Here is a 72089-nt window from a genome sequence, read left to right as displayed (position 1 = left end):
TGTCATTGAAATCGCTAAAATCGGCTAAAGTCCGTTAGCGCGCTAGCTGCTGAATCACAAAGCTAAGCACGATTTATTTTATTAAAACCAGGAGAAGGGGTTGTTAAGAATGGACTTCTAATGGGGTAAATATTTCATTGTGGAAATAAAATAAATTCTTAAACCGAGCTTAATGATTTTATTGTGTAGTTTAAACCAGTAGCCAGGTTCGCTAGCACGGTAACTAGCATTAGGCTAATTCACGGCAAGATGAGGTGTCTTGTGTGCTACATAACATTAGACTGTAACACTGTCACTTTAACATGATTTATTGTAGAAACAGTGTGGCATTAAAGGATAAAGATCATCCTACCTTGAGGACACTGAGTGTGTTCAGCAGGAGCAAATTATAAAATGTAAAATATATAATTTGTAAATGCATTTTTTACGGACTTCACTTCCTGGTTTCCGTACAGTTCGGTTTTTCTCGGAGGTTTTCGGTAGATGCCGTAAACAGGAGTTTTTTTTTTTTTTTTTTAAGGTCGTATCGTCTTTAAACTGGTCCTACAGCTTGAATTCTAACTGTACAGCTACATGCTGCCTTAAACTTCAGCTATGCTTCACTCCCTGGGCTTCCCGGACATTTCAGCTTATTATTATGATTATTATTATTATTTATTCATTATTGACTCTTGTTACTAGTTAGTGCTGGTTTATACTAGTTAGTGCTGGTTTATACTAGTTAGTGCTGGTTTATACTGGTTTATACTAGTTAGTGCTTGTTTATACTAGTTAGTGCTCGATTATATTGGTTTATACTAGTTAGTGCTGGTTTATATTGGTTTATACTAGTTAGTGCTGTTTTATACTAGTTAGTGTTGGTTTATACTGGTTCTGAAGGTCGCAAGATTTGGATTATCTTTTGGCATTTTTGCTACACCCCTGTTTCGGATTTCTCTGTACTCCACTACTGGATTTGACTCCTACACCGACTCTACAGCGCAGCGATGATGAACTTCGGGGGAGGAGCCGAGCCTCAGCACCCGGATGTGGATCCCGAGCCCGGATGGAGCGGACTGTACGACCCCTGGAACGGTGAGTTACTGAGTTTCCTCTTTTTCACTTAAGTATAAAGTCTTTTAAACACCGCGTTATTACAAAAAACCACAATCAGGAATATCGTTTTATATGATTAGATGGTTTTGAGAAATTCTGTTCGGCTAATCTTTATTCGGCTAATCGCTTTACGTACCCGATCAGTATGCTAAAGCTAGCGGACAAAATGGCAGACTCCAGTGAAACGAGCAGGGAAGAAGAAAACAGTGTTGATGTTTTCAGATATGTTAACATCAGCTTTTCATAAAAGTCCCAATGTTTACTTAACGTTTGTTAAAGTTTACTAAGTCAAGCCTAGGAGTATTAGCAAAGATTAGCTAGACGGCTAGTTAGCATGTAGCTAAGTAATTGTTTTTCAGTGTTTATAGTTTTTTTTTTGATGGAGTGAATAGAATAAGTTAAAATACTTACAATAACATGAAGTAACTTATTATTTTAAGGATTTTTCATTGTCCGTGTTTGTCGAGTTGTTAAAGCGGAGAGAGAAAGGGGCTGTGAGGAAAGGCAGCTAGCTGAACAAAACCAATCGGTACAAATAAATGGAGCTAGTGTGGCAATGTAGAGTGCAGCTTAGGCAAAAATATCAAGCTGTTTGTTTCAATTCTGTTCAGCAAGGTTTTGTTTCTAGCTGTCGTGAATAAAATAGTTAGGAGTAGTGTAATTTACGATAAAGGGCGAATTTTTGAGAGGAGACACAATTGGACTCAAAGGGGATGTGAACCACTGGAGTAAGAAAGTGCTAAAGTAATAGACTGTAATAGAAATGTATTTTAATCTGCATTTTTTGGGGGAAGATATTTTTAAGCATTGAAATAAGTGCACAGTGTGACTAACAGTGAAGCCGTGATACTGGAAGAGCCCTGTATAACACCTATAAATGCAGCTAAAATGTAAATACTGAGTTTTTAATGCAGTGTTATAGGAAGATTACAGTAATATAACTTGTGTAAATACTTCTTGTTTTGATAGTGAGGCTTTCCTGCTTTACAAAACATGCACAGTGCTATTAAAATAAGGTTTTCTGCTTCCTTTTATGAGATGTTATTAGATGTGTTTCATTGTCTGTTCATCTTCTTTGACACAGGGAGACGGAGGGAGACGTTTGTGTTTCCACAAGATGAGCTCAACTACAACAGAGAGCTCAGCGCTAACGAGGACGACAACAGCCGACCTGCTCAGCAAAATGAAGCTGGAGATGGTGATGAACATGAGGTGTCAACGAGGAACCTGTCCCCTGATAGAAGCCCATCCCCACCTGTGAGAGGCCTCTCTCCTCTCAGGACCCCATCCCCTGTGAGGAGGCCACCACCTTCAGGGAGTCCACAGCCTTCAACAATTCCTTTGCCCCAGCCTTATTTCAATATCGACATCCACAACATTGTGGCTGGTATGTACTATGCTCCTGCCACAATGATAACTCCTGTCCCACGCCAGGGCATAAGGAGGAGGTGGGACGAAGAGGATGGCAATCAAGAAGCCCCTCTGAGTAGACGGCAGCGTGTGGATCCTGATGGGGAGGTGGAGTTCATCAGGACGCCTGGACTTGAGGATTTAGAGAGTTTAATCAGTCACATGTACAGTGAATTTACACAAGCTACTAATGCTACAATTAGTCTGTTTCTTCACAAATTAACTAGCTAACTAACTCACAGGTTTATTAACTTTTAAGCATTAGAAAGAAAGGAGAGAAAAATTTACAAGGTCTCTCTCTCTCTCTCTCTCTACTACCTTATAAATTTGGCCATTTTAATGTTTTACATTTAACAGAAAATATTAGTTGTAATTAAACTTACATGAAACTAATTTATTGCAGAAGCTGTGGATTTGCTGGGAGAATCGTCAGATACTCCCTCAGTCCTCCAGGTATGTGTCAGTAAAATATTTTAACTACATTTGAAACGTGTAGGCTGCTTTTGTCTAAGAGTGTGTGTGTGTGTGTGTCTTAAGGTTGTTGAGCCAATCCTGCCGCAGCTACCCACAGAAACTCACTCCACATCTTCAGCTGTTGTTCTGGTAACCAAACCTGTCATTTATTTACTAAATCTGATCTCTGGATTTTCCAAGTGACAGAATGTTTGAAAGTGTTAGTGTGAAACTGCTATGATAAAAAACACTGATGATCCTCATCTTCTACTTTTCACAGCCCCTCAGTGCTGGTGAGCTGAACAGCACCGGCTGTAATGTTGAGTACAACACTGCAGACTCCTCCAACTCCCAGTCTGGGGTATTGTACAGTGCTGCAGCTGAGATACAAACACACACACATCCTTCTTTACAAGTTCTAATGTTTAGTTTCTCTATTTCTAGGCAGTGGACGTTAAGGGATACTTCCTCGGGATGATAAGGGGTCCTGAGAGTGGATTTGCTGGTTTAAAACCACCAAGACGCGCTACTTTGACCAGCTGGTAATCACCATCTTTGTTACTCTGATGAAGAGAATTGATATTAATGATTATTAGATGAACACTTTTGAGAAGTAGATCTTGAGTTTCAGCTAATTGTCATTTGCAGGGATTCCCTTATCAGACCACCATCGAGGACCATTTCACTGTCATACAGGTGAGGGATTATCTGTTGTGGCGTCACAAAACTTTTGTTAGTTGCAGTGACTAATTGTGTTCACTTCAAATTGTTCTCTTAAGGCTGAATATGGGAAGGTTACAGAGCTCCTTTCCTGTAACCGGGTGGAAACCATCATGGAGCCACTTGAGGATTATGTGGTAAATTTATTGCAATGTCATGAAGTCTTTATTGTAGATAGTAACTCTTGGAATTTTGTACACATATGGGTCTGCAGTGTTTTTATATATTTTTTTTAATTTAACAGCAAACCTTTAAAAAGGTGTCCTGCACGTTCCTGCATGTGGCTAAAGATGGTCAGGTGAACACCTCCACCTGGGAGCAGGAGCAGGTTGACTCTCCCCACAGTGATTCAGAGGAACAGTACGACTCTGAGGTAATTCTGTGTTTCAGACCTGATGTGTATCTACAGATGCTGCTATTCCCCTGAATGGGAGGCTGTAACATTTACTGTGTGAGTTTTAATGATTTATTGCTAATGTGTCTTGCAGGAGAGTGAGGAGAGCCTTAGCCAAGAGGAGATGGAGGTGCCCTTTACTTGGTACGCTTCTCTTCACAGTTTAATGGTATAAAGGTGTAATGTATGTTTAATACACTAAGCATGTAAATCTTTTGTTTCTTAGGGACCATCTTACAGAGAGAGGGGTAACTGATATCGGCCTGAAGCTGCATGCTCTCCGTGAGGCGTTCGCTGTGAGTAAAACCTTTGTTTAGCTGCTGTTTTTGCTCAGGGGAAGTTCACTCTGCTTTAACTTATATTATGTGCTGTCTTATATTCAGATTCATGAGTAATATGAGGAATATAATTAAGGAATAATAATTAAAATAACAAGCATCAAAAGCTAATTTTATAACAATCACAGCCTGCTAAAAAAAGGACATTCTTAGGATAAATATTAAAATAAAATGTACATAATGAAGAGGGCTCTGGGATATGCAGTAGTTGGACATTTGGCCCATGTCATACATCATCTGTGTATCTTTAGTAAAGTACTGGACATGCTGAGGCTTACATACTGCTTCATTTTAGGGTTTAAAATGAGTTTCCACGTTAAAAAAACTGAAGCCAAAGTGATTATTTTGTTTGTTTGCTTTAACAGGATGCAGGTCGTGTACAGCTGGCCTACGAGGCTCTGATTCGTTTCCTGAAGACTCCTTCTTATCAGGACTGGATTGCAGCAGAGCTCTCCGGGTCCTATGTAAGCTTATAAATGCTTGTGTAACATGACAAATGTTTAAATCTACAAGATTTTGATGTGATAGAAAACAGGACTCCATTATGTAAAGCTAATTTCTTCTTGTAACTTTTCTCTTCTGTGCAGGTCTACCACTACAACTTCGTGGACATCTTTTTCGAGCTGCTTCTATTCGGCTATTTTACAAACAGCTCAATACCTGAGACAGTAAGGGTCTTATCAGGAGATTTAAAAGCCATGCTTGAATGTAGTTTCAGAACATGGTTTATTTTATCTCATTTTATTTTTCCATGTTGTTAACCCTGATATGACATGATATTAATGGAGCTTGTCGTCTTTCTTTCCTAAAGCTTAAGGGAGGATTCTTGGAGCGCCTGTTTGCTCTCATCAGCATGTGGGAGGTAGACGTGTGGAAGCCTGCAGCAAGGACCTACTTTAAAGTGCTTATTGTAAGTGTCTAATATCTTCTGATGCTGTGATCCACAAATTCTCAGTATTGTATCCTAAACTCAGTGACACTATGTTGGATTGTGACAGTGATGATGTAATTTGTCTATAGGATCAGCTTACAGATCTCGCTGAAGTGCTGTTTACTCAGCCCCCGGAGTTCTACCAAGACCCAGCAGCCTTAGCCAGCAAACTGAGACCTTTCCTCAGACAGAGTGTCCAGAAGATGATGGACATTTTGTGGAAGCTCTGAGCAATGTCCTACCTTCTACCAAATTCCTCTTTTCTTCCTTCTGTTCCATTTCTTTTCCCTCACTTCTTTTCTATACATTGCTCAAGCTCTCCACACGTAAGTAGAAATTAATTTAATTCTTATTTTTGATGAACTTAATATTAAAGTATAATCTTTTCTTCCCTACAGGTCTGTAGAGTGAACCCAACACCCAAGGAGTAGTTTTAATATCCCTCATCCCTCACAGAGCGTCCCTTATCAATCTATCCCTCTATCCTTGTCTATATAGATAACTGCTAATAGTAATTAGTATAAATAGTAGCTGCAAATAATATTGTTGTAAATAAACTTATAGTTGTATAGTGTTTATATAGTTTACTTTAATAAATGTTTTCATTTGCTCCTATTACCGTCTTATTCTGATTATTTTTAGTCATCAGTATGTCTACTGTATAACTGCAATAGTGTGAATGAGAGTACATTCCTACACACCATAAAGTCTGATCATCTTTATTTGCACTGACCTTCATCAGTGATGCTGCCACTGCTGGAGCCACCACTACTTTTAGAACATGGTTGGGAAGAAGCAGAAGACAGGGTTTCACCAATTAGAGGCTTAGGAGTTGGGGATGGCGATGGAGTCAGGGTAGGGGATGTACTCTTAGATATGGAGGAATTCCCAGACTGAGGTCTCTTTTTCAGATCAACCTTCTGTGGAGATTGTAGGCTAGTGTTAGGTTAGATTGATGGAAATTAACAATACTCATAAAATAATTATTTCAAAATAATTATTAATATATATAATTATTATATATAATTATTTAAATATTATATATAATTAATCGCTTGTTATAATACTACTTCAAATCAGATCAAATAAATAAATAATACAATGCAGATATTATATTTCTCTGATCCACCAGTGTGTCTCCACATCCTTATTTGACTAGAAAAAAGGCCATGATATATTTACACCACACTGTCTGGGAGCCAAAGTCAAAACATTGCATGCAAACGACTGGCTTACAGGGAAATCTGGTGACCAGCTAGAAGGAAAGATGCTTCCCTTCTTCATAATCTTCATGAATGTGTCCTTTGAGTGGGGTGGAATGCCTCAGGATCCTCACAGGGTTGGCCTCTGTCTACTGGAGCTGGCACAATCTCCAGATGCCTCGGGTAGAAAAAGGAACAGGTGGAAAGGAATTAGCATTCATAATATTAGCAGAACTAGATGATAATGTGCATTTGATCAGATGTACTGCAGTACAAGGTTATTGGGTGTGTTTTGTGTATGACAGGCTAAAGAGATATGTCTTTAATCTACTTGTAAACTGGGAGAATGTGTCTGAGCCCTGAACACTGTCAGGAAGACTATTCCAAAATTTGGGAGCTAAATACGAAAATGCTCTACCTCCTTTTGTAGACTGTAATATTCTGGGAACTACCAGAAGTCCGGAGTTTTGTGATCTTGAAGAGCGTGGTGGATTGTAGTGTGTCAGAAGACTGGTTAGATACGTGGGAGCTAAACCATTTAGAGCCTTGTATGTAAGTACTGCTAGTTTATAATCAATTCTAGACTTAACAGGTGCAGGGATAATAAAATTGGGGTTATATGATCATATTTTCTTGATCTGGTCAGAACTCTGGAGGCTGCATTCTGGACTAACTGTAGCTTGTTTATTGAAGATGCAGGACAACCACCTAGTAATGCATTACAGTAGTCCAGTCTGGAGGTCATGAATGCATGAACTAGCTTTTCTGCATCAGATACAGATAAAATGTTCCTAAGCTTGGCAATATTTCTAAGGTGGAAGGCTGTTTTAGTAATACTGGAAATATGATTTTTAAAGGACAAGTTGCTGTCTAATATTACACCCAGGTCTTTCTCTGCTGAGCTAGCCATAACACCTTCTAAATGCAAGCTGAATTCTAATGGAGGGTAATGTACCTTCAAACAGGCTCCTTCAGTGTGAGTTGTTTTATTATGGTTTGACATAATAGGCTTGCTTAGTCATATCCATGGTCTCTGCTATTTGTGTCCCTAAATTAGTGTTACAGTGAATGAGTGCAAAGGTTACTGTGGAGACAGAAGAGAGAAAGGAGAAATGTGAAAAGAACTCCGCACAAGTCTCATGCTTACTCTCCCCATCTGGGAAGCATCCGATCTTGAATAGGGAAAAAAACACGTATTGTGGAGCTGCATCTGTAATATGTATATAAAATGTATGAATATCAGTACCTATAAATGTCATCTACACCTCTATTAGTTCAGTAGTAGCTGCTGAGAATGTGCTCCATGTAAGGTTGTGACCGAAATGTTGTGTGGTCTGTGTCTTATTACTTTACATGTTTATATTTGCAGCCTGGCTAGCTAAGCATTTAACTAACTGGTTCAGGCGAGTTTTCCTTCACATCAGGAGAATTGTATATAAAGACAAATAGGGTTATAACCAACTGATCCATTTTCATTTTTATAAAACTAAATGCAAAATTTTTACTTATTTTTATAAACTGGTAGCCTATAAACTATACGGTTGATATGAGGTGTGAGATGATGTGTTCAAAATGTCATGTGTGAGTGACTTTCCTGTTCCCAGTATCTTAAATTCTAAGGGTGAATAGAGTGTTGTTGCTTGTAGATTGAACTAAATGTAAAAGAAGACATGATAGAAGACTGGTGATAAACCAAGCTAAACATTAGTTGATGAATGGATGAATAGTTTGTAGCTGCCTTTAGCACTATAGGTGTTCAGAGAACTGTGACATTTGCATGAAAGTGTATGATTAAAAAAAAAAGTATAAAGTCATATCCATTTTTTCATCAAATAGTTGTTTTAGTGCAATGAACAAAGCAGACATGTACACTAATACATTTACAGATATACAAGTCACTGAATTATGTCTAAAGTCAGGATATTAGTCATATTCAAAAAATGATCAGTTAATTACTTTGAAGACAAATATGATCCTAATGATCCTAATTGCTAATTTCTCATTTTTACATCAGATGTCAGAACTTTTAGCTGAAAAGTATTAAAATATATCAATGGTTGTCAATATGTCAGTGTCAATTGGACTATCAGTGTCATGGTGCAAAATGCAAACAAATTCTTGTGTGATTCCTTTAATTAAAGAGTGTAGCCAGTATTTCATGAATGAATGAATGAACTCATTTCTTTAGCTTCCTGTTAAACTCATATCTGTATCATAAATGGCAAATGGAATGAACAGTGACTTTTCTGCCTGGTGCATTGTTCAGACTCGGTGGAATTTGATGCCCATCACTGTGTTGTGGCCTCGAGTGTCAACTTTTAAATGGTGACTGGATGTTGGAGGATTATTGAGCATTCTGCAGCTGTCAATGACTGGCTTACCATTATAATATAAAGGTACAGTGCATTCAGAAAGTAAACAGACCCCTTGATTTTTCACTCATTTTATAACATTACAGTCATACTCTAAAATGGATTGAACTCATAAACAGGTTTTCATGAGGTTTTGGAATAACACATTTCAGTAGATAATTTAATTAAAGAAAGTTAATTATCTGTGGTGCTAAAATTATAGCTTAGGTACATGTGATTTCCACTGATCACACTTGAGATTTTTCTAAAACTTCATTAACAGTCATAACAAAAACACATCATAGTTTGTAGACCTAAGAGGCAAGATTCTGCTGAGGCACAGATCTGGGTATTTTCATCATCTTTGAAGGTCCCTGTGACTTAAATACACAAACCTAAACAAAGCACAGGGGACACCTATTAGACATAATGACAGAGACCGGACACCAACAAAAAGGCAGTGGGGGCCTCTAGTGACCAGAAAACAGTCCACAACCCTGACAGGAAACCAGTAGATATCAGTTTATATTCCTTTTTCATCATAAAATGGACATAATAAAAGTCATAATGGACAAATCAATGTGTATAAATTACACCACAATGTACATATTAATTAAAACACTTAAGAGAAACATTATTTCAGACTTTTGGATAACAGCCTGATAGATTTTTATTTGATAATTATGTGCAGTATTGAGATTAAAATTTATTGATTTGGATTGGTCAGAAGATGTTCAGCATGGACCTGATAGCAGTTCAGGTTTCAAATCAAATCTCTCTTTTTTAATGTAATGTAATGTAAAGTAATGTAATGTTTAAATGCAGTGATGTAAAGAAATACTGAATATATAGAACTACTGTAATGCTGAAGCTTTCTGTAAGGAGAATGTTTACCATATAGGGAGGGAGACTCCAATAACACTATGAAACTTTAATTTATTTCAGTCATTTTCATTCTTTCTTTCTTTTTTGCTTAATCTGTTTATTGAACTTTTATAATAATAAAAGGATAAAGATACAGGAGAATAGAAACAACATTTTTCCCCACACTCAGAGTTATACAAACCAAAAAAACCTCAATACATAATTATAAAGTGTATGTCAATTATGTACAGAAGAAAGTTTGAATCAGAGTTTAGAAACTAACTAACTAACTAACTAACTAACTAACTAACTAACTAACTAACTAACTAACTATAATCACAATCGTTTATATCAGCAAACAAAACATTAATATAAATTATGTATACACAGTGCACATACTTGTACTCAATACACTTTTGATCAAGATCAAGCCACAATTATAAGGACATCCTAATGATTAGACTGACCAACTATAGAAGAAGAATTCACATAATCAGAAAAAATAATAATTAATGGATCCAGGGGGATATAGGACTACAATTAATAGGTGAAACCAGTGGCAAACGTTGGAGGCTAAAATGGTTTCGAAACTGGGAGCAAATTTGTAATAATTGGACAATCGGACAATGGAATTGTCATTGGGCAGGTGTCCGCCCAGTGACAACAATTTGGCAACGACGCACCAGGCTGAAAAGCGATCGTTAAAGAGAGAGAGAGATGATGGCGGTGTTCAGCACAGAATCGGGCCTGTGTTTTGTAGAGGCTATGAAGACCACTTCGCACAATAAGCCAGCGGAATCGAAGAAAGCAAACAACACACAACACTTTTTCTGTCTATGGTAGGTGCAAAGACCATTTCATTCCTCACAGATTTATTGGCACCAAAAAGACCGTCTGAAACACTACTAGCTGACATTTTGAAAACGCTCAGAGATCTTTATTTTATGTGTCAAAAAATCACACTAATGACTACTACTACTGCTAAAGCAACAGTTGAGGTGATGTGTAGTATGTTTGCCAGCTATAGATTACTGAAGGTAATTGTTTCGGCTAATGGACCTTTGTAAACCTGTAAGCAGTCATTGGACAAGCAAAAACAATTAGGCATCACACTTCCACATTGCATTGACAGATTTTTTTTTCTGTTACAGAAATACTTCAGTCCCATCTGAATTGTTTCTGAAAAGGAAAATTAGAAGAAGGCTATCACAGATACAGCCACAGTTCTCTTCTCAAATGCAGGAAAAGCAGCAAACGCAAATAAGAAGTTCAGTTCATGTGAGAGTATTTTATCCACAGCAGAAGGTACATGTGAAGCAGTTCAGGGGAAGAGAAGTGGAAGGCCATTAGGTCCAGTTACTTACCTGGTCTGGGGAAAGGGCAAGTCCTACAAAAAGCATGTAGATCAGTTAAAAGCAACAAAATGAATGAATACTGAGCAGGATGTGGAAGCGCTGTCAGACAAAACGTCTGTGACACTTCAGGAACAGGGTTAAGAGCAAGTGAAAATTCAACAGTAGTATCAGAAATATCTCAAAGGTCTGTTAACATTAAGCCTTTCTGTGTCTGAAGAGTATGCCAGAGGTTAAATCTGTAAAACCCCAATGAATCTGGATAAAGATGCTGTGGATTTTTTGTTAAGGGTTTATTTACTTATTCATTTATTTATTTATTTATTTTGGTTGGCTGTTGTGTTATTTGGGAAAGTGGTACAGTGAGTGTAGTGTATTAAATATAATACAAAAAAAGTAAAAAAAAAAAAAAATGTTTTGGGATGAGTTGGAAAAGTAGTAAATTGTTAATGTGTTGATATAGTCTAGGACGTGTATGTACAAAAAGAAAGTAGAGCCATGGTGCCATGTGATGTGAAGGGTGTGCTTGTGTATGCACTATGAGGTACATGGTGTTCATGTCAAGTCTGTTAATAAACTTCAGTTCATGTTATAATGTGGTTAATAGGCACAATATTAGCTGCAAGTAAAAATACCCCCCTTTTTTCTCCCCTTTCTCCCTCCTTTTTCCTGATTTGTTGTTCAGGTTACCCCCAGGATTAATTAATGGCTGCTTTGTTTCAACTTATGTTTGTATCGTTTCATACAGTGTTTCCGGGTGAGGGTATGTAGGTGATGTTATTATTATTATTATTATTATTATTATTATTATTATTATTATTATTATTATTATTATTATTATTATTATTATTATTACTTCTTCTCTATTGTGATTTTATTTTCTTATTTTTTCTACTCTTGTTTGTTTTTTAAAATATGAAATGATTAGAAATATTACCTTTGTGTGCTATTTAAACAAAAATGTAATGCAGTAAGCTATAACTTCTTTGCACATTTTTTTGTTTTTAAGTTGATCAACAGAGATGAACATGAATTAGTCTGATGGATAAATCGTTATAGATAATTATCACTCTGTGATCTATGAAGCATTTAGATACCTGGATGCCTCTACCACTGCAGCTAATCCTACTGAAGAGACATTGTTATAAACATTCATCTAATTTCAGCTTTTGTGTACATCCTTGTTTGCAGATTTTGAATTGCTCCATAGACAGCCACTGAATTCTGCATCCCATAAATAAGTGCTTGTTGTTGACAGCCACTGAATTCTGCATCCCATAAATAAGTGCTTGTTGTGAGAAGTGGTAGCTCAGTGGTTAAGGTGTTGGCTCAATGATTTGATTATTGTGAAGTCTGATAAATCTTGTAAATGTAGATGGTACTGTTTGTTTGTACACTGATAAAAATATCCAGCCTGATCTAATTAAAAAAAAAGAAGGTAACTTTTTGCATCAGATTATTATGTAGTTCAAGCAAGACTAGTCTTTGTATTTAATTTTCTCTATGCAAGAAATACTTTTTGCTAGTAAAGTTCCCTTTTTCTCCTTACATTTTCTTAGTAAAGTCTACTTAATTTAAGCATTTCCTTAGTCATTGTTTTGTGTTTTGTCTACTAAACTTTGAGAGTTTCAAAAGTGTATTTTTAATGGAAACGTACCTAATTCTTTTACGTTTTTATATTACTTAACTTTGAGTGGACCCTACTTTGTTTTTCTAAATGCACTCGTCTCATTTACTCACATTTTCTGGTTAGGAACTAGGCATTTCTTATACATTAAAATATCAATTGTGTAACTAATTGTGTAACTAATTGTGTAACTAACTGTTGAGTTAGTAGTAATAGTACATCCTTCTAAATGCAAGCTGAATTGCGAGAGCTTCTGTGTACTGGTTTTTGGACCAAAAAGTAATATCTCTGTCTTATCAGCATTTAGTAATAGAAAATTATCGGTCATCCAATCTTTAATATCTTTAACACACTCAGTTAATCTAGACAAATTAGATATTTCATCTGGTTTTGATGAGATATATACCTGGGTATCATCGGCATAACAATGGAAACTAATCCCATGCCTTCTAATGATGTTACCCAATGGAAGTTTGTATACAGAGAAAAGCAGAGGTCCTAAAACTGATCTTTGTGGGACCCCATATTTCACTGGCACTACACTGGACAGTTCTCCATTTAAATCTACAAAGTGGTATTGATCAGACAGGTAGGATCTAAGCCATTTAATGCCTGTCCCTGCATACCTGTGTGATTTTGTGAGTGATCTACGAGAATGTTATGATCTATAGTGTCAAATGCAGCACTAAGATCAAGCAGGACTAAAATTGAGATGCAGCCTTGGTCTGAAGCTAAAAACAAGACATTTGTGATTTTAACTAGTGCAGTTTCTGTACTATGATGGGGTCTAAAACCTGATTGAAATTCTTCAAGGATGTTGTTTTCCTGAAGGAAGGAGCATAATTGAGCTGACACCACCTTTTCTAGTATTTTTGATATAAACAGAAGGTTTGAAATCGGTCTGTAATTTGATATTTCATCAGGGTCCAGTTTTGGTTTCTTAAGAAGAGGCTTAATAACTGCTAACTTAAGAGATTTTGGGACATGACCTAGATATAACGAGGAGTTAATAATATTGAGAAGAGGCTTTCAAGCTGCATGTATCACTTCTTTCAGCAATCTAATTGGAATTGGATCGAGGTTACAGTTTGCTCTCTTGAGGGCGTGAGTATGACTATTGTACCATGGTGCAGGTGTTTTATCTCTGACCTTTGTTAGTCAGATGGGGGCAAAAGTGTCTATTGTGTTGGTGAAAATAGTGCCTATGCTGTTAGTTACTTCATCTAAATCATCTGCATTTCGGGGTCTAGTAAGAAGTTGAGACAGATCTGGCAGATTGTTTGTAAATCTGTCTTTAGTGGTTGGAGTTATAGTTCTACCAAGTTGATAATGTGGAGAGACGTGTCTAATATGTTCTACAGGTAGAGTGTACACTAAGAGGTGATGGTCTGTGATGTCATCGCTTTGAGGTAGAACGGCTATATCAGTAACATCAGTCCCATGTGATATAACTAAGTCTAGTGTATGATTAAAACGATGAGTTGGTCTATTAATGTTTTGTTTAACCCCAAAGGAATTTAGTAAATCTATAAATGCGAGTCCTAACGCATCGTTAGCATCGTCTACATGAACGTTAAAGTCTCCTACGATTAACACTTTGTCAAAACTGATCAAAAGATCTGAGAGTAAATGTGGATACTCATTAAGAAAATCAGTGTAGGGCCCCGGGGGTCTATGCCAGGTTTCAGTAAGACAAAGTTCGTCGAAACTATAATCTGAGATCATTTCATTAACAATAATCGTTTTCGGTGCAAGGGATCTAATGTTGAGAAGCCCAAACTTAAGAAATTGTTTTTCTTTACCTATTTGGCCTTTGTCAGGTTTAGTTGTGATTAGATTATTTCGAGAGCTATTAACGAATTTATCCTTTGATCTCACTAATCGGGGAACAGACACAGTTTCTATAGAATGAGCTATGTGTGAACTTGTATTAGTCTGGTGAGTTGAACAGTAGATATTATAATTGTGATCTGAGGTATGACTTACCAGTCAGATGGTGCGCAGTGTCCTGGAGATGTTGTCCGAGAGGACTGCTGCTCCAACTCTGCTTGGGTGCAGGCCATCGGAACGGTAGAGCCTAGGAAGCTCCCAGAAAACATTCCAGTTATCAACAAAGGGTAATTTCTGGTCTTGACACCAAGACTGTAACTATTCATTAAAAGCAAATAGCCTACTGAACCTCTCAATTCCTCACTGGAACGTGGGAAGTGGTCCTGACACGATGATCCTTGTCGTGGGCGATGTGGTGTGAACCTTCTCTGTCGCAGCTGGGCCTGCTTCACCTGTAGGTCGCGAATCTGCTTCTCCACAGCCTCCACCTCCAAGTCCACAGAGTGCAGCTCGAAGGAATCCTCACCTGCACTCAAAGGCAAACCCACAACTGACATAGTGTTAAAAAGCAGCAGTACAACAGAGATAATTGGTGTGAAAAACGGAAAAAACTTGTGGTAGCCAGGCTAATGGGTTAGCGTGCTAATGGGCTAACCGGCTATAAGAGGGTGATGTGGAAAACAAATAAAACTAGTGATATAAAAAGCGTTTGGAATGAGAATATTGTGTGAAACTATCGGCTAATGAAGATATTATAAAAAGTTATAATATGGGACTGGATTTAGGATAAAAATCTAGAAAACTTGAAGTGAAACTTTAGGTCAGCTTGGCGGAGCTCAGAAAAACACGTCTGCACGTCTCGAGGGACGTTCTTCTTTATGAAGAACATATTTGATGAGTTTCAAACTGATTAACAAACATGGTCCAACTTCCACTGCAGTCTTTTGCAGTCTGTTTTTTATCAGGTATGATTTTTCTCTTAAAATTCTGTTATGGTTTATATGCCATACTTTTGTTGTTTCATATATGACTTACAATATGACTGAATATAAAGGTCTCTGACATTTGTTGGCAGTAAGAAAAAGGCCAACATCAAGGTTTTTTTTTTGCATATGTAATAAAAGCAGTGGTAAACAAACCATATGTAGTATTTGAGTGAGTGATAATGGTTACTGAATATGAATATCAGTACATATAAAGGTCATCTACACCTCTATTAGTTCAGTAGTAGCTGCTGAGAATGTGCTCCTTGTAAGGTTGTGACTAAAACGTTGTGCGGTCTGAGTCTTATTACTTTACATGTTTATATTTGTCCCAAGAGCCAGATTCTTTAACCAGGGTTTGGGTCGCCGAGGTCCCCTCCTCGACCGGAAAAAGGTGGCTTGTCCCCTTCAGGTTGGAGGGGTGTTAATCCCTCAAGTGGAGGAGTTGAAGTATCTCAGGGTCTTGTTTACAAGTGAGGGAAGGATGGAGCATGAGACTGACAGATGGATTGGTGCAGCGGCAGCAGCAATGCGGTCTATGTACAGGTCTGTTGTGGTAAAGGAGCTGAGCTGAAAGGTGAAGCTCTTGATTTACCAGTCAATCTATGTTACTACTCTTATGGTCATGAGCTGTGGGTCATGACCAAAAGGACAAGATCCCAGACACGAGCGGCCAAAATGAGTTTCCTTTGTAGGGTGGCGGGGCGTTCCCTTAGAGATGGGGTAAGGAGCTCTGTCACCCGGGAGGAGCTCGGAGTAGAGCCGCTGCTCCTCCACATTGAAAGGGGCCAGTTGAGGTGGCTCGGGCACCTGTTTCAAATGCCTCCTGGATATTCTCCCAGGGGAGGTGTTCCAGGCATGGCCCACCAGGAAGAGACCCCGGGGAGGACCCAGGACACGCCATGTCCCTCAGCTGAGCTGGGAACACCTTGGAAGAGTTTGAGGAAGTGAATAGGGAGAGGGAAGTCTGGGACCTGGCTCCGGATAAGCGGGAGACAAAGAATGAATGACTGTTTATATTTGCAGCCTGGCTAGCTAAGCATTTAACTAACGGGTTCATGCAAGTTTTCCTTCACATCAGGAGAATTGTATATAAAGACAAATAGGCTTATAACCAACTGATCTATTTTAATTTTTACTTATTTTTATAAACTGGTAGCCTATAAACTATACGGTTGATATGAGGTGTGAGATGATGTGTTCAAAAAGTCATGTGTGAGTGACTTTCCTGTTCCCAGTGTCTTAAATTCTAAGGGTGAATAGAGTGTTGTTGCTTGTAGATTGAACTAAATGTAAAAGAAGACATGATAGAAGACTGGTGATAAACCAAGCTAAACATTAGTTGATGAATGGATGAATAGCTTGTAGCTGCCTTTATCACTATAGGTGTTCAGAGAACTGTGACATTTGCATGAAAGTAATACGATGAAAATGTATAAAATCATATCCATTTTAGTCAAATAGTTGTGAACAAAGACATGTACACTAATACATTTACAGATATACAAGTCACTTAATTATGTCTAAAGTCAGCATTTTAATCATATTCAAAAAATGATCAGTTAATTACTTTGAAGACAAATATGATACTAATGATCCTGTTAATAATAATGAATTGCTAATTTTTACATCAGATGTCAGAACTTTTAGCTGAAAAGTATTAAAATATATCAATGGTCATCAATATCTGTAAATATGTGAAAATATTCTCTCACAAACAAAGGCGGCTGAACACAAATGTACATAACCACATCACAGTTCTGGAGAAATGTTTACTTATCATTAATTAGATTATAATGCAAGTCAAATAATCCACAAGACAAATCCAACAAGTCAGCTCAAAAGAGCACTTGTCAATAAATCAAAACAAAGAACTATACCAGATGCACAAAGTCTTTTAAGGACAAGGCCATAAAACAGAGCACACGGCTGACCTAGACTTAATCAAGGTACAGGAAACACTAAGCAAAGTATTTGTGGAGGAAAAGGGTGACTTAAATACACAAACCTAAACAAAGCACAGGAGACACCTATTAGACATAATGACAGAGACTGGACACCAACAAAAAGGCAGTGGGGGTCTCTAGTGGCCAGAAAACAGTCCACAACCCTGACAGGAAACCAGTAGATATCAGTTTATATCTTGCTCTGTTCATGTTACAATTAGTTGCATATCTTACCTGTATATTTCAGTCTAGTTGTGTTGATATTTAACATGATCAGAAAATGACAGATGATTTTCAAAGTCTTTTCCTGTTTCATCATAAAATGGACATAATAAAGCATCCAAGAATCAGAATGGACAAACCCATGTGTATAAATCACACCAAAATATGGATTTGAATTAAAACACTTAAGAGAAACATTATTTCAGACTTTTGGATAACAGCTGGATAGACTTTTATTTGATAATTATGTTCAGTATTGAGATTAAAATTTATACTTGATTTGGATTGGTCAGAAGGTGTTCAGCATGGACCTGATAGCAGTTCAGGTTTCAAATCAAATCTCTCTTTTTTAAGAATGTCCTCTTTCTGATTATCGTCTACTAAAAACAGTTAAATCAAAGTATATGGCAAACTCCAATCATTTTAGCCTCACCTTAAACATTTTAAATGCAGTGATGTAATGTAAAGTAATGTAATGTAATGTAATGTAATGTAATGTTTAAATGCAGTGATGTAAAGAAATACTGAATATATAGAACTACTGTAATGCTGAAGCTTTCTGTAAGGAGAATGTTTACCATATAGGGAGGGAGACTCCAATAACACTATGAAACTTTCATTTATTTCAGTCATTTTCATTCTTTCTTTCTTTTTTGCTTAATCTGTTTATTGAACTTTTATAATAATAAAAGGATAAAGATACAGGAGAATAGAAACAACATTTCTTCCCCACAATCAGAGTTATACAAACCAAAAAAAACCTCAGTACATAATTATAAAGTGTGTCAATTATGTACAGAAGAAAGTTTGAATCAGAGTTTAGAAACTAACTAACTAACTAACTAACTATAATCACAATTGTTTATATCAGCAAACAAAACATTAATATAAATTATGTATACACAGTGCACATACTTGTAGTCAATACACTTTTGATCAAGATCAAGCCACAATTATAAGGACATCCTAATGATTAGACTGACCAACTATAGAAGAAGAATTCACATAATCAGAAAAAATAATAATTAATGGCCCCAAGTTTCAGAAAATCTGCCAGTATTGCCCTTTATTGTGTACCTAATTTTATCCAAATGAATGAAGCTCATAACATCTTACTGCCAGTCATCAAAAGATGGAGGGAGAATTTGTTTCCATAGCAGAAGAATATGCCATCTAGCTAATAATGTTAAAAAAGCAAAAGCGTTTGCAGAACATCCGGACAAACCTGTGACACTCGGAGGAAGTCCGATAAGTGCAACCAAAGGACAAGGCTTGATCTGTTTCTTTGTCAAAACATTCAAGACAAAAAGATTTATAAAAAGATTTATAGCCAAAAAAAAGTTATGGATCAAAATTCTGGGACCAAATTGGTAATAATTGCTGGACAAGGGAATTACTTTTAGGAAAACGTGAGACGGCAGTAAGAGGACCACACAGTAGTGCAGCTGGTCAGGCCGGGGAGCAAGAACCCTCTTCAATACTGACCCAAGCTGAGACCCAATCACAGAGCCTGAAATGACTCTGAAACCAGAACAGTGTAGATTGTATATTTGTCACCCAGTTGTAAAATAAGAAATTATGAAGGGCAAGCCCACCCTCAACCTTTGGTTTTTGAAGTATTTCCCTCAGAATTCTGGCTTGTTTTTCCCCCAAAAAACAGATGAAATGTGTGGGTTTAAAGTCTTAGATATAATAAATAATAGATATAATAAATATAATAAAGTTTTAGAGATAAAATTTTGAACACACTGAAATAAATACAGAAATCTAGGCAAAACGTTCATCTTTACTGAGTTTAAATGACCAGCTAGAGAAATGAGGAGAGCTGACCAGAGAGCAAAATCATTCTGAGACTTTGTGAACTGTACCAGCTCTCCCAATTGTTCAGTATCAGTAACATTCATTCAGTCAGCACAGGACATCTGTGCAACAGGACACACCAGTCACATGTCCAGTATTTTGATTGTGGAAAAAATAAGAGATTTCAAATAACAGGTTGTTGTTTACACATCTAGATGTAAATATCTGGAAATGAAATCTGAGAATTCTGGTCTATAGCCTTATATACTTTTTTGGAACTTAAAGCCAAATTGTCTTCAAAGTATAAAAAAACATTTGAGTATTTTCAGAGGGGACTGTACAAATAGTCTTAATAAGTGAGCGAGTGTGTATCTCTGATAGAAACTACTATATATTAACTGTACCAAGTCAGTGTGTTTTATGAGTATTGTTCATTTCCATCAATCTAACCTAACACTAGCCTACAATCTCCACAGAAGGTTGATCTGAAAAAGAGACCTCAGTCTGGGAATTCCTCCACATCTAAGAGTACATCCCCTACCCTGACTCCATCGCCATCCCCAACTCCTAAGCCTCTAATTGGTGAAACCCTGTCTTCTGCTTCTTCCCAACCATGTTCTAAAAGTAGTGGTGGCTCCAGCAGTGGCAGCATCACTGATGAAGGTCAGTGCAAATAAAGATGATCAGACTTTATGGTGTGTAGGAATGTACTCTCATTCACACTATTGCAGTTATACAGTAGACATACTGATGACTAAAAATAATCAGAATGAGACGGTAATAGGAGCAAATGAAAACATTTACTAAAGTAAACTATATAAACACTATACAACTATAAGTTTATTTACAACAATATTATTTGCAGCTACTATTTATACTAATTACTATTAGCAGTTATCTATATAGACAAGGATAGAGGGATGTCCATCATCTTCTGGACACTCTGTCTGAGGAAAGGTCTCAGTTTGCTGGCTAAGGCTGCTGGGTCTTGGTAGAACTCCGGGGGCTGAGTAAACAGCACTTCAGCGAGATCTGTAAGCTGATCCTATAGACAAATTATATCATCACTGTCACAATCCAACAAAAAGATGTCCACGAAGTTGTAGTGGTAGACCTGCACAGAAGAGAAAAGTTACAAGAAGAAATTAGCTTTACATAATGGAGTCCTGTTTTCTATCACATCAAAATCTTTTAGATTTAAACATTTGTCATGTTACACAAGCATTTATAAACTTACATAGGACATGCCAGAGGCATCACAATCTTCTTCCCCATAACGAACAAGAAGTTCTGATTGTGGATGCAGGTAAGATGAATCTGAATATAAGACAGCACATAATATAAGTTAAAGCAGAGTGAACTTCCCCTGAGCAAAAACAGCAGCTAAACAAAGGTTTTACTCACAGCGAACGCCTCACAGAGAGCATGCAGCTTCAGGCCGATATCAGTTACCCCTCTCTCTGTAAGATGGTCCCTAAGAAACAAAAGATTTACATGCTTAGTGTATTAAACATACATTACTCCTTTATACCATTAAACTGTGAAGAGAAGCGTACCAAGTAAAGGGCACCTCCATCTCCTCTTGGCTAAGGCTCTCCTCACTCTCCTGCAAGACACATTAGCAATAAATCATTAAAACTCACACAGTAAATGTTACAGCCTCCCATTCAGGGGAATAGCAGCATCTGTAGATACACATCAGGTCTGAAACACAGAATTACCTCAGAGTCGTACTGTTCCTCTGAATCACTGTGGGGAGAGTCAACCTGCTCCTGCTCCCAGGTGGAGGTGTTCACCTGACCATCTTTAGCCACATGCAGGAACGTGCAGGACACCGTTTTAAAGGTTTGCTGTTAAATTAAAAAAATATATAAAAACACTGCAGACCCATATGTGTACAAAATTCCAAGAGTTACTATCTACAATAAAGACTTCATGACATTGCAATAAATTTACCACATAATCCTCAAGTGGCTCCATGATGGTTTCTACCCAGTTACAGGAAAGGAGCTCTGTAACCTTCCCATATTCAGCCTTAAGAGAACAATTTGAAGTGAAAACAATTAGTCACTGCAACTAACAAAAGTTTTGTGACGCCACAACAGATAATCCCTCACCTGTATGACAGTGAAATGGTCCTCGATGGTGGTCTGATAAGGGAATCCCTGCAAATGACAATTAGCTGAAATTCAAGATCTACTTCTCAAAAGTGTTCATCTAATAATCATTAATATCAATTCTCTTCATCAGAGTAACAAAGATGGTGATTACCAGCTGGTCGAAGTAGCGCGTCTTGGTGGTTTTAAACCAGCAAAAATGACTCTCAGGACCCCTTATCATCCTGAGGAAGTATCCCTTAACGTCCACTGCCTAGAAATAGAGAAACTAAACATTAGAACTTGTAAAGAAGGATGTGTGTGTGTTTGTATCTCAGCTGCAGCACTGTACAATACCCCAGACTGGGAGTTGGAGGAGTCTGCAGTGTTGTACTCAACATTACAGCAGGTGCTGTTCAGCTCACCAGCACTGAGGGGGTGTGAAAAGTAGAAGATGAGGATCATCAGTGTTTTTTATCATAGCAGTTTCACACTAACACTTTCAAACATTCTGTCACTTGGAAAATCCAGAGATCAGATTTAGTAAATAAATGACAGGTTTGGTTACCAGAACAACAGCTGAAGATGTGGAGTGAGTTTCTGTGGGTAGCTGCGGCAGGATTGGCTCAACAACCTTAAGACACACACACACACACACACACACACACACTTAGACAAAAGCAGCCTACACGTTTCAAATGTAGTTAAAATATTTTACTGACACATACCTGGAGGACTGAGGGAGTATCTGACGATTCTCCCAGCAAATCCACAGCTTCTGCAATAAATTAGTTTCATGTAAGTTTAATTACAACTAATATTTTCTGTTAAATGTAAAACATTAAAATGGCCAAATTTATAAGGTAGTAGAGAGAGAGAGAGAGAGAGAGAGAGAGAGAGAGACCTTGTAAATTTTTCTCTCCTTTCTTTCTAATGCTTAAAAGTTAATAAACCTGTGAGTTAGTTAGCTAGTTAATTTGTGAAGAAACAGACTAATTGTAGCATTAGTAGCTTGTGTAAATTCACTGTACATGTGACTGATTAAACTCTCTAAATCCTCAAGTCCAGGCATCCTGATGAACTCCATCTCCCCATCAGGATCCACACGCTGCCGTCTACTCAGAGGGGCTTCTTGATTGCCATCCTCTTCGTCCCGCCTCCTCCTTATGCCCTGGCGTGGGACAGGAGTTATCATTGTGGCAGGAGCATAGTACATACCAGCCACAATGTTGTGGATGTCGATATTGAAATAAGGCTGGGGCAAAGGAACTGTTGAAGGCTGTGGACTCCCTGAAGGTGGTGGCCTCCTCAAAGGGGATGGGGTTTTATTTTAATAGCACTGTGTATGTTTTATACAGCAGGAAAGCCTCACTATCAAAACAAGAAGTATTTACACAAGTTATATTACTGTAATCTTCCTATAACAGTGCATTAAAAACTCAGTATTTACATTTTAGCTGCATTTATAGGTGTTATACAGGGCTCTTCCAGTATCACGGCTTCACTGTTAGTCACACTGTGCACTTATTTCAATGCTTAAAAATATCTTCCCCCAAAAAATGCAGATTAAAATACATTTCTATTACAGTCTATTACTTTAGCACTTTCTTACTCCAGTGGTTCACATCCCCTTTGAGTCCAATTGTGTCTCCTCTCAAAAATTCGCCCTTTATCGTAAATTACACTACTCCTAACTATTTTATTCACGACAGCTAGAAACAAAACCTTGCTGAACAGAATTGAAACAAACAGCTTGATATTTTTGCCTAAGCTGCACTCTACATTGCCACACTAGCTCCATTTATTTGTACCGATTGGTTTTGTTCAGCTAGCTGCCTTTCCTCACAGCCCCTTTCTCTCTCCGCTTTAACAACTCGACAAACACGGACAATGAAAAATCCTTAAAATAATAAGTTACTTCATGTTATTGTAAGTATTTTAACTTATTCTATTCACTCCATCAAAAAAAAAACTATAAACACTGAAAAACAATTACTTAGCTACATGCTAACTAGCCGTCTAGCTAATCTTTGCTAACACTCCTAGGCTTGACTTAGTAAACTTTAACAAACGTTAAGTAAACATTGGGACTTTTATGAAAAGCTGATGTTAACATATCTGAAAACATCAACACTGTTTTCTTCTTCCCTGCTCGTTTCACTGGAGTCTGCCATTTTGTCCGCTAGCTTTAGCATACTGATCGGGTACGTAAAGCGATTAGCCGAATAAAGATTAGCCGAACAGAATTTCTCAAAACCATCTAATCATATAAAACGATATTCCTGATTGTGGTTTTTTGTAATAACGCGGTGTTTAAAAGACTTTATACTTAAGTGAAAAAGAGGAAACTCAGTAACTCACCGTTCCAGGGGTCGTACAGTCCGCTCCATCCGGGCTCGGCTGAGGCTCGGCTGAGGTTCGGCTCCTCGCCCGAAGTTCATCATCGCTGCGCTGTAGAGTCGGTGTAGGAGTCAAATCCAGTAGTGGAGTACAGAGAAATCCGAAACAGGGGTGTAGCAAAAATGCCAAAAGATAATCCAAATCTTGCGACCTTCAGAACCAGTATAAACCAACACTAACTAGTATAAAACAGCACTAACTAGTATAAACCAACACTAACTAGTATAAAACAGCACTAACTAGTATAAACCAATATAAACCAGCACTAACTAGTATAAACCAGTATAAACCAGCACTAACTAGTATAAACCAGCACTAACTAGTAACAAGAGTCAATAATGAATAAATAATAATAATAATAATCATAATAATAAGCTGAAATGTCCGGGAAGCCCAGGGAGTGAAGCATAGCTGAAGTTTAAGGCAGCATGTAGCTGTACAGTTAGAATTCAAGCTGTAGGACCAGTTTAAAGACGATACGACCTTAAAAAAAAAAAAACTCCTGTTTACGGCATCTACCGAAAACCTCCGAGAAAAACCGAACTGTACGGAAACCAGGAAGTGAAGTCCGTAAAAAATGCATTTACAAATTATATATTTTACATTTTATAATTTGCTCCTGCTGAACACACTCAGTGTCCTCAAGGTAGGATGATCTTTATCCTTTAATGCCACACTGTTTCTACAATAAATCATGTTAAAGTGACAGTGTTACAGTCTAATGTTATGTAGCACACAAGACACCTCATGTTGCCGTGAATTAGCCTAATGCTAGTTACCGTGCTAGCGAACCTGGCTACTGGTTTAAACAACACAATAAAATCATTAAGCTCGGTTTAAGAATTTATTTTATTTCCACAATGAAATATTTACCCCATTAGAAGTCCATTCTTAACAACCCCTTCTCCTGGTTTTAATAAAATAAATCGTGCTTAGCTTTGTGATTCAGCAGCTAGCGCGCTAACGGACTTTAGCCGATTTTTAGCGATTTCAATGACTGTAATACTTGGACTAATCATATCTACCGAGAGAACTTGTATATTTGTTGTAATTATTTAACACTTTATTGGTTATATTAATGTGAATATGATATTTCTCCTAATAATAGTTCACCTGCTAGTGAACATGCTGCTGCTTTAAATTACACACTAAAATCCTGAACCGAGTTGATGAGCTCGGGTAACGAGAATTTAGTTTATTTCCATAATATAATATTTACCCATTTAAAAGGTGACTTTTCACACCCCTGAGTACTGGTTTTACACTAAATCATGACTAGACTAGTGATTTAGTCAGGTCTAAAGGACTTAGTTACAGATGTATGTTATCTACCTAGAGAACTTCGCTAATCATTTCATTTACACAGTTAGCATCATGCTAGTTATCGTGCTAGCGAACTCGGCTACTGGTTTAAATGACAAAATAAAATCCTTAAGCTTGGTCAAGAATTTATTTTATTTCCACAATGAAATATTTACCCTGTTAGTAGGTCACTTTTAACAACCCTGACTACTGGTTTTACACTAAATCATGATTAGCCTTGTGATCCGCTAGCTAGCGCGCTAGCGGACTTTAGCCGATTTTTACCGATTTAAATTACACTGTAATAGTTGGACTAATTATATCTACATGTCTATTTGTTGTAATTTGTACACATTTTATCGGTAAATATAATATAAATATAATGTTTATCCTAATGTTAGTTAAGCTGCTAGTGAACTTGGCTGTTGTTTTACATTACACACTAAAATCCTGAACGAGTTGATGAGCTTGACCAACGAGAATTTCATTTATTTCCACAATATAATACTCATCCCCATTAAAAAGTGACTTTTAACAACCCTGACTACTGGTTTTATACTAAATCATACTTAGACTACTGATTAATCAGCTCTCGCGCTAAAGGGCATGGTTACAGATGTACACCGATCAGCCATAACATTATGACCACCGACAGGTGACGTGAATAAGACTGATGATCTCCTCATCATGGCACCTGTTAGTGTGTGGGATATATTAGACAGCAGGTGAACATTTTGTCCTCATAGTTGATGTGTTAAAAGCAGGAAAAATGGGAAAGTGTAAGGATTTGCGCGAGTTTGACAAATGGTGATGGCTGCACGACTGGATCAGAGCATCTCCAAAACTGCAGCTCTTGTGGGATGTTCCCGGTCTGCAGTGGTCAGTATCTATCAAACGTGGTCCAAAGAAGGAACGGTGGTGAACCGGTGACAGGGTCATGGGCGGCCAAGGCTCACTGATGCACGTGGAGAGTGAAGGCTGACCCATGTGGTCCGATCCACAAGACGAGCTACTGTTGCCCAAATTGCTGAAGAAGTTAATGCTGGTTCTGATAGAAAGGTGTCCGAATACACAGTAAATCACGGTTTGTTACTTATGGGACTGCATAGTCAGGGCGCCCATGTTGACCCCTGTGCACCACTGAAAGCACCAACAATGGGCACGTGAGCATCAGAACTGGACCACGAAGCAATGGAAGAAGGTGACCTGGTCTGATAAATCAAGTTTTCTTTAACATGGCGTGGATGGACGTGTGTGTGTGCACATGGCACCAGGATGCACTATGGGAAGAGGGCAAGCTGGCGGAGGCAGTGTCATGCTTTGGGCAATGTTCTGCTGGGAAACCTTTTGGTCCTGCCATCCATATGGATGTTGCTTTGACATGAACCACCTACCTAAGCATTGTTGCAGGCCATCTACACCCTTTGATGGTAACGGTATTTCCTGATGTCTGTGGCCTCTTTCAGCAGGATGATGCACCGTGCCCCAAAGCAAAAATGGATCAGGAATGGTTTGATGACCACAACAATGAGAATGAGGTGTTGACTTGGCTTCCAAATTCCCCAGATCTCAATCCAATCGAGCATCTGTGGGATGTGCTGGACAAACAAGTCCAATCCATGGAGGCCCCACCTCGCAACTTCCAGGACTTAAAGGATCTGCTGCTAACATCTTGGTGCCAGATACCACAGCACACCTTCAGGGATCTAGTGGAGTCCATGCCTCGACAGGTCAGGGCTGTTTTGGCAGCAAAAAGGGGACCAACAACATATTAGGCAGGTGGTCATAATGTTATGGCTGAGCGGTGTATGGTATCTACCTAGAGAACTTCACTAATGGTTTCATTTCCACAATATCATAGTGAGTATAAAGGTTTTAATAATTATTTTAATTTAATTTAATTATTTTATTTTAGTTTAATCAGGTCACATGTACAGTGAATTTACACAATCTGACTGCTACAATTTTTCTGTTTCTTCACAAGTTAACTAATTATCAAACTCACTGCTTTATTAACTTTTATGCATTAATAGGAAAGTTTGATATTGTGTAATTGAAGAGTCATAATTCTGAGTCACAGAAAAATAATCTATTGCAGAGCCTGTGGATGTGCTGGAGGAATCAGCAGATACTCCCTCTGTCCTCCAGGTATGTGTCAGTTAAATAGTAATATTTTAACTTCATTTAAAACCTACAGGCCACTTTTTTCTAAGTGTGTGTGTGTGTGTGTTTGTGTGTGTGTGTGTGTGTGTGTTTGTTTGTGTGTTTGTGTGTTTGTGTGTGTTTGTGTGTGTGTGTGTGTGTGTGTGTGTGTGTTTGTGTGTGTGTGTTAAGGTCATTGAGCCAATCCTGCAGCTGCTGCCCACCGAACCACACGAAGAACCTTCAGCTGTCATTCTGGTAAGAAAATCCTTCATTTATTTCCTAAAGCCAATCAATGGATTTTACAAGGTTGTTTTTACTGTAAAGAATGTTAGTATAAATCTGATATGATAAGAAGCACTTATGATCTTCATGCTCTACATTTCACAGCCGCTCGATGCTGATGAGCCGGACAGTGCCTGCCGTGATGTTCAGTGTGTGTCTGTAGTCTCCTCCCTCTCCCAGGTATTCTACACTGCTGTAACTGAGATACAAACACACAAACATCCTTCTTTACAAGATCTAATGTTAAGTTTTGTTTCTCTATTTCTGGCCAGTGGACATAAGCAGAGACATCATTGGAATGATGAGGGGTCCAGAGAGTCGGCTCTGCTGGTTTGAAAGCGCAGAGACACACTGCTTGACTCGCGAGGTAATCACAGTCTTTATTACTCTGATGAAGAGAATGGACATTTTTGAACTGACATGATTTTTAGAAGAGCACTTTTGTGAAATGTGGTTGTAGATCTTGAGTTTCATCTAATTGTCTTTTACAGGGATTCCCTTATTATACCAGTGATAAGGAGAGTTTCACTGGCATTCAGGTAAGGGATTATTCATTGTGGCATCACAAAATGTTATGAACTGCAGTGACTAATTGTGTTTGTGTGTTTTAAGTTTGTTGAGCCGAACATCCAGCTGCTGCCCACAGAACAACCTCAAGACCCTTAACCTGTTTTTCTGTTTATTTCTAAGTGACAGAATATTAGTATGAAACTGCTGTGATCAGAAGCACTCATGATCTTCCTGCTCTACTTTTCACAGCCGCTCGATGCTGGTGAGCTGATCAGCGCTTGGTGTAATATTCAGTTCCTCTCTGCACAGGCCTCCATCTCCCAGTTCAAGGTATTCTACAGTGCAGCAGCTGAGATACAAACACACAAACACCCGTCTTTACAAGTTCTAATGTTTAGTTTTGTTTCTCTATTTTCAGTCAGTGGAAATGAAAACATACTTCCTGGGGATGATAAGGGGCCCACAGAGCCGTCTTTGTTGGTTTAAATCCACCAAGACGAGCAGCTTGAATCACATGGTAATCACAGACTTAATTACTCTGAGGAAGAGAATTGACCTTGATGATTATTAGACGCTCACGTTTGTGAAATAGATCTTGAGTTTCAGCTTTTTGTCATTTGCAGGGATTCCCTTATGAGTCCTCCATAGAGAACTGTTTCACTGGCATACAGGTAAGGGATTATTCGTTGTGGCGTCACAAAACTTTTGTTAATTGCAGTGACTAATTGTGTTCACTTTAATTTGTTCTCTTAAGGCTGAATCTGGGAGGGTTACAGAGTTCATCTCCTGTAACCGAATGGAGACATCATTCGTCGTGCCACATTATTTTGTGGTAAATTTATTGCACTGTCATGAAGTGTATCTTGTAGTTAGTAACTTTTAGAATTTTGTCAGTTGTGCTTTTATTTGTCTTCAGTGTGGATTTTTTTTTTATTCAACAGCAAACCATTACAACGGTAACCTGCACTTTGCTGTATGTGGCTGAAGATGGACAGATGTTCACCTCCACTTGGGACTATGATCACAACGACTGTGAGGTAATTCAGACTTTCAGACCTGATGTGTATCTACATATGCTGCTATTCCCCTGATTCGGATACTGTAAAATTTACTGTGTGAGTTTTAATGATTTAATGATTTGGCTTGCAGGAGAGTGAGGAGCGCCTTAACCCAGAGGAGTTGGAGGTGCCCTTTATTTGGTACGATCCTCTTCACTCTTTAATGATGTAACAGTGTATTGTATGTTTAATATACACTAAACATTTACATGTCTTGTTTCTTAGCTGCCATCTTTCAGACAGAGGGGTGACTGAAATCGGCCTGAAGGTGCCCGCGCTTCGTGAGGCGTTTGCTGTGAGTAAAACCTTTATTCAGCTGCTGTTACTGCGCAGGTAAAGTCCACTCTGCTTTAACTTTTATATTGTGTGCTGTCTTATATTCAGACTCTGCTTGCCAGCATCCACAAGCAGAACTTCTTGTTCATGGCTGGAAGGAAGATCGTCATGCGACTGGCAGCAGCTAACAACCAGGTGACTTCAGAATGATGAAAGACTGTATCATTTTTGTGATGGAAATAATTTCAGTTTCTCAGCCATAGCCAAAGTGAGTTACAGAGATTTTTTCGTTTGCTTTAACAGGATGCAGTTGGTGTGCAGTTGGCCTACGAGGCCCTGATTCGATTCCTGAGGACGCCTTCCAATCAGGAATCGATTAAAGCAGAGCTCAGCTCCTGTGTAAGCTAATAAACGCCTGTGTGAAATGACAGATGTTTAAAGATAACAGATTTTGCTAATATAGAAAACAGGACTCCAATATGTAAAGCTAATTTATTTTTGTATCTTTTCTACTCTGTGCAGGACCACCACTACAACTTCCTGGATGTTTTTTTGAGCTGATTTTCTTCAGCTACTTTATAAATGGCTCAAAACCTCAGCCAGTAAGTGTCTTATCAGGAGATTTCTAAGCAATGTTTGAGTTTCAGAACATGGTCTATTTGATCTGGTTTTCTTTTTCCATATTTTTTAAACCTGATAAGACATGGCATTAATGAAGCTTGTCTTTCTTTCCAAAAGTTTACGGGAGGTTTCTTGGAGCGCCTGCTTGCGCTCTTCAGCATGTGGGACGTGGACGTGTGGGAGCCTGCAGCAGAGCTGTACTTCACAGTGCTTATTGTAAGTGTTGAATATCTTCTGATGCCACGATCCACAAATTCTCAGGATTGTATCTTAAACTCAGTGACACTATGTTGGATGTGTGTGGAATTTGTCAATAGGATTACCTTACAGAGCTTGCTGAAGTACTCTTCACTCAGCCTCTGGAGCTCTACAGTGACCCAGCAGCCTTAGCCACCACAGTTCAGCGACTCCTCAAGCTGCACGTCCAGCTGATGATGGACATTTTGGAGGAGCTCTGAGCAATGTCTTTCCCCTTACCCACTTCATCTTTTCTTCCTCTGTTTCATTTCATCTTCTTTTCTCTCACTTCTTTTTCCTACATTGCTCAGGCTCCACACGTAAGTATGAAATCATTTTATTTCTATTTTTGATCAACTTAATATTTAAAAAATCTCTTTTCTTTCCTACAGGTTTGTACAGTGAACCCCAGGACCTGAAGAAGGGCTTAACCTTAGCATTTAAGATCCCTCATCCCTTAATAATCATCCCTTATTAATCTATCCCTCTGTTCCTATCCCACTCCCCCTATTCCCATCAATAGCCTGTAGATTGTAAATACATATATAGAATTGTTTAGAAATAAACTTATTTGTATACTTCTTATAGACTTTGCTTAAATAAATGTTTATATTTGTTCCTATTGCGGTCTCATTCTGATTATTTTTAGTCATCAGTATATGTATAAAAGTTTCCTTTAAACGCAACACAAACTGAATTTTTCACTCATATACAGATCATTTTTACAGAATTTCACAACCTTTAAATGGTTTACTAAAATGTGAAAAATAACAAATATATTATATATTTGTTATTATATTATATTCAGTGTTGGGGAAAGTTACTTTTAAAAGTCATGCGTTACAATATTGTGTTACTCCCTAAAAAAGTACCAAATTGCATTACTTAGTTATTTTTTATAAAAAGTAATGCGTTACGTTACTTTTGCGATACTTTTTCTTAAATTTGACCAGTAGACTCGTTCTCTTTTCATTTTATACACATAGAAACCTATATGTGTTACATTACAAAGTAAACTCACAGTCCAAGTTAATAAAGACATTAAAGAGTGCAATATAGTCTTCCTAAAGTCATTCTAAAATTAGATCAATCTGCAAATGTTTTCTTCAGGTCTGCCTCCATTTCTATATATGCCTTGTCCAAAAAGCTTGTAAAGGTTTTGTGATCGGAGAGCACGGCCCCTGTCCATTTCCCTGATTTTGCTGATGATATTACAAAATGTCGGCGCCTTCACAGTGAAGAGTGGCTGCATCTCCTCAACAATAAATGCAGCAACCAATTTATTGAGTTCAGTCAAACTAATTGTTTTACCTGGTGGTGAACTGAAATCTAGCTTTTGTTGTTCAGCAGTAGGCGGGGTATATTAATACTGACATACATGGTTTGTTTATGTAAACTAATGTTAAATAATATCATTTAAGGGGACCATAATGTAAAGCATTATTGATTGAGACATTTCCCATATGAGTAACATAGTTATTCTACCATAATTTAAATCATATCTAAGGCTGGGTTTGATTAGGAGTGGGATTATTAGATAGATGAATTCAGACCCTCGCTGTGAAACATCACCCCCTGGACACAGGTGGACACAGAGTCCCTCATTTATTCCAAGTGTAGGGTGGCTTGAGTTCAGACACCATTAGTCAGGTGTGACAGCATTAATCATACTGCAGAATTCCTCTTCACTAAACAGCTTACGAGACAGATACCCCCTGCTGAAGAAATCTGTTTGCTTCACTTTTGTTCAGTCACACAGGACAGCTGTTCTAACTGTTAGATAAGCTTTATTAACTCCACTGATCAAAATGTTTGCTTCCAGTTCCCTTTTAGTCCTACTGCCAACACCATTTTTCCATTTTCAGACAGATCACATTTATCTATGACAAGAAGCAAGATATGCCACAAATGATCTAAAAGCACACCATCAGACTGAGCTTTGTCCAGCAACTTCCATGTACATTAGTGTCTTAAAAATCAATTTCAGCCACAGCAGTATGTCAGAGCTTGAGATGCATTTCCTCAAAACACCTGGAATCAGTTATAAATGTTGCCTGCACAGACAAAACAAGGACATTTTAAGACACATTGAGGCCATTTCTGTCATAAATGAACACACTTAAATTAATACACTAGCCTTCAAAATAAGGAATGTACAAAACAGAAAAGAAATATATAAAAGCTGGACACTTTATAGCCTTGCTAAGGCCATAATAAAATATATAGTGGGGTCCAAATGTCTGAGACCACTAGTAAAAATGCTACTTTCTGGCATTTTTTTCTAATTTAATACATTAATTTGTTTTACAGATTATATTATTTGACAACAACTTGAAGTAAAATCTTTGAAATTTATGCAAGATGCCTTTCTGAGCTTCTAGCATTTAGCATGTTGCCTTTTTTGCTTTAAATGAGTGTGTGCATTTGAGCTGCATGGACACCACAAGTTTATGTAAAATCTTACAAGCCATTTTAGATCAAATGCATCAGTGTGTCACTTGAACACATGCTTCAGTAAAAAAGATCAGACATGAGGAAAATCTGACCTTTAAATAGACACCTAGAAAGAGTACAGAATCTTAAATTAACTATTGTTTACTTTCTATATTTTAAATAGGAAAAAATGCAGTTGAAGAAAAATCCCAGATTATTAATGTGGTCACAGAATTTTGGACTTTTTTTTCAGTGGACATAATCAATACATTTATCACATTACAATTATTTATGTGAGTAATAAACCATATAAACATACTGTGATAACACTTTACATTAAGGCTCTGTTAACTTACTTTATTTACTGCATTAGTTAACATTAAAGAAATGCTTATATGAAAGCTGATACCTTCTTTATAACAGATCACCTTAGACCCTGAATCTCTTCTTGGAGCTGGATTTGATTTGTATTGTGAAATGTGAACTGACAGAAACTTCTTAACAATTACTGGTATACTTATGAAGAACAATTTACTTTAAAATAAATAACAGAACTGTAGGATGGGAATAATGAGGATTTAAGTGTTTTAAACCTAAGTGCCAGAATCTCTTCACAGAGCTTTAACTATGCGGTATTTCAAGATAATCACAGCCACATACAGTGTGATGAGACGAAATAATAATTCTCTTGGACTCAAGGTCTAAGACACATGTATGACATTCACAGTGCTGACGAGACTAAGCATGCAGGGAGGGGCTATGGGTAACAGTGGGGGTAAGTACACACATGGGTAGAGTGTAAGTATAAGAGTATAGGGTATAAATACTGAAATCACAAAAAAGTACATTCAAAATGAAAATTATACATTATTGAAAACACAGGGTCCAAAGCTTTAAAGTGCAGTAATGCTTCTAAAAGTAACCTGAGATGAATGAAATTTAAAGTGACACAGTGTGTAGTAAGGTGTTAAGTCAGTAGCCTGTGTTATTCCTGCTGCCACCTCTGTATGATGGCCTTCTGTACAAGTATAAAAATAAAATTTCATTCAAGTCATTTAATTCATTTATTATTTTTATTTCATTAAGTGGTTACAGGCTGGTCTTCTTGTGAAAGTATATAAAGAGACTTAATGCATTACTTCTATACTCTGTGGTACCTGATAGTAAGTCTCCTGTATTAGGTCAATTCTCAATCTCACCACAGGATGGCAGTATCGGATACAGTTTATATAAAACAAGGCGAAACCTAGAACTACCTCATCATCATTAGATTACATATCCAACAGTGAGATTGATTTGTTGTGAGAAAGCCTAGTGCGTAAATTGATTGAAATAATAAGTTGCTGAATTTTCTCAGGAACAGTCATGTAGTTCAATTCAGTGAATGTCAGATGATGTTTGTGTGTTGCCAGGTGTGTGGTTTTTAGACCAAACAATTATTTCAGGTCTTGTGTGTGGCACATGTTCCATAATACTTCGTGCCAAGTAAGAATGTCACTTTTGAGAAGTTTTTCTCTGCTGACCAGACACAAGGAGTGAGTTTTGACCAGTACCTTGCAAAACTGCACACACTAAGTAAGACTTGTGAATTTGAAGATTTTAGAGACTCAATGGTGAGGGACAAAATAGTCTGTGGGATTCCTGATAATGGTCTCAGGGAAAGACTGTTATGTGAAGCAGCTCTGACACTGGAGAAATCAGTCAATATGTGTAGACCTGCTGAAATAACTTGTGCACAAGCCAAGGAACTACATAGAGAAGATGCTGCAGGGCAGGCCATTAAAAAAGAGGAGCAAAACACATTTTGCAAAGCAAAAGCAGCAAAGAATGAAAACCCCAAAAAGTAAATGCTGAAGATGTGGAAGCGAAATCTGCAACAATAATGTCTCTCCTGCGATGTCTTGCAGACCAAGATGACCTGTTAGACCTCCTGAAAGGCTTATTGAAATTTGTTAAATATTTCAAGGACTGGGGTAGTTGAAAAAGAAAAAGGTTGATTGTAATATCTCACAGTTAAACTGCAACTATTGTGTTACTGTTAGATAAAAGAAAAAAAAGGTTGTTTTTGCATAAAAGTTAGTAATAGAAGTAAAGAATCCCAAAGATAGTGCTTTACTTTTAAAGTGGGGAAGATGTGATGTTATGAATGATTACATGTGATTTTGGTTCCGGGTGTGTGTGTGTGTGTGTGTGTGTGTGTGTCTGGACAGTTTAGAGGGGAACCGCAAGTTGTGCTATAAGAAATGTTGAAGAAAAAGTAAAGTGAAGTGGCTAAAAAGACATTGAAGCTCTCCAGCATGTTGATTAAAACATAAAAGAGGGCATCACATTTAGTGCTACATCACATACACACATATGGTCCACAGTGTCAGTGTGAAATGCCACAGAAATCACATTGTTTGTTTCTGGAATTAGCATATTTATGTTTACATTTTTTATATATATATAAAAATATATAAAAATAAAAGTCCTCACACATCACCATTAGCCAGTGTACGGTATACAGTGAGGGAAAAAATTATTTGATCCCCTGCTGATTTTGTACATTTGCTCCCTGACAAAGAAATGATCAGTCTGTAATTTTAATGGTAGGTTTATCTGAACAGTGAGAGACAGAATAACAAGAAAAAAATCCAGAAAAACACATTTCAAAAAAAGTTATACATTGATTTGAATTTTATTGAGTGAAATAAGTATTTGACCCCTTTGCAAAACATGACTTAGTACTTGGTGGCAAATCCTTGTTGGCAATCACAGACGTCAGACATTTCTTGTAGTTGGCCACCAGGTTTGCACACATCTCAAGGAATTTGCGCCCACTCCTCTTTGCATCCACGACCCATTTTTAATGCCCTGGCTGAGGGAAGGAGGTTCTTACTCAAGATTTGACGGTACGTGGCTCCGTCCATCGTCCCTTTGATGCGGTGCGGTTGTCCTGTCCCCTAACCAGAAAAACACCCCCAAAGCATAATGTTTCCACCTCCATGTTTGACAGTGGGGATGGTTTTCTTGGAGTCATAGGCAGCATTCCTCCTCCTCCAAACACGACGAGTTGAGTTGATGCCAAAGAGCTGGATTTTGGTCTCATCTGACCACATGACCTCTGAATCATTCAGATGTTCACTGGCAAACTTCAGATGAGCCTGTACATGTGCTTTCTTTAGCAGGGGGACCTTGCGGGCGCTACTGGATTTCAGTCTTTTACGGCATAGTGTGTTACCAATTGTTTTCTTGGTGACTATGGTCCCAGCTGCCTTGAGATCATGACAAAATCCTCCAGTGTAATTCTGGGCTGATTCCTCGCTGTTCTCAGGATCATTGAAAAACTCCATGAGGTGAGATGTTGCATGGAGCCCCAGAGGAAGATTGACAGTCCTTTTGTGTTTCTTCCATTTGGGAATAATCGCACCAACTGTTGTCACCTTCTCACCAAGCTGCTTGGCGATGGTCTTGTAGCTCATTCCAGCCTTGTGTAGGTCTACAATCTTGTCCCTGACATCCATGGACAGCTCTTTGGTCTTGACCATGATGGAGAGTTTGGAATCTGATTGATTGCTTCCTTCTGTGGACAGGTGTCTTTCATACAGTTAACAAGCTGAGATTAAGAGCACTCCCTGAGAGTGCTCCTACTGTAATCTCAGCTCCTTACCTGTATAAAAGACACCTGGGAGCCAGAAATCTCTCTGATTGATAGGGGATCAAATACTTATTTCACTCATTAAAATGCAAATCAATGTAGAACTTTTCTGAAATGCATTTTTCTGGATTTTTTTGTTGTTATTCTGCCTCTCACTGTTCAAATACACCTACCATTAAAATTACAGACTGATCATTTCTTTGTCAGTGGGGAAACGTACAAAATCAGTAGGGGATCAAATAATTTTCCCCTCACTGTATATTTTAGTTACTTTATGTCTTGTGCAGGTGAAACGTTCAGTTCCCTCAGTTTCCAATACAGGGTTGGGGTAAGCACTATTTCTAACAGTCATGGACACCTGTCTCAATGCTTTCAAAGTACACCCAAGTTGTATAGTCTGAAGATACAGTATATACATAGTATTCTATGCATAAAAGGCTAACATCAATAACAGAAGCACCATGCTTTAAGAAAGACACTTTTCCTTCTTCTACAAAATACACACTGGCGTAGACGAACTTGTAATTGGCATCCACAACAGCCATCATTATTACAGAGAAGCTGGACTTGTAATTATGGTAAAGACTGCCACCTTTAACTGGAGGCTGTGTACGGATGTGTTTACCATCAAGCGCAATAAGCAATGTGGGAATTGCCATTTAGATTGAAAATCATGCACTATAATCAGAGCCATTCTGCCTCTGTTGTGGGTCTAGCAAAAGAACAGAAGAACAGATTTGAACATTATTTCTTTGTCACAGAGCATAAAAATAAAACATTTCTGAAGCATTGCAAATATGGATTCATTACTTAAGGCTTCATTGACTATTACAGAATAAACATTAAAATACAAAAAGCAGTGACCTTGAAAATACAAATACTCTGGGACGTTATAGCTATATTGATCACCACAGCATACTACTGTTTTTTGTACATTACTGGTAATCAGTGGTGGAAGATGCATTCAGATCATTTATAAACTATGCATATGTATACTTTTATTAAAATTACTTTTAGTTATGAGTTATACATGACTGAAAACCCAGATAGTCATTTTATTGGTGACTGTTTTGTACATAAAATAATCATAATGTAAAGAACATTCTGTAAAATCATCAACTTGATATCTGGAATATTGAGTAAGGCCATGTTGAAGATTGAAATCATTACAAAATGATTGGAACAAAAAATTTGATGGTCCTAACCTCATAGTAAAATTGACACTGTAGGCTGGAATTCACAGACCATCACAAATAACTGATGCATTTTACTGAAACAGACGTTCATTTTTAAGCTAATTTTACTAAAAGTTATTTTTTACCAATGTACAAAATGTGTCCTTTAAGTACAGCATTTGAGTAAATGTTGTGAATCAGTGAGTATCTACAGGAGCAGCACAGGTCTCCATGACTGTTTGAAATGGTGCTTACCCCAACCCTGTATTGGAAACTGAGGGAACTGAACGTTTCGCCTGCACAAGAAATAAAGTAACTATAAAATATAGCAATACACACTTAAAAGTAATACTTGTTGAATCAAATATTGTTCTGCCAGACCCACCTGTTGCCAAAAACCGCATGGTCACAGCTAGACGCTCTTTTGGGGATATGGCCCGTCTCATTTGTGTGTGCTGCTTGGTTATGAGAGGTCCAACCATCCCCAGCAAGATATCAAACTCCTCTGCTGTCATCTGCAGAAGCTTCCTGAATCCAGTATTATCGTACATCTATTTGTATGGTGAGCACATTATAGTTTATAGGTTTTTACCAGAAAAAATGGGCAAGCCTACAGTATGGACAAGGACCAAATTGTGATGGCTATATGACTGGATCAGAGCATCTCCAAAACTGCAGCTCTTGTGGCGTGTTCCTGGTCTGCAGTAGTCAGTATCTATCAAAAGTGGTCCAATGAAGGAACAGTAGGTTATGGTGGCACGTGAGGGCAAGACTAGTGAGAAAACCTGAACACAATCAAAGGGGGCTGAACACAAATGCAGATAACCAGATCACAGTTCTGGAGAAATGTTTACTTATCTTTAATTAGATAATAATGCATGTCAAATAATCCACAAAACAAATCCAACAAGTCAGCTCAAAAGACTTGACAGTAGTTCCAAAGAATAAATCCCCAAAATCCACAAGGTTAATCCAAAAGCATACAAAAGGTTCACAGGAGTCTAATCAAAAAACAAAGTCAATACTTCCAAAAAGTCATTCTAATTAGTCCACAAAATAAATCCATAAGGTGTTCAAAAGAGCACTTGTCAATCAATCAAAACAAAGAACTATACCAGATGCACAAAGTCTTTTAAGGACAAGGCCATAAAACAGAGCACACGGCTGACCTAGACTTAATCAAGGTACAGGAAACACTAAGCAAAGTATTTGTGGAGGAAAAGGGTGACTTAAATACACAAACCTAAACAAAGCACAGGAGACACCTATTAGACATAATGACAGAGACTGGACACCAACAAAAAGACAGTGGGGGCCTCTAGTGACCAGAAAACAGTCCACAACCCTGACAGGAAACCAGTAGATATCAGTTTATATCTTGCTCTGTTCATGTTTCAATTAGTTGCATATCTTACCTGTATATTTCAGTCTAGTTGTGTTGATATTTAACATGATCAGAAAATGACAGATGATTTTCAAAGTCTTTTCCTGTTTCATCATAAAATGGACATAATAAAGCGTCCAAAAGTCAGAATGGACAAACCCATGTGTATAAATCACACCAAAATATGGATTTGAATTAAAACACTTAAGAGAAACATTATTTCAGACTTTTGGATAACAGCTGGATAGACTTTTATTTGATAATTATGTGCAGTATTGAGATTAAAATTTATACTTGATTTGGATTGGTCAGAAGGTGTTCAGCATGGACCTGATAGCAGTTCAGGTTTCAAATCAAATCTCTCTTTTTTAAGAATGTCCTCTTTCTGATTATATATATACAGTTATACAAACCAAAAAATAGTGTATGTCAAATATGTACAGAAGAAACTGAGTTTGAGTTTAGAGACTAACTAACTAACTAACTAACTAAATATAATCACAATCGTTTACATCAGCAAACAAAACATTAATATAAATTATGTATACACAGTGCACATACTTGATCAAGCCACAATTATAAGGACATCCTAATGATTAGACTGACCAACTATAAAAGAAGAATTCACATAATCAGAAATAAATAAAAATTAATGGCCCCAAGTTTCAGAAAATCTGCCAGTATTGCCCTTTATTGTGTACCTAATTTTATCCAAATGAATGAAGCTCATAACATCTTACTGCCAGTCATCAAAAGATGGAGGGAGAATTTGTTTCCATAGCAGAAGAATATGCCATCTAGCTAATAATGTTACCGTTAAACGTGACTTTATTGGATTACCCACAGAACTGGCGAGGAGTTCACCAAATCGCTCAGTTAATAACGGCCGGGAACGCTTCCTCAACGGAATCCGAAAACGATCACCGATTGCAGCCAGCAGCATGTTGGTGTTGTGTTCATTTTGATTCACTGCGCAAAACGTTACATAACCAAAGCCACAGTACCATTGACCTCTTCAACTTAAATCATTCTTAAGCTTCTTGATGAACTGAGGAGAACTCTCTTTTGGCTTATTTTCTCTCTCGGTGTCTGTGAGTGTCAGTCCCAGTGTCAATAGAACTAATCATGTAGTGTATCCGGGTTGCAGGATTTTTTAATTTATTTGTTTGTTTTTTTTTATTTAAAAAGCACAGAAGGTATCATTTGGGTATGAATCTGTTCGTCTCTCGATATAGTGTCAAAAAAGACTACAACTATTCCAATCATGTCTAAATCAAAAGCCACTGCACCAGGCCAGAGGGGCGCCAGAACCCATATCACAACATGTAGCAGCTCCTTTTTCCAGCTAGCCCAGGTGTGTGGGGTGCCGCGATCGTATAGTGGTTAGTACTCTGTGTTGTGGCCGCAGAAACCCTGGTTCGAAGCCGGGTCACGGCATTGGCTTTTCCACATCACCGTTGAATGCTAGGTATAGCTTTTGGCCATTTGTCACTTGAAAAGCATAAGCAGGTAGGACCCCGCTCCCCTTAAGATTCTAGGTTCGACTCCTGGCTGGCTCGGCTGCCTTTTAAGAGCCCAGAGGTGTGCCACAGACTCCAGCTGCCGAATTGCTGGCAGAGTAACACCTCCCACAATCCCTGAAATGCGGAGAGTCCTGTACTAGGAGGTATGCTGGCTTTCTGCACCAGGAACACCAGCCCACGCTCTGTCTAGTGGCTGATCTTCCGCTGGAGTGACAGCTCGAGTAGCTGAATGCTCGGTCAGCGCTGGCCGATTTTGTGCTCTGCAATGCAAGGTTCCCATGCAAAGCTCTGGATGATACCGCGCTGGAGCTCAAACTGCTTGGTGGTCGAGTAAAACGCCGATCTCAACTCTCCCAGGGAGCCCTCCCATATGGTCTAGCGGTCAGGATTCCTGGTTTTCACCCAGACGGCCCGGGTTCGACTCCCGGTATGGGAACGTGACTTTATTGGATTGTCCGCAGAACTGGCGAGGAGTTCACCAAATCGTTCAGTTAATAACGTCCGGGAACCTGGTGGTGAACTGAAATCTAGCTTTTGTTGCTCAGCAGTAGTTGTTATCATGTGGGTGTGTGTGAAAGTTAGAGAGAGACCTTTGCACACTAACCTTGATGTGTCTGAGAAAATCAAAATATGTACCTCAGCCCTCACAACTACATGGAGTACACAAAAACAAAGTGTATTTCTGCACCTGTGGCCTTTGGATGGTGAGAAGTACAGACTAAACCTATGTATGGCCTGTGTATGAAATGCTTGTCTTTTCTTGATGGTAAAGCCAGTTTGAAACTACCTTAAAATCCTTCAGCGATACACTTTTCCATTTTTTCTGTAAAATATCTACTCTGCATCAGATTTATGAACATTGTCACCACTGCCTCGCGGTGCCTTGTGCTGATGAGGATCACATTCCTCCCCCATTTCAGAATATAACTCATGACCATGGTGTTCTGCACCAGGGTGGGTGGTCTCTCTCACTTTCTCACACTCACACACACACACAAAAGCCAGAAACTAAGCTTTCTTTGCTCAGGCCTATCTAAAGGGTTAATGGTGCCACTTGGTCATCAACAGTAAAAATCACAAACTTTACCTCTTCCCAACAGGGAAAACCAGCAACAATCAAGAATGCATGATTATATAGTGTCATGGCTGTGCAGACAAAAAATGTGGTTATAATGGAAGTCTATGGGGCAAAAACAGCCACCAACAGTAAATTAGGGAGAAAAAATTTAATCTGATGCTGCAAAAAAAACTAAAAATGCATCAGAGCTAATGTTGTTACTAATCTTTGACATGTCCAAGACTGTGATAAAAAGTAAAAAAATCTCCAGTCCACAATCACTTTATATATTGTTTTTCCCCAAATCAGTGACATCATTTATGAACTTGGCAATTAAAGAGTTAAAATCCTGGATGTTTTTGAACATTTAGTAGTTTTGATCAGAACTGAGGCTGATTAACAGATTTATGCAAACAAAAGTTGAAAAAAAAAATCATCTGATATATTTTTACAGCAGTTTATTTTAGTGCATGTTTTCATCCCCAAACATAACATTAGGGTAGTGAATTTGAACTATTTCTATTTTTTGCAGATATATGCACAGAGTTACTCGAGTTGATCTCAGGCAGATCTTTCTTAGTTACTTGGACTCACTTGCACCACGATTGATCAAGCTCTATAGATCAAGAAGTGGAGCCTTGGGAGGAGAAATTCAAATACTCCTAGACAGACTTGATGAACGGGTAACAACATCAGTTTACTTCAAATTGTGAGGTTTTAAAAAACATGACTGCATACTACAAATGTTAGCTGTAGTAAAAGCCATTTACTTTGTCCATGTTTTTCCTGCTTCCTATTTGTGTTTTAGACCACTGCTATCCTGACACACAGGAAATCTGCAGCACTTTGTGGCCTTCCCTTGTTTCTGAGAGAAAAGGAGGACAATCTACTGAGAACGTATCTGGTAATATTTTTTATCTTATCCGTCATGTCTAACATGGCTGGCCTGTGGAGAAGTTTGTGAGAATGCTATCCTTTCTCAAATTGCATTTTAAGGGCATTCAGAATGTGCTATTGGGAGTGTATAGACTACAACCCAAACGACTCGCCTTAAAACAAAAATGTAAGTGTATTAAATATTTTAATGATTAGTGAACATAAGAAACCAAAACGCTCTAAATTTGACAGCAGTTGACTGACAATTTGGGTCGTCAGTAAAGTGCTGTAATATCTTAATGTTTCATAAAATGACACATAACCCAGCACACTTGCTCATTTGACTGATGTAGGATACAACTAAGCTGAAAGATAAGGGTCTTACTCAACCAATGCTGCTTGGAAGTGTGCTGGAATTTGAACACAACCTTCTGATCAAGCCTTCTGTCACTGAGCCATTACAACCATGCCAGAGCAACACCATAACTAGTTTGCATTGATTCAGCTATTTCTCCCACTGAATTAATGGCACTTAAAGATTCCAGTGAAGCAGTGCAAGCTAGCTGTAGTGATGGCTTTGAGTCTCTGATAAGAAGGTTGTGTGTTCAAGTCCCAGCACAAAACATAACTTCCTTGATTGTATCCTTGAGCAAGACACTTCTTCTTTTTCTTATTTTTGTCCTGTATTGATTTTGACCCATAGTTTGTTGTCTCTGTAGGACACAGTCCAGAAGGAAACCTGCACTAAGGGACTCAAAGTAGATATCCTCAGTTTTGTTGAATATGTGGCAATAACCAACCCAAACACAAGAAGTATAGCTGTGGTGCTGGAAGAGAAAATTGTGCTTGATGATGTTGATGACCTGCCAAATGCATTTGCTTTACTTTTTGGTATCATTTATGCACTTAACATTGAGTACCCGAAGAAGTATACCTTCGAGGTGACCCAGACATTATTTCTGCACCTTGGCTCTCAGTGTACTGCAAGAGTGCAGTCATTGAAGAATAAGCTTCTGAAGCTGGATGTTTAATCTTGGCTGCTGTTTATAAAAAAGTTAACAGTTATCTATGCACTTTCATAGTTTTGTTATTGGAGCTGAGTTTGTTGGACTTGTTTGTTGAACTGTTCAAGCTGCAGCTGTGAAGCCATAACAAAGTCATTTTTGGTCTTTTTCCATTGTTTTACCCAAATCTGATTTCTTAGAAATATACAGAATACTTGCTGACTCAAAAGGTTCACACTGTAGTTTCATGGCCATAGCAGTGAATCCAGAAAAAGTCGTCGTTGTATATTTCTCAATATTTCATCTAGTTGTGTTTTGTATTCAGTGATTATTTGTTTTTTTTTGTTTGTTTTGGTCTCAAAATCTCTAATACTGCTTTTTTCACTCCTTGGACTCAGATTGTTTATGTACCATTGTTTAATTCAGGCTTACTCTTTTATAATTGGTGCAAAATTTTATATCGTTTTTTTATTCCTATTTGCAAACTTTCTTTCATGTTTGTATCGAATTTATTACATTATAATTGATATTTTATTGAAGATAAATGATATTAATATTGAAAAGAGAGCTTTTTGTAAAATGTATATTCAGTACCATGAATAATGTCTGGATTTTTGGTTGTGGTCATTTGTTTCTGTTTACTGGAGAGTTATTGAGGCTCAATGCCTTGGTTTTATTAAATGCCATTCAATAAATAATAGCATTTATTCAAGTTGGATTGATTCATATTTTGTCTTGGAAAAGTCTCTAAATATCTGTTCATTCTTAAACTCTTCCAGTAATCAGTTCTGCTGTTTGTAACACCTCAGCTTATGGACAGACTGAGATGCAGACAGATACCATAAGCACAGACACAGCTCTTATTTTATATGCCACCATTTGCTCTTTAAAGACTTGTCTCATTTGTTTTAAAATGGATTTGAATGGGCTTGAACACGCGTATGAAAACAAACAAAACGTTACACGTCTCATTATCAACTTCTTTGGAGCATTTATTAATAAACTTGAACAAGCATCGGCTCTGTACATCCGACATTAACACTATAAACGTTTTACATAGAGTGCATTGTATAACGTAATGACATCACACCCAAATGAACCGTAATACATTTAATAAAACAAGAGTAGTTCGGCTGATGCCGTAATCTAACGAGTAAGAGTGCAATACTTAACACCCACACTTGCTCTTAGCTTATTAAGTTACCTGAAAACAAAATAACAAATAAGGCTTCTCTTTCACATAAACCATGTAAACATAAACCTTTTACTCTTTTAAGTACCAAACATATCTCGAGCAAACCTCTTTAACTTTAGCTTAGTGGCTGGCTTTGTCATAATGTCAGCAACCATTTGCTCTGTAGGTATTCCAAGATTACCTTGCCATCATTCACAGTTTCCTTTATAAAGTGCTACTTGATGTCAATGTGCTTGCACCTTTGCCTGTAAACTGGGTTTCTGGCTATTGCTATTGTACCTTGGTTGTCTTCATACACTTTTGTTTGTACGTATTGGTATGTATCCATACCTTTGAGTAGCTACTTGAATACTCAAAGCTACTCAAAGGAATAGAAGGGAACCGCAAGGTGTGCTATAAGAAATGTTGTGCAAAATGCTAAGTAAAGTGAAGTGGCTAAAAAGACATTGAAGCTCTCCAGCATGTTGATTAAAACATAAAAGAGGGCATCACATTTAGTGCTACATCACATACACACATATGGTCCACAGTGTCAGTGTGAAATGCCACAGAAATCACATTGTTGGTTTATGGAATTAGCCTGAATTAGCATATTTATGTTTACATTATATATATGAAATTCCTCACAAATCACCATGAGCCATGAGTGTACGGTATATATACTTGCAATTCTGCATTCTTTATTCTTCTGTTCATTTGTTTATTTCAGACTTACATATTGCACACAGAACTTCTGGATAGTGTAGTGGACCAGCACCGTTACATCCTCCACAGACACCCTCACACATTCGTACAGCCAGCAGCCCTGCTCTGGCCAGTACTGACAGCATTTTTCCTAGAAACACATGCAGATTCAAAACCATTTAACCTTTACAAGCATTTCCAGAGCAAACTGTGTGCTATATTCATGTGTTTTACCTCTTTTCTCTCTCTTATGTTAGTCAGCATGACTATGGTGGCAGATTTGCGCTCCCAAACCATTCTCCAGAAATCAGCCACTGTCTCCGGTTTCGGACCTGCAAACAGACCTTTTTAAAGCTTTCCAGCAGAAAGTCATGACATTCAGTAAATTCATTCTGACATTCACTCTTCTGATCTGTATGCTGTGTAACGTGTGGGTGACTGCTTCTGTGTTAGAATCTTGAAAACTGATGAAACCCTCAGATGAAAGGTCACTTACACTAACTACTAGCTGTAGTTAACTTTAGGTCTACACATATTGACTGCTTTCTCCAGTGTCAGAGCTGCTTCACATAACAGTCTTTCCCTGAGACCATTATCAGGAATCCCACAGACTATTTTGTCCCTCACCATTGAGTCTCTAAAATCTTCAAATTCACAAGTCTTACTTAGTGTGTGCAGTTCCGCAAGGTACTGGTCAAAACTCACTCCTTGTGTCTGGTCAGCAGAGAAAAACTTCTCAAAAGTGACATTCTTACTTGGCACGAAGTATTATGGAACATGTGCCACACACAAGACCTGAAATAATTGTTTGGTCTAAAAACCACACACCTGGCAACACACAAACATCATCTGACATTCACTGAATTGAACTAGATGACTGTTCCTGAGAAAATTCAGCAACTTATTATTTCAATCAATTTACGCACTAGGCTTTCTCACAACAAATCAATCTCACTGTTGGATATGTAATCTAATGATGATGAGGTAGTTCTAGGTTTCGCCTTGTTTTATATAAGCTGTATCCGATACTGCCATCCTGTGGTGAGATTGAGAATTGACCTAATACAGGAGACTTACTATCAGGTACCACAGAGTATAGAAGTAATGCATTAAGTCTCTTTATATACTTTCACAAGAAGACCAGCCTGTAACCACTTAATGAAATAGAAATAATAAATGAATTAAATGACTTGAATGAAATTTGTTTTTATACTTGTACTTCTTGATATAATAAATAGCTTTTCTTTTCTTTTTTAAACACTTCAGTTTCAGACATCTGAATCAGTGTTTATAAGTTAGGTCTGGTGATTAATTTCAGCTGGAGGATGTGGAAAGAAAACAAGGCCTGTCCCTGCACTTTCCTTCACTTAAAGCACTCTGAAATTTCCTTCAGGATGAATGTAAAAGTTTACAGAATTGCCATATTTGGCTGACGGTCTGTGTGCTCAGCTGTTTAAAGAGGCAGAAGGCCATCATACAGAGGTGGCAGCAGGAATAACACAGGCTACTGACTTAACACCTTACTACACACTGTGTCACTTTAAATTTCATTCATCTCAGGTTACTTTTAGAAGCATTACTGCACTTTAAAGTTTTGGACCCTGTGTTTTCTATAATGTATAATTTTCATTTTGAATGTACTTTTTTGTGATTTCAGTATTTATACCCTATACTCTTATACTTACACTCTACCCATGTGTGTACTTACCCCCACTGTTACCCATAGCCCCTCCCTGCATGCTTAGTCTCGTCAGCACTGTGAATGTCATACATGTGTCTCAGACCTTGAGTCCAAGAGAATTATTATAGTTTCTGTCAGTTCTCATTTCACAATACAAATCAAATCCAGCTCCAAGAAGAGATTCAGGGTCTAAGGTGATCTGTTATAAAGAAGGTATAAGCTTTCATATACATTTCTTTAGTGTTAAGTTGTTGTTCATATTCTTCTTATTAACATGAGTTAATCATAATGGACTTTATACTGGACAATGGCAGCACACAGAGCGCTTACTCTAAATAAATGATGTTTATGATTATTTTTGTGTGATATGGTGTTGGAGTTGTAATTGAAACACTACAAACTAAAATATATCATCCTATCATCACATACTCTCCCATCCAGCATGTCTAGACAAACATGCGTACACATGCACACGTGCACACAATCTTGGTATTTCCAATGACCTTCGTATTGGTGTAGATATTTAATGGAACATGCCATTTCAGAGGCTTGTACCAATCACTGTAGTTCCATAAAGCTCAGTCTTTACAATATGAATAGGTAAAAATCATCTTCTGTTGTGACCTAAATCTTTATAAACTACTGTGTTGAGACAGTGTGTAGAATTCATGCACTTGTCAGCCGTAAGAGTGTTTTATATTCTGTTGTTTCATAAGTGCTTCATAAGCCCAAGAAAAAAGACATGATTTTGAACAGTGATCGAAATTAGTGAGAGGCTAATCAACCCACTATAAAATAACTTTTACTGATAGGTGCTGTAAAATATACTCCACTTGTTTGCAGCTGGTATTTTATTATGTAGTAATAGTTGCAGTGGTCTGGGAAAATACTGGACTAAAACAGATGGATTTCAAGAGGAAATAATTTATCTGGGTCTGGGATCTTCCAGTGCACAAGTACCTTTATTTGTCAAATGATCCTTATCATATTTTTTATTCCCTGCCCTTGAGCATGAAGTTATTTAATTTCTGACCTAAAATGTCAGCAAAATGCAACAGGTTTAAGAAATGTATGCCAAACAATTTGAAGAATTCTGACTGAACAAAAGTGAAGCAAACAGATTTCTTCAGCAGGGGGTATCTGTCTCGTAAGCTGTTTAGTGAAGAGGAATTCTGCAGTATGATTAATGCTGTCACACCTGACTAATGGTGTCTGAACTCAAGCCACCCTACACTTGGAATAAATGAGGGACGCTGTGTCCACCTGTGTCCAGGGGGTGATGTTTCACAGCGAGGGTCTGAATTCATCTATCTAATAATCCCACTCCTAATCAAACCCAGCCTTAGATATGATTTAAATTATGGTAGAATAACTATGTTACTCATATGGGAAATGTCTCAATCAATAATGCTTTACATTATGGTCCCCTTAAATGATATTATTTAACATTAGTTTACATAAACAAACCATGTATGTCAGTATTAATATACCCCGCCTACTGCTGAACAACAAAAGCTAGATTTCAGTTCACCACCAGGTAAAACAATTAGTTTGACTGAACTCAATAAATTGGTTGCTGCATTTATTGTTGAGGAGATGCAGCCACTCTTCACTGTGAAGGCGCCGACATTTTGTAATATCATCAGCAAAATCAGGGAAATGGACAGGGGCCGTGCTCTCCGATCGCAAAACCTTTACAAGCTTTTTGGACAAGGCATATATAGAAATGGAGGCAGACCTGAAGAAAACATTTGCAGATTGATCTAATTTTAGAATGACTTTAGGAAGACTATATTGCACTCTTTAATGTCTTTATTAACTTGGACTGTGAGTTTACTTTGTAATGTAACACATATAGGTTTCTATGTGTATAAAATGAAAAGAGAACGAGTCTACTGGTCAAATTTAAGAAAAAGTATCGCAAAAGTAACGTAACGCATTACTTTTTATAAAAAATAACTAAGTAATGCAATTTGGTACTTTTTTAGGGAGTAACACAATATTGTAACGCATTACTTTTAAAAGTAACTTTCCCCAACACTGAATATAATATAATAACAAATATATAATATATTTGTTATTTTTCACATTTTAGTAAACCATTTAAAGGTTGTGAAATTCTGTAAAAATGATCTGTATATGAGTGAAAAATTCAGTTTGTGTTGCGTTTAAAGGAAACTTTTATACATATACTGATGGCTAAAAATAATCAGAATGAGACCGCAATAGGAACAAATATAAACATTTATTTAAGCAAAGTCTATAAGAAGTATACAAATAAGTTTATTTCTAAACAATTCTATATATGTATTTACAATCTATAGGCTATTGATGGGAATAGGGGGAGTGGGATAGGAACAGAGGGATAGATTAATAAGGGATGATTATTAAGGGACGAGGGATCTTAAATGCTAAGGTTAAGACCTTCTTCAGGTCCTGGGGTTCACTGTACAAACCTGTAGGAAAGAAAAGAGATTTTTTAAATATTAAGTTGATCAAAAATAGAAATAAAATTATTTCACGTGTGGAGCCTGAGCAATGTAGGAAAAAGAAGTGAGAGAAAAGAAGATGAAATGAAACAGAGGAAGAAAAGATGAAGTGGGTAAGGGGAAAGACATTGCTCAGAGCTCCTCCAAAATGTCCATCATCAGCTGGACGTGCAGCTTGAGGAGTCGCTGAACTGTGGTGGCTAAGGCTGCTGGGTCACTGTAGAGCTCCAGAGGCTGAGTGAAGAGTACTTCAGCAAGCTCTGTAAGGTAATCCTATTGACAAATTCCACACACATCCAACATAGTGTCACTGAGTTTAAGATACAATCCTGAGAATTTGTGGATCGTGGCATCAGAAGATATTCAACACTTACAATAAGCACTGTGAAGTACAGCTCTGCTGCAGGCTCCCACACGTCCACGTCCCACATGCTGAAGAGCGCAAGCAGGCGCTCCAAGAAACCTCCCTTAAACTTTTGGAAAGAAAGACAAGCTTCATTAATGCCATGTCTTATCAGGTTTAAAAAATATGGAAAAAGAAAACCAGATCAAATAGACCATGTTCTGAAACTCAAACATTGCTTAGAAATCTCCTGATAAGACACTTACTGGCTGAGGTTTTGAGCCATTTATAAAGTAGCTGAAGAAAATCAGCTCAAAAAAACATCCAGGAAGTTGTAGTGGTGGTCCTGCACAGAGTAGAAAAGATACAAAAATAAATTAGCTTTACATATTGGAGTCCTGTTTTCTATATTAGCAAAATCTGTTATCTTTAAACATCTGTCATTTCACACAGGCGTTTATTAGTAACCCTCTGTAACCCTCCCAGATTCAGCCTTAAGAGAACAAATTAAAGTGAACACAATTAGTCACTGCAATTAACAAAAGTTTTGTGATGCCACAACGAATAATCCCTTACCTGTATGCCAGTGAAACAGTCCTCTATGGAGGACTCATAAGGGAATCCCTGCAAATGACAAAAAGCTGAAACTCAAGATCTATTTCACAAACGTGAGCGTCTAATAATCATCAAGGTCAATTCTCTTCCTCAGAGTAATTAAGTCTGTGATTACCATGTGATTCAAGCTGCTCGTCTTGGTGGATTTAAACCAACAAAGACGGCTCTGTGGGCCCCTTATCATCCCCAGGAAGTATGTTTTCATTTCCACTGACTGAAAATAGAGAAACAAAACTAAACATTACAACTTGTAAAGACGGGTGTTTGTGTGTTTGTATCTCAGCTGCTGCACTGTAGAATACCTTGAACTGGGAGATGGAGGCCTGTGCAGAGAGGAACTGAATATTACACCAAGCGCTGATCAGCTCACCAGCATCGAGCGGCTGTGAAAAGTAGAGCAGGAAGATCATGAGTGCTTCTGATCACAGCAGTTTCATACTAATATTCTGTCACTTACCGTAAAAACAACCTTGTAAAATCCAGTGATCAGCTTTAGGAAATAAATGAAAGCTTTGGTTACCAGAAAAACAGGTGAAGGGTCTTGAGGTTGTTCTGTGGGCAGCAGCTGGATGTTCGGCTCAACAAACTTAAAACACACAAACACAATTAGTCACTGCAGTTCATAACATTTTGTGATGCCACAATGAATAATCCCTTACCTGAATGCCAGTGAAACTCTCCTTATCACTGGTATAATAAGGGAATCCCTGTAAAAGACAATTAGATGAAACTCAAGATCTACAACCACATTTCACAAAAGTGCTCTTCTAAAAATCATGTCAGTTCAAAAATGTCCATTCTCTTCATCAGAGTAATAAAGACTGTGATTACCTCGCGAGTCAAGCAGTGTGTCTCTGCGCTTTCAAACCAGCAGAGCCGACTCTCTGGACCCCTCATCATTCCAATGATGTCTCTGCTTATGTCCACTGGCCAGAAATAGAGAAACAAAACTTAACATTAGATCTTGTAAAGAAGGATGTTTGTGTGTTTGTATCTCAGTTACAGCAGTGTAGAATACCTGGGAGAGGGAGGAGACTACAGACACACACTGAACATCACGGCAGGCACTGTCCGGCTCATCAGCATCGAGCGGCTGTGAAATGTAGAGCATGAAGATCATAAGTGCTTCTTATCATATCAGATTTATACTAACATTCTTTACAGTAAAAACAACCTTGTAAAATCCATTGATTGGCTTTAGGAAATAAATGAAGGATTTTCTTACCAGAATGACAGCTGAAGGTTCTTCGTGTGGTTCGGTGGGCAGCAGCTGCAGGATTGGCTCAATGACCTTAACACACACACAAACACACACACACACACACACACACACACACACAAACACACACACACACACACACACACACACACTTAGAAAAAAGTGGCCTGTAGGTTTTAAATGAAGTTAAAATATTACTATTTAACTGACACATACCTGGAGGACAGAGGGAGTATCTGCTGATTCCTCCAGCACATCCACAGGCTCTGCAATAGATTATTTTTCTGTGACTCAGAATTATGACTCTTCAATTACACAATATCAAACTTTCCTATTAATGCATAAAAGTTAATAAAGCAGTGAGTTTGATAATTAGTTAACTTGTGAAGAAACAGAAAAATTGGAGCAGTCAGATTGTGTAAATTCACTGTACATGTGACCTGATTAAACTCTCTAAAACCTCCTGCCCCTGTCCACCACCCAAATCTATAAAAAATATTATACTGTATAATTATTAAAACCTTTATACTCACTATGATATTGTGGAAATGAAACCATTAGTGAAGTTCTCTAGGTAGATACCATACACCGCTCAGCCATAACATTATGACCACCTGCCTAATATGCTGTTGGTCCCCTTTTTGCTGCCAAAACAGCCCTGACCTGTCGAGGCATGGACTCCACTAGATCCCTGAAGGTGTGCTGTGGTATCTGGCACCAAGATGTTAGCAGCAGATCCTTTAAGTCCTGTAAGTTGCGAGGTGGGGCCTCCATGGATTGGACTTGTTTGTCCAGCACATCCCACAGATGCTCGATTGGATTGAGATCTGGGGAATTTGGAAGCCAAGTCAACACCTCATTCTCATTGTTGTGGTCATCAAACCATTCCTGATCCATTTTTGCTTTGGGGCACGGTGCATCATCCTGCTGAAAGAGGCCACAGACATCAGGAAATACCGTTACCATGAAAGGGTGTAGATGGCCTGCAACAATGCTTAGGTAGGTGGTTCATGTCAAAGCATCATCCATATGGATGGCAGGACCAAAAGGTTTCCCAGCAAAACATTGCCCAAAGCATGACACTGCCTCCGCCAGCTTGCCCTCTTCCCATAGTGCATCCTGGTGCCATGTGCACACACACCCGTCCATCCACGCCATGTTAAAGAAAACTTGATTTATCAGACCAGGTCACCTTCTTCCATTGCTTCGTGGTCCAGTTCTGATGCTCACGTGCCCATTGTTGGTGCTTTCAGTGGTGCACAGGGGTCAACATGGGCGCCCTGACTATGCAGTCCCATAAGTAACAAACCGTGATTTACTGTGTATTCGGACACCTTTCTATCAGAACCAGCATTAACTTCTTCAGCAATTTGGGCAACAGTAGCTCGTCTTGTGGATCGGACCACATGGGTCAGCCTTCACTCTCCACGTCCATCAGTGAGCCTTGGCCGCCCATGACCCTGTCACCGGTTCACCACCGTTCCTTCTTTGGACCACGTTTGATAGATACTGACCACTGCAGACCGGGAACATCCCACAAGAGCTGCAGTTTTGGAGATGCTCTGATCCAGTCATGCAGCCATCACCATTTGTCAAACTCGCTCAAATCCTTACACTTTCCCATTTTTCCTGCTTTTAACACATCAACTATGAGGACAAAATGTTCACCTGCTGTCTAATATATCCCACACACTAACAGGTGCCATGATGAGGAGATCATCAGTCTTATTCACTTCACCTGTCGGTGGTCATAATGTTATGGCTGATCGGTGTACATCTGTAACCATGCCCTTTAGCGCGAGAGCTGATTAATCAGTAGTCTAAGTATGATTTAGTATAAAACCAGTAGTCAGGGTTGTTAAAAGTCACTTTTTAATGGGGATGAGTATTATATTGTGGAAATAAATGAAATTCTCGTTGGTCAAGCTCATCAACTCGTTCAGGATTTTAGTGTGTAATGTAAAACAACAGCCAAGTTCACTAGCAGCTTAACTAACATTAGGCTAAACATTATATTTATATTATATTTACCGATAAAATGTGTACAAATTACAACAAATAGACATGTAGATATAATTAGTCCAACTATTACAGTGTAATTTAAATCGGTAAAAATCGGCTAAAGTCCGCTAGCGCGCTAGCTAGCGGATCACAAGGCTAATCATGATTTAGTGTAAAACCAGTAGTCAGGGTTGTTAAAAGTGACCTACTAACAGGGTAAATATTTCATTGTGGAAATAAAATAAATTCTTGACCAAGCTTAAGGATTTTATTGTGTCATTTAAACCAGTAGCCGAGTTCGCTAGCACGATAACTAGCATGATGCTAACTGTGTAAATGAAATGATTAGCGAAGTTCTCTAGGTAGATAACATACATCTGTAACTAAGTCCTTTAGACCTGACTAAATCACTAGTCTAGTCATGATTTAGTGTAAAACCAGTACTCAGGGGTGTGAAAAGTCACCTTTTAAATGGGTAAATATTATATTATGGAAATAAACTAAATTCTCGTTACCCGAGCTCATCAACTCGGTTCAGGATTTTAGTGTGTAATTTAAAGCAGCAGCATGTTCACTAGCAGGTGAACTATTATTAGGAGAAATATCATATTCACATTAATATAACCAATAAAGTGTTAAATAATTACAACAAATATACAAGTTCTCTCGGTAGATATGATTAGTCCAAATATTACATTGTCATTGAAATCGCTAAAAATCGGCTAAAGTCCGTTAGCGCGCTAGCTGCTGAATCACAAAGCTAAGCACGATTTATTTTATTAAAACCAGGAGAAGGGGTTGTTAAGAATGGACTTCTAATGGGGTAAATATTTCATTGTGGAAATAAAATAAATTCTTAAACCGAGCTTAATGATTTTATTGTGTAGTTTAAACCAGTAGCCAGGTTCGCTAGCACGGTAACTAGCATTAGGCTAATTCACGGCAAGATGAGGTGTCTTGTGTGCTACATAACATTAGACTGTAACACTGTCACTTTAACATGATTTATTGTAGAAACAGTGTGGCATTAAAGGATAAAGATCATCCTACCTTGAGGACACTGAGTGTGTTCAGCAGGAGCAAATTATAAAATGTAAAATATATAATTTGTAAATGCATTTTTTACGGACTTCACTTCCTGGTTTCCGTACAGTTCGGTTTTTCTCGGAGGTTTTCGGTAGATGCCGTAAACAGGAGTTTTTTTTTTTTTTTTTAAGGTCGTATCGTCTTTAAACTGGTCCTACAGCTTGAATTCTAACTGTACAGCTACATGCTGCCTTAAACTTCAGCTATGCTTCACTCCCTGGGCTTCCCGGACATTTCAGCTTATTATTATGATTATTATTATTATTTATTCATTATTGACTCTTGTTACTAGTTAGTGCTGGTTTATACTAGTTAGTGCTGGTTTATACTGGTTTATACTAGTTAGTGCTGGTTTATACTGCTTTATACTAGTTAGTGCTGGTTTATATTGGTTTATACTAGTTAGTGCTGTTTTATACTAGTTAGTGTTGGTTTATACTGGTTCTGAAGGTCGCAAGATTTGGATTATCTTTTGGCATTTTTGCTACACCCCTGTTTCGGATTTCTCTGTACTCCACTACTGGATTTGACTCCTACACCGACTCTACAGCGCAGCGATGATGAACTTCGGGGGAGGAGCCGAGCCTCAGCACCCGGATGTGGATCCCGAGCCCGGATGGAGCGGACTGTACGACCCCTGGAACGGTGAGTTACTGAGTTTCCTCTTTTTCACTTAAGTATAAAGTCTTTTAAACACCGCGTTATTACAAAAAACCACAATCAGGAATATCGTTTTATATGATTAGATGGTTTTGAGAAATTCTGTTCGGCTAATCTTTATTCGGCTAATCGCTTTACGTACCCGATCAGTATGCTAAAGCTAGCGGACAAAATGGCAGACTCCAGTGAAACGAGCAGGGAAGAAGAAAACAGTGTTGATGTTTTCAGATATGTTAACATCAGCTTTTCATAAAAGTCCCAATGTTTACTTAACGTTTGCTAAAGTTTACTAAGTCAAGCCGAGGAGTATTAGCAAAGATTAGCTAGACGGCTAGTTAGCATGTAGCTAAGTAATTGTTTTTCAGTGTTTATAGTTTTTTTTTGATGGAGTGAATAGAATAAGTTAAAATACTTACAATAACATGAAGTAACTTATTATTTTAAGGATTTTTCATTGTCCGTGTTTGTCGAGTTGTTAAAGCGGAGAGAGAAAGGGGCTGTGAGGAAAGGCAGCTAGCTGAACAAAACCAATCGGTACAAATAAATGGAGCTAGTGTGGCAATGTAGAGTGCAGCTTAGGCAAAAATATCAAGCTGTTTGTTTCAATTCTGTTCAGCAAGGTTTTGTTTCTAGCTGTCGTGAATAAAATAGTTAGGAGTAGTGTAATTTACGATAAAGGGCGAATTTTTGAGAGGAGACACAATTGGACTCAAAGGGGATGTGAACCACTGGAGTAAGAAAGTGCTAAAGTAATAGACTGTAATAGAAATGTATTTTAATCTGCATTTTTTGGGGGAAGATATTTTTAAGCATTGAAATAAGTGCACAGTGTGACTAACAGTGAAGCCGTGATACTGGAAGAGCCCTGTATAACACCTATAAATGCAGCTAAAATGTAAATACTGAGTTTTTAATGCAGTGTTATAGGAAGATTACAGTAATATAACTTGTGTAAATACTTCTTGTTTTGATAGTGAGGCTTTCCTGCTTTACAAAACATACACAGTGCTATTAAAATAAAACCCCATCCCCTTTGAGGAGGCCACCACCTTCAGGGAGTCCACAGCCTTCAACAGTTCCTTTGCCCCAGCCTTATTTCAATATCGACATCCACAACATTGTGGCTGGTATGTACTATGCTCCTGCCACAATGATAACTCCTGTCCCACGCCAGGGCATAAGGAGGAGGCGGGACGAAGAGGATGGCAATCAAGAAGCCCCTCTGAGTAGACGGCAGCGTGTGGATCCTGATGGGGAGGTGGAGTTCATCAGGACGCCTGGACTTGAGGATTTAGAGAGTTTAATCAGTCACATGTACAGTGAATTTACACAAGCTACTAATGCTACAATTAGTCTGTTTCTTCACAAATTAACTAGCTAACTAACTCACAGGTTTATTAACTTTTAAGCATTAGAAAGAAAGGAGAGAAAAATTTACAAGGTCTCTCTCTCTACTACCTTATAAATTTGGCCATTTTAATGTTTTACATTTAACAGAAAATATTAGTTGTAATTAAACTTACATGAAACTAATTTATTGCAGAAGCTGTGGATTTGCTGGGAGAATCGTCAGATACTCCCTCAGTCCTCCAGGTATGTGTCAGTAAAATATTTTAACTACATTTGAAACGTGTAGGCTGCTTTTGTCTAAGTGTGTGTGTGTGTGTGTGTGTGTCTTAAGGTTGTTGAGCCAATCCTGCCGCAGCTACCCACAGAAACTCACTCCACATCTTCAGCTGTTGTTCTGGTAACCAAACCTGTCATTTATTTACTAAATCTGATCTCTGGATTTTCCAAGTGACAGAATGTTTGAAAGTGTTAGTGTGAAACTGCTATGATAAAAAACACTGATGATCCTCATCTTCTACTTTTCACAGCCCCTCAGTGCTGGTGAGCTGAACAGCACCTGCTGTAATGTTGAGTACAACACTGCAGACTCCTCCAACTCCCAGTCTGGGGTATTGTACAGTGCTGCAGCTGAGATACAAACACACACACATCCTTCTTTACAAGTTCTAATGTTTAGTTTCTCTATTTCTAGGCAGTGGACGTTAAGGGATACTTCCTCGGGATGATAAGGGGTCCTGAGAGTGGATTTGCTGGTTTAAAACCACCAAGACGTGCTACTTCGACCAGCTGGTAATCACCATCTTTGTTACTCTGATGAAGAGAATTGATATTAATGATTATTAGATGAACACTTTTGAGAAGTAGATCTTGAGTTTCAGCTAATTGTCATTTGCAGGGATTCCCTTATCAGACCACCATCGAGGACCATTTCACTGCCATACAGGTGAGGGATTATCTGTTGTGGCGTCACAAAACTTTTGTTAGTTGCAGTGACTAATTGTGTTCACTTCAAATTGTTCTCTTAAGGCTGAATATGGGAAGGTTACAGAGCTCCTTTCCTGTAACCGGGTGGAAACCATCATGGAGCCACTTGAGGATTATGTGGTAAATTTATTGCAATGTCATGAAGTCTTTATTGTAGATAGTAACTCTTGGAATTTTGTACACATATGGGTCTGCAGTGTTTTTATATATTTTTTTAATTTAACAGCAAACCTTTAAAAAGGTGTCCTGCACGTTCCTGCATGTGGCTAAAGATGGTCAGGTGAACACCTCCACCTGGGAGCAGGAGCAGGTTGACTCTCCCCACAGTGATTCAGAGGAACAGTACGACTCTGAGGTAATTCTGTGTTTCAGACCTGATGTGTATCTACAGATGCTGCTATTCCCCTGAATGGGAGGCTGTAACATTTACTGTGTGAGTTTTAATGATTTATTGCTAATGTGTCTTGCAGGAGAGTGAGGAGAGCCTTAGCCAAGAGGAGATGGAGGTGCCCTTTACTTGGTACGCTTCTCTTCACAGTTTAATGGTATAAAGGTGTAATGTATGTTTAATACACTAAGCATGTAAATCTTTTGTTTCTTAGGGACCATCTTACAGAGAGAGGGGTAACTGATATCGGCCTGAAGCTGCATGCTCTCCGTGAGGCGTTCGCTGTGAGTAAAACCTTTGTTTAGCTGCTGTTTTTGCTCAGGGGAAGTTCACTCTGCTTTAACTTATATTATGTGCTGTCTTATATTCAGATTCATGAGTAATATGAGTAATTAAGGAATAATAATTAAAATAACAAGCATCAAAAGCTAATTTTATAACAATCACAGCCTGCTAAAAAAAGGACATTCTTAGGATAAATATTAAAATAAAATGTACATAATGAAGAGGGCTCTGGGATATGCAGTAGTTGGACATTTGGCCCATGTCATACATCATCTGTGTATCTTTAGTAAAGTACTGGACATGCTGAGGCTTACATACTGCTTCATTTTAGGGTTTAAAATGAGTTTCCACGTTAAAAAAACTGAAGCCAAAGTGATTATTTTGTTTGTTTGCTTTAACAGGATGCAGGTCGTGTACAGCTGGCCTACGAGGCTCTGATTCGTTTCCTGAAGACTCCTTCTTATCAGGACTGGATTGCAGCAGAGCTCTCCGGGTCCTATGTAAGCTTATAAATGCTTGTGTAACATGACAAATGTTTAAATCTAAAAGATTTTGATGTGATAGAAAACAGGACTCCATTATGTAAAGCTAATTTCTTCTTGTAACTTTTCTCTTCTGTGCAGGTCTACCACTACAACTTCGTGGACATCTTTTTCGAGCTGCTTCTATTCGGCTATTTTACAAACAGCTCAATACCTGAGACAGTAAGAGTCTTATCAGGAGATTTAAAAGCCATGCTTGAATGTAGTTTCAGAACATGGTTTATTTTATCTCATTTTATTTTTCCATGTTGTTAACCCTGATATGACATGATATTAATGGAGCTTGTCGTCTTTCTTTCCTAAAGCTTAAGGGAGGATTCTTGGAGCGCCTGTTTGCGCTCATCAGCATGTGGGAGGTAGACGTGTGGAAGCCTGCAGCAAGGACCTACTTTAAAGTGCTTATTGTAAGTGTCTAATATCTTCTGATGCTGTGATCCACAAATTCTCAGTATTGTATCCTAAACTCAGTGACACTATGTTGGATTGTGACAGTGATGATGTAATTTGTCTATAGGATCAGCTTACAGATCTCGCTGAAGTGCTGTTTACTCAGCCCCCGGAGTTCTACCAAGACCCAGCAGCCTTAGCCAGCAAACTGAGACCTTTCCTCAGACAGCGTGTCCAGAAGATGATGGACATTTTGTGGAAGCTCTGAGCAATGTCCTACCTTCTACCAAATTCCTCTTTTCTTCCTTCTGTTCCATTTCTTTTCCCTCACTTCTTTTCTATACATTGCTCAAGCTCTCCACACGTAAGTAGAAATTAATTTAATTCTTATTTTTGATGAACTTAATATTAAAGTATAATCTTTTCTTCCCTACAGGTCTGTAGAGTGAACCCAACACCCAAGGAGTAGTTTTAATATCCCTCATCCCTCACAGAGCGTCCCTTATCAATCTATCCCTCTATCCTTGTCTATATAGATAACTGCTAATAGTAATTAGTATAAATAGTAGCTGCAAATAATATTGTTGTAAATAAACTTATAGTTGTATAGTGTTTATATAGTTTACTTTAATAAATGTTTTCATTTGCTCCTATTACCGTCTTATTCTGATTATTTTTAGTCATCAGTATGTCTACTGTATAACTGCAATAGTGTGAATGAGAGTACATTCCTACACACCATAAAGTCTGATCATCTTTATTTGCACTGACCTTCATCAGTGATGCTGCCACTGCTGGAGCCACCACTACTTTTAGAACATGGTTGGGAAGAAGCAGAAGACAGGGTTTCACCAATTAGAGGCTTAGGAGTTGGGGATGGCGATGGAGTCAGGGTAGGGGATGTACTCTTAGATATGGAGGAATTCCCAGACTGAGGTCTCTTTTTCAGATCAACCTTCTGTGGAGATTGTAGGCTAGTGTTAGGTTAGATTGATGGAAATTAACAATACTCATAAAATAATTATTTCAAAATAATTATTAATATATATAATTATTATATATAATTATTTAAATATTATATATAATTAATCGCTTGTTATAATACTACTTCAAATCAGATCAAATAAATAAATAATACAATGCAGATATTATATTTCTCTGATCCACCAGTGTGTCTCCACATCCTTATTTGACTAGAAAAAAGGCCATGATATATTTACACCACACTGTCTGGGAGCCAAAGTCAAAACATTGCATGCAAACGACTGGCTTACAGGGAAATCTGGTGACCAGCTAGAAGGAAAGATGCTTCCCTTCTTCATAATCTTCATGAATGTGTCCTTTGAGTGGGGTGGAATGCCTCAGGATCCTCACAGGGTTGGCCTCTGTCTACTGGAGCTGGCACAATCTCCAGATGCCTCGGGTAGAAAAAGGAACAGGTGGAAAGGAATTAGCATTCATAATATTAGCAGAACTAGATGATAATGTGCATTTGATCAGATGTACTGCAGTACAAGGTTATTGGGTGTGTTTTGTGTATGACAGGCTAAAGAGATATGTCTTTAATCTACTTGTAAACTGGGAGAATGTGTCTGAGCCCTGAACACTGTCAGGAAGACTATTCCAAAATTTGGGAGCTAAATACGAAAATGCTCTACCTCCTTTTGTAGACTGTAATATTCTGGGAACTACCAGAAGTCCGGAGTTTTGTGATCTTGAAGAGCGTGGTGGATTGTAGTGTGTCAGAAGACTGGTTAGATACGTGGGAGCTAAACCATTTAGAGCCTTGTATGTAAGTACTGCTAGTTTATAATCAATTCTAGACTTAACAGGTGCAGGGATAATAAAATTGGGGTTATATGATCATATTTTCTTGATCTGGTCAGAACTCTGGAGGCTGCATTCTGGACTAACTGTAGCTTGTTTATTGAAGATGCAGGACAACCACCTAGTAATGCATTACAGTAGTCCAGTCTGGAGGTCATGAATGCATGAACTAGCTTTTCTGCATCAGATACAGATAAAATGTTCCTAAGCTTGGCAATATTTCTAAGGTGGAAGGCTGTTTTAGTAATACTGGAAATATGATTTTTAAAGGACAAGTTGCTGTCTAATATTACACCCAGGTCTTTCTCTGCTGAGCTAGCCATAACACCTTCTAAATGCAAGCTGAATTCTAATGGAGGGTAATGTACCTTCAAACAGGCTCCTTCAGTGTGAGTTGTTTTATTATGGTTTGACATAATAGGCTTGCTTAGTCATATCCATGGTCTCTGCTATTTGTGTCCCTAAATTAGTGTTACAGTGAATGAGTGCAAAGGTTACTGTGGAGACAGAAGAGAGAAAGGAGAAATGTGAAAAGAACTCCGCACAAGTCTCATGCTTACTCTCCCCATCTGGGAAGCATCCGATCTTGAATAGGGAAAAAAACACGTATTGTGGAGCTGCATCTGTAATATGTATATAAAATGTATGAATATCAGTACCTATAAATGTCATCTACACCTCTATTAGTTCAGTAGTAGCTGCTGAGAATGTGCTCCATGTAAGGTTGTGACCGAAATGTTGTGTGGTCTGTGTCTTATTACTTTACATGTTTATATTTGCAGCCTGGCTAGCTAAGCATTTAACTAACTGGTTCAGGCGAGTTTTCCTTCACATCAGGAGAATTGTATATAAAGACAAATAGGGTTATAACCTAACTGATCCATTTTCATTTTTATAAAACTAAATGCAAAATTTTTACTTATTTTTATAAACTGGTAGCCTATAAACTATACGGTTGATATGAGGTGTGAGATGATGTGTTCAAAATGTCATGTGTGAGTGACTTTCCTGTTCCCAGTATCTTAAATTCTAAGGGTGAATAGAGTGTTGTTGCTTGTAGATTGAACTAAATGTAAAAGAAGACATGATAGAAGACTGGTGATAAACCAAGCTAAACATTAGTTGATGAATGGATGAATAGTTTGTAGCTGCCTTTAGCACTATAGGTGTTCAGAGAACTGTGACATTTGCATGAAAGTGTATGATTAAAAAAAAAGTATAAAGTCATATCCATTTTTTCATCAAATAGTTGTTTTAGTGCAATGAACAAAGCAGACATGTACACTAATACATTTACAGATATACAAGTCACTGAATTATGTCTAAAGTCAGGATATTAGTCATATTCAAAAAATGATCAGTTAATTACTTTGAAGACAAATATGATCCTAATTGCTAATTTCTCATTTTTACATCAGATGTCAGAACTTTTAGCTGAAAAGTATTAAAATATATCAATGGTTGTCAATATGTCAGTGTCAATTGGACTATCAGTGTCATGGTGCAAAATGCAAACAAATTCTTGTGTGATTCCTTTAATTAAAGAGTGTAGCCAGTATTTCATGAATGAATGAATGAACTCATTTCTTTAGCTTCCTGTTAAACTCATATCTGTATCATAAATGGCAAATGGAATGAACAGTGACTTTTCTGCCTGGTGCATTGTTCAGACTCGGTGGAATTTGATGCCCATCACTGTGTTGTGGCCTCGAGTGTCAACTTTTAAATGGTGACTGGATGTTGGAGGATTATTGAGCATTCTGCAGCTGTCAATGACTGGCTTACCATTATAATATAAAGGTACAGTGCATTCAGAAAGTAAACAGACCCCTTGATTTTTCACTCATTTTATAACATTACAGTCATACTCTAAAATGGATTGAACTCATAAACAGGTTTTCATGAGGTTTTGGAATAACACATTTCAGTAGATAATTTAATTAAAGAAAGTTAATTATCTGTGGTGCTAAAATTATAGCTTAGGTACATGTGATTTCCACTGATCACACTTGAGATTTTTCTAAAACTTCATTAACAGTCATAACAAAAACACATCATAGTTTGTAGACCTAAGAGGCAAGATTCTGCTGAGGCACAGATCTGGGTATTTTCATCATCTTTGAAGGTCCCTGTGACTTAAATACACAAACCTAAACAAAGCACAGGGGACACCTATTAGACATAATGACAGAGACCGGACACCAACAAAAAGGCAGTGGGGGCCTCTAGTGACCAGAAAACAGTCCACAACCCTGACAGGAAACCAGTAGATATCAGTTTATATTCCTTTTTCATCATAAAATGGACATAATAAAAGTCATAATGGACAAATCAATGTGTATAAATTACACCACAATGTACATATTAATTAAAACACTTAAGAGAAACATTATTTCAGACTTTTGGATAACAGCCTGATAGATTTTTATTTGATAATTATGTGCAGTATTGAGATTAAAATTTATTGATTTGGATTGGTCAGAAAGATGTTCAGCATGGACCTGATAGCAGTTCAGGTTTCAAATCAAATCTCTCTTTTTTAATGTAATGTAATGTAAAGTAATGTAATGTTTAAATGCAGTGATGTAAAGAAATACTGAATATATAGAACTACTGTAATGCTGAAGCTTTCTGTAAGGAGAATGTTTACCATATAGGGAGGGAGACTCCAATAACACTATGAAACTTTAATTTATTTCAGTCATTTTCATTCTTTCTTTCTTTTTTGCTTAATCTGTTTATTGAACTTTTATAATAATAAAAGGATAAAGATACAGGAGAATAGAAACAACATTTTTCCCCACACTCAGAGTTATACAAACCATACAAAACCTCAATACATAATTATAAAGTGTATGTCAATTATGTACAGAAGAAAGTTTGAATCAGAGTTTAGAAACTAACTAACTAACTAACTAACTAACTAACTAACTAACTAACTAACTAACTAACTATAATCACAATCGTTTATATCAGCAAACAAAACATTAATATAAATTATGTATACACAGTGCACATACTTGTACTCAATACACTTTTGATCAAGATCAAGCCACAATTATAAGGACATCCTAATGATTAGACTGACCAACTATAGAAGAAGAATTCACATAATCAGAAAAAATAATAATTAATGGATCCAGGGGGATATAGGACTACAATTAATAGGTGAAACCAGTGGCAAACGTTGGAGGCTAAAATGGTTTCGAAACTGGGAGCAAATTTGTAATAATTGGACAATCGGACAATGGAATTGTCATTGGGCAGGTGTCCGCCCAGTGACAACAATTTGGCAAACGACGCACCAGGCTGAAAAGCGATCGTTAAAAGAGAGAGAGAGATGATGGCGGTGTTCAGCACAGAATCGGGCCTGTGTTTTGTAGAGGCTATGAAGACCACTTCGCACAATAAGCCAGCGGAATCGAAGAAAGCAAACAACACACAACACTTTTTCTGTCTATGGTAGGTGCAAAGACCATTTCATTCCTCACAGATTTATTGGCACCAAAAAGACCGTCTGAAAACACTACTAGCTGACATTTTGAAAACGCTCAGAGATCTTTATTTTATGTGTCAAAAAATCACACTAATGACTACTACTACTGCTAAAGCAACAGTTGAGGTGATGTGTAGTATGTTTGCCAGCTATAGATTACTGAAGGTAATTGTTTCGGCTAATGGACCTTTGTAAACCTGTAAGCAGTCATTGGACAAGCAAAAACAATTAGGCATCACACTTCCACATTGCATTGACAGATTTTTTTTTCTGTTACAGAAATACTTCAGTCCCATCTGAATTGTTTCTGAAAAGGAAAATTAGAAGAAGGCTATCACAGATACAGCCACAGTTCTCTTCTCAAATGCAGGAAAAGCAGCAAACGCAAATAAGAAGTTCAGTTCATGTGAGAGTATTTTATCCACAGCAGAAGGTACATGTGAAGCAGTTCAGGGGAAGAGAAGTGGAAGGCCATTAGGTCCAGTTACTTACCTGGTCTGGGGAAAGGGCAAGTCCTACAAAAAGCATGTAGATCAGTTAAAAGCAACAAAATGAATGAATACTGAGCAGGATGTGGAAGCGCTGTCAGACAAAACGTCTGTGACACTTCAGGAACAGGGTTAAGAGCAAGTGAAAATTCAACAGTAGTATCAGAAATATCTCAAAGGTCTGTTAACATTAAGCCTTTCTGTGTCTGGAAGAGTATGCCAGAGGTTAAATCTGTAAAACCCCAATGAATCTGGATAAAGATGCTGTGGATTTTTTGTTAAGGGTTTATTTACTTATTCATTTATTTATTTATTTATTTTGGTTGGCTGTTGTGTTATTTGGGAAAGTGGTACAGTGAGTGTAGTGTATTAAATATAATACAAAAAAAGTAAAAAAAAAAAAAAATGTTTTGGGATGAGTTGGAAAAGTAGTAAATTGTTAATGTGTTGATATAGTCTAGGACGTGTATGTACAAAAAGAAAGTAGAGCCATGGTGCCATGTGATGTGAAGGGTGTGCTTGTGTATGCACTATGAGGTACATGGTGTTCATGTCAAGTCTGTTAATAAACTTCAGTTCATGTTATAATGTGGTTAATAGGCACAATATTAGCTGCAAGTAAAAATACCCCCCTTTTTTCTCCCCTTTCTCCCTCCTTTTTCCTGATTTGTTGTTCAGGTTACCCCCAGGATTAATTAATGGCTGCTTTGTTTCAACTTATGTTTGTATCGTTTCATACAGTGTTTCCGGGTGAGGGTATGTAGGTGATGTTATTATTATTATTATTATTATTATTATTATTATTATTATTATTATTATTATTATTATTATTATTATTATTATTATTACTTCTTCTCTATTGTGATTTTATTTTCTTATTTTTTCTACTCTTGTTTGTTTTTTAAAATATGAAATGATTAGAAATATTACCTTTGTGTGCTATTTAAACAAAAATGTAATGCAGTAAGCTATAACTTCTTTTGCACATTTTTTTGTTTTTAAGTTGATCAACAGAGATGAACATGAATTAGTCTGATGGATAAATCGTTATAGATAATTATCACTCTGTGATCTATGAAGCATTTAGATACCTGGATGCCTCTACCACTGCAGCTAATCCTACTGAAGAGACATTGTTATAAACATTCATCTAATTTCAGCTTTTGTGTACATCCTTGTTTGCAGATTTTGAATTGCTCCATAGACAGCCACTGAATTCTGCATCCCATAAATAAGTGCTTGTTGTTGACAGCCACTGAATTCTGCATCCCATAAATAAGTGCTTGTTGTGAGAAGTGGTAGCTCAGTGGTTAAGGTGTTGGCTCAATGATTTGATTATTGTGAAGTCTGATAAATCTTGTAAATGTAGATGGTACTGTTTGTTTGTACACTGATAAAAATATCCAGCCTGATCTAATTAAAAAAAAAGAAGGTAACTTTTTGCATCAGATTATTATGTAGTTCAAGCAAGACTAGTCTTTGTATTTAATTTTCTCTATGCAAGAAATACTTTTTGCTAGTAAAGTTCCCTTTTTCTCCTTACATTTTCTTAGTAAAGTCTACTTAATTTAAGCATTTCCTTAGTCATTGTTTTGTGTTTTGTCTACTAAACTTTGAGAGTTTCAAAAGTGTATTTTTAATGGAAACGCATTACCTAATTCTTTTACGTTTTTATATTACTTAACTTTGAGTGGACCCTACTTTGTTTTTCTAAATGCACTCGTCTCATTTACTCACATTTTCTGGTTAGGAACTAGGCATTTCTTATACATTAAAATATCAATTGTGTAACTAATTGTGTAACTAATTGTGTAACTAACTGTTGAGTTAGTAGTAATAGTACATCCTTTCTAAATGCAAGCTGAATTGCGAGAGCTTCTGTGTACTGGTTTTTGGACCAAAAAGTAATATCTCTGTCTTATCAGCATTTAGTAATAGAAAATTATCGGTCATCCAATCTTTAATATCTTTAACACACTCAGTTAATCTAGACAAATTAGATATTTCATCTGGTTTTGATGAGATATATACTCTGGGTATCATCGGCATAACAATGGAAACTAATCCCATGCCTTCTAATGATGTTACCCAATGGAAGTTTGTATACAGAGAAAAGCAGAGGTCCTAAAACTGATCTTTGTGGGACCCCATATTTCACTGGCACTACACTGGACAGTTCTCCATTTAAATCTACAAAGTGGTATTGATCAGACAGGTAGGATCTAAGCCATTTAATGCCTGTCCCTGCATACCTGTGTGATTTTGTGAGTGATCTACGAGAATGTTATGATCTATAGTGTCAAATGCAGCACTAAGATCAAGCAGGACTAAAATTGAGATGCAGCTCTTGGTCTGAAGCTAAAAACAAGACATTTGTGATTTTAACTAGTGCAGTTTCTGTACTATGATGGGGTCTAAAACCTGATTGAAATTCTTCAAGGATGTTGTTTTCCTGAAGGAAGGAGCATAATTGAGCTGACACCACCTTTTTCTAGTATTTTTGATATAAACAGAAGGTTTGAAATCGGTCTGTAATTTGATATTTCATCAGGGTCCAGTTTTGGTTTCTTAAGAAGAGGCTTAATAACTGCTAACTTAAGAGATTTTGGGACATGACCTAGATATAACGAGGAGTTAATAATATTGAGAAGAGGCTTTCAAGCTGCATGTATCACTTCTTTCAGCAATCTAATTGGAATTGGATCGAGGTTACAGTTTGCTCTCTTGAGGGCGTGAGTATGACTATTGTACCATGGTGCAGGTGTTTTTATCTCTGACCTTTGTTAGTCAGATGGGGGCAAAAGTGTCTATTGTGTTGGTGAAAATAGTGCCTATGCTGTTAGTTACTTCATCTAAATCATCTGCATTTCGGGGTCTAGTAAGAAGTTGAGACAGATCTGGCAGATTGTTTGTAAATCTGTCTTTAGTGGTTGGAGTTATAGTTCTACCAAGTTGATAATGTGGGAGAGACGTGTCTAATATGTTCTACAGGTAGAGTGTACACTAAGAGGTGATGGTCTGTGATGTCATCGCTTTGAGGTAGAACGGCTATATCAGTAACATCAGTCCCATGTGATATAACTAAGTCTAGTGTATGATTAAAACGATGAGTTGGTCTATTAATGTTTTGTTTAACCCCAAAGGAATTTAGTAAATCTATAAATGCGAAGTCCTAACGCATCGTTAGCATCGTCTACATGAACGTTAAAGTCTCCTACGATTAACACTTTGTCAAAACTGATCAAAAGATCTGAGAGTAAATGTGGATACTCATTAAGAAAATCAGTGTAGGGCCCCGGGGGTCTATGCCAGGTTTCAGTAAGACAAAGTTCGTTCGAAACTATAATCTGAGATCATTTCATTAACAATAATCGTTTTCGGTGCAAGGGATCTAATGTTGAGAAGCCAAAACTTTAGAAATTGTTTTTCTTTACTTATTTGGCCTTTGTCGGTTTAATTGTGATTAGATTATTTCGAGAGCTATTAGCGAATTTATCCTTTGATCTCACTAATCGGGGAATAGACACAGTTTCTATAGGACGAGCTATGTGTGTACTTGTATCTGTCTGGTGAGTTGAACAGTAGCTATTCTAATTGTAGTCTAAGGTAAGACTTACCAGTCAGATGGTGCGCAGTGTCCTGGAGATGTTGTCCGAGAGGACTGCTGCTCTAACTCTGCTTGGGTGCAGGCCTTCAGAACGGTAGAGCCTAGGACGCTCCAAAAAACATTCCAGTTATCAACAAGGGGTAATTTCTGGTCTTGACACCAAGAGTGTAACCATTCATTAAAAGCAAACAGCCTACTGAACCTTTCGATTCCTCGCTGGAACGTGGGAAGTGGTCCTGGCATGATGATCCTCTTCGTGGGCGATGTGATGTGAACCTTCTCTGTCGCAGCTGGGCCTGCTTCACCTGTAGGTCGCGAATCTGCTTCTCCACAGCCTCCACCTCCAGTCCACAGAGTGCAGCTCGAAGGAATCCTCACTCTGCACTCAAAGGCAAACCCACAACTGACATAGTGTTAAAAAGCAGCAGTACAACAGAGATAATTGGTGTGAAAACGGAAAAACTTGTGGTAGCCAGGCTAATGGGTTAGCGTGCTAATGGGCTAACCGGCTATAAGAGGGTGATGTGGAAAACAAATAAAACTAGTGATATAAAAAGCGCTTTGGAATGAGAATATTGTGTGAAACTATCGGCTAATGAAGATATTATAAAAAGTTATAATATGGGACTGGGATTTAGGATAAAAATCTAGAAAACTTGAAGTGAAACTTTAGGTCAGCTTGGCGGAGCTCAGAAAACACGTCTGCATCGTCTCCGAGGGACGTTCTTCTTTATGAAGAACATATTTGATGAGTTTCAAACTGATTAACAAACATGGTCCAACTTCCACTGCAGTCTTTGCAGTCTGTTTTTTATCAGGTATGATTTTTCTCTTAAAATTCTGTTATGGTTTATATGCCATACTTTTTGTTGTTTCATATATGACTTACAATATGACTGAATATAAAGGTCTCTGACATTTGTTGGCAGTAAGAAAAAGGCCAACATCAAGGTTTTTTTTTTTGCATATGTAATAAAAGCAGTGGTAAACAAACCATATGTAGTATTTGAGTGAGTGATAATGGTTACTGAATATGAATATCAGTACATATAAAGGTCATCTACACCTCTATTAGTTCAGTAGTAGCTGCTGAGAATGTGCTCCTTGTAAGGTTGTGACTAAAACGTTGTGCGGTCTGGAGTCTTATTACTTTACATGTTTATATTTGTCCCAAGAGCCAGATTCTTTAACCAGGGTTTGGGTCGCCGAGGTCCCCTCTCGACCGGAAAGGTGGCTTGTCCCTTCAGGTTGGAGGGCAATCCCTCAAGTGGAGGAGTTGAAGTATCTCAGGGTCTTGTTTACAAGTGAGGGAAGGATGGAGCATGAGACTGACAGATGGATTGGTGCAGCGGCAGCAGCAATGCGGTCTATGTACAGGTCTGTTGTGGTAAAGGAGCTGAGCTGAAAGGTGAAGCTCTTGATTTACCACAGTCAATCTATGTTACTACTCTATGGTCATGAGCTGTGGGTCATGACCAAAAGGACAAGATCCCAGACACGAGCGGCCAAAATGAGTTTCCTTTGTAGGGTGGCGGGCTGCCTCTTTAGAGATGGGGTAAGGAGCTCTGTCACCCGGGAGGAGCTCGAGTAGAGCCGCTGCTCCTCCACTACTGAAAGGGGCCAGTTGAGGTGGCTCGGGCACCTGTTTCAAATGCCTCCTGGATATTCTCCCAGGAGGTGTTCCAGGCATGGCCCACCAGGAAGAGACCCTGGGAGGACCCAGGACACGCCATGTCCCTCAGCTGAGCTGGGAACACCTTGGAAGAGTTTGAGGAAGTGAATAGGGAGAGGGAAGTCTGGGACCTGGCTCCGGATAAGCGGGAGACAAAGAATGAATGACTGTTTATATTTGCAGCCTGGCTAGCTAAGCATTTAACTAACGGGTACATGCAAAGTTTTCCTTCACATCAGGAGAATTGTATATAAAGACAAATAGGCTTATAACCAACTGATCTATTTTAATTTTTACTTATTTTTTATAAACTGGTAGCCTATAAACTATACGGTTGATATGAGGTGTGAGATGATGTGTTCAAAAAGTCATGTGTGAGTGACTTTCCTGTTCCCAGTGTCTTAAATTCTAAGGGTGAATAGAGTGTTGTTGCTTTGTAGATTGAACTAAATGTAAAAGAAGACATGATAGAAGACTGGTGATAAACCAAGCTAAACATTAGTTGATGAATGGATGAATAGCTTGTAGCTGCCTTTATCACTATAGGTGTTCAGAGAACTGTGACATTTGCATGAAAGTAATACGATGAAAATGTATAAAATCATATCCATTTTAGTCAAATAGTTGTGAACAAAGACATGTACACTAATACATTTACAGATATACAAGTCACTTAATTATGTCTAAAGTCAGCATTTTAATCATATTCAAAAAATGATCAGTTAATTACTTTGAAGACAAATATGATACTAATGATCCTGTTAATAATAATGAATTGCTAATTTTTACATCAGATGTCAGAACTTTTAGCTGAAAAGTATTAAAATATATCAATGGTCATCAATATCTGTAAATATGTGAAAATATTCTCTCACAAACAAAGGGGGCTGGAACACAAATGTACATAACCACATCACAGTTCTGGAGAAATGTTTACATATCATTAATTAGATTATAATGCAAGTCAAATAATCCACAAGACAAATCCAACAAGTCAGCTCAAAAGAGCACTTGTCAATAAATCAAAACAAAGAACTATACCAGATGCACAAAGTCTTTTAAGGACAAGGCCATAAAAACAGAGCACACGGTGTAAGGCTGACCTAGACTTAACCAAGGTACAGGAAACACTAAGCAAAGTATTTGTGGAGGAAAAGGGTGACTTAAATACACAAACCTAAACAAAGCACAGGAGACACCTATTAGACATAATGACAGAGACTGGACACCAACAAAAGGCAGTGGGGGTCTCTAGTGGCCAGAAAACAGTCCACAACCCCTGACAGGAAACCAGTAGATATCAGTTTATATCTTGCTCTGTTCATGTTACAATTAGTTGCATATCTTACCTGTATATTTCAGTCTAGTTGTGTTGATATTTAACATGATCAGAAAATGACAGATGATTTTCAAAGTCTTTTTCCTGTTTCATCATAAAATGGACATAATAAAGCATCCAAGAATCAGAATGGACAAACCCATGTGTATAAATCACACCAAAATATGGATTTGAATTAAAACACTTAAGAGAAACATTATTTCAGACTTTGGATAAC

The 72089-nt window shown here is 37.8% G+C and overlaps 1 non-coding gene across 1 annotated transcript; it reads left to right on the top strand.

The window, feature by feature from the left end:
- Positions 1 to 40961: 40961 nt before the first annotated feature.
- Positions 40962 to 41033, top strand: trnae-uuc (transfer RNA glutamic acid (anticodon UUC)). The gene has a single exon. It is a non-coding gene; the product is annotated as a tRNA-Glu (tRNA).
- Positions 41034 to 72089: the final 31056 nt, after the last annotated feature.

The sequence above is a fragment of the Hemibagrus wyckioides genome, unplaced genomic scaffold (genome assembly GCF_019097595.1).
Source record: "Hemibagrus wyckioides isolate EC202008001 unplaced genomic scaffold, SWU_Hwy_1.0 Contig3, whole genome shotgun sequence".
NCBI classification, from domain to species: domain Eukaryota; kingdom Metazoa; phylum Chordata; class Actinopteri; order Siluriformes; family Bagridae; genus Hemibagrus; species Hemibagrus wyckioides.
This window is presented reverse-complemented; position numbering and strand designations above follow the sequence as displayed.